This window comes from Salmo salar, chromosome 12 (genome assembly GCF_965601325.2).
Source record: "Salmo salar chromosome 12, fSalSal1, whole genome shotgun sequence".
Lineage (NCBI taxonomy): Eukaryota > Metazoa > Chordata > Actinopteri > Salmoniformes > Salmonidae > Salmo > Salmo salar.
This window is the reverse complement of record NC_138302.1, coordinates 9,221,331-9,293,419: the sequence shown is the minus strand read 5'-3', so window position 1 is coordinate 9,293,419 and position 72,089 is coordinate 9,221,331. Positions and strand designations below refer to the sequence as shown.

Here is a 72,089-nt window from a genome sequence, read left to right as displayed (position 1 = left end):
GCAAGGAGTCATTCGACCAGGTAGTCCTGAGTCATGGTCCTAGGGCTCTGGTCCTCCGATTGAAAGAGAGAGAGAATTAGAGAGAGCATACTTAAATTCACACAGGACACAGGATAAGACAGGAGAAATACTCCAGATATAACAGACTGACCTTAGCCCCCCGACACAAACTATTGCAGCATAAATACTGGAGGCTGAGACAGGAGGGGTCGGGAGACACTGTGGCCCCGTCCGACGATAGCCCCGGACAGGGCCAAACAGGCAGGATGTAACCCCACCCACTTTGCCAAAGCACAGCCCCCACACCACTGGAGGGATACCTTCAACCACCAACTTACTATCCTGAGACGAGACCGAGTATAGCCCACGAAGTTCTCCCGCACGGCTCCAACCCGGACAGGAAGATCACGTCAGTGACTCAACCCACTTAAGTGACGCACCCCTCCTAGGGACAGCATGGAAGAGCACCAGTAAGCCAGTGACTCAGCCCTCGTAATAGGGTTTGAGGCAGAGAATCCCAGTGGAGAGAGGGGAACCGGCCAGGCAGAGACAGCAAGGGTGGTTCTTTGCTGCAATGCCTTTCCGTTCACCTTCACACTCCTGGGCCAGACTACACTCAATCATAGGACCTACTGAAGAGATGAGTCTCCAATAAAGACTTAAAGGTTGAGACCGAGTCTGCGTCTCTCACATGGATAGGCAGATCATTCCCTGAAAAATTTTGCTCTATAGGAGAAAGCCCTGCCTCCAGCTGTTTGCTTAGAAATTCTAGGGACAGTAAGGAGGCCTGCGTCTTGTGACCATAGCGTACGTGTAGGTATGTACGGCAGGACACAAATCGGAAAGATGGATAGGAGCAAGCCCATGTAATGCTTTGTAGGTTAGCAGTAAAATCTTGAAATCAGCCCTTGCCTTCACAAGAAGCCAGTGGAGAGAGGCTAGCACTGGAGCAATATGATCACATTTTTTGGTTCTAGTCAAGATTCTAGCAGCCGTGTTTAGCACAAACTGAAGTTTATTTAGTGCTTTATCCAGGTAGCCGGAAAGTAGAGCATTGCAGTAGTCTAATCTAGAAGTGACAAACGCATGGATACATTTTTCTGCATAATTTTTGGACAGAAAGTTTCAGATTTTTGCAATGTTACGCAGATGGAAAAAAGCTGTCCTTGAAACAGTCTTGATATGTTAGTCAAAAAAGAGATCAGGGTCCAGAGTAACGCTGAGGTCCTTCAGTTTTATTTGAGACGACTGTACAACCATCAAGATTAATTGTCAGATTCAACAGAAGATCTCTTTGTTTCTTGGGACCTAGAACTAGCATCTCTGTTTTGTCCGAGTTTAAAAGTAGAACATTTGCCGCCATCCACTTCCTTATGTCTAAAACACAGGCTTCCAGGGAGGGCAATTTTGGGGCTTCACTGTGTTTAATCGAAATGTACAGCTGTGTGTCATCTGCATAGCAGTGAAAGTTAACATTATGTTTCCGAATGACATCACCAAGAGGTAAAATATATAATGAAAACAATAGTGGTCCTAAAACGGAGCCTTGAGGAACACTGAAATGTACAATTGATTTGTCAGAGGACAAACCATCTACAGAGACAAACTGATATCTTTCTGACAGATAAGATCTAAACCAGGCCAGAACTTGTCTGTGTAGACCAATGTGGGTTTCCAATCTCTCCAAAAGAATGTGGTGATCGATGGTATCAAAAGCAGCGCTAATGTCTAGGAGCACGAGGACAGATGCAGAGCCTCGGTCTGACCCATTAAAAGGTAATTTACCACCTTCACAAGTGCAGTCTCAATTCTATGATGGCGTCTAAAACCAGACTGAAGCGTTTCATATACATTGTTTGTCTTCAGGAAGGCAGTGAGATGCTGCGCAACAGCTTTTTCATTTTTTTGTTGAGAGGAATGGGAGATTCAATATAGGCCGATAGTTTTTTTTATATTTTCTGGGTCAAGGTTTGGCTTTTTCAAGAGAGGCTTTATTACTGCCACTTTTAGTGAGTTTGGTACACATCCGGTGGATAGAGAGCCGTTTATTATGTTCAACATAGGAGGGCCAAGCACAGGAAGCAGATCTTTCAGTAGTTTAATTGGAATAGGGTCCAGTATGCAGCTTGAAGGTTTAGAGGCCAAGACTATTTTCATCAATGTGTCAAGAGATATAGTATTAAACAACTTGAGTGTCTCCCTTGATCCTAGGTCCTGGCAGTGTTGTGCAGACTCAGGACAACTGAGCTTTGGAGGAATGCGCAGATTTAAAGAGGAGTCCGTAATATGCTTTCTAATGATGCTGATCTTTTTGTCAAAGAAGTTCATTAATTTATCACTGCTGAAGTGAAAGCCATCCTCTCTTGGGGAATGCTGCTTTTTAGTTAGCTTTGCGACAGTATCAAAAATCAATTTTAGATTGTTCTTATTTTCCTCAATTAAGTTGGAAAAATAGGATGATCGAGCAGCAGTGAGGGCTCTTTGATACTGCACGGTACTGTCTTTCCAAGCTAGTCGGAAGATTTCCAGTTTGGTGTAGCTCCATTTCTGTTCCAATTTTCTGGAAGCTTGCTTCAGGGCTTAGGTATTTTATGTATTCCAGGGAGCTAGTTTCTTATGACAAATGTTTTTAGGGGTGCAACTGCATCTATGGTATTAAGCAGGGTTAAATTGAGTTCCTCAGTTAGGTGGTTAACTGATTTTTGTACTCTGACGTCCTTGGGTAGGTGGAGGGAGTCTTGAAGAGCATCTAGGAATCTTTGGGTTGTCTGAGAATTTATAGCACGGCTTTTGATGACACTTGGTTGGAGTCTGAGCAGATTATTTGTTGCGATTGCAAACATAATAAAATGGTGGTCCGATAGTCCAGGGTTATGAGGAAAAACATTAAGATCCACAACATTTATTCCATGGAACAAAACTAGGTCCAGAGTATGACTGTGGCAGTGAGTAGGTCCAGAGACATGTTGGACAAAACCCACTGAGTCGATGATGGCTCCGAAAGCCTTTTGGAGTGGGTCTGTGGACTTTTCCATGTGAATATTAAAGTCACCAAAAATTAGAATATTATCTGCCATGACTACAAGATCCGATAGGAATTCAGGGAACTCAGTGAGGAACGCTGTATACGCTGTAAACAGTAGCTATAAAAAGTGAGTGAGTAGGCTGCATAGATTTCATGACTAGAAGCTCAAAAGACAAACGTCATTTTTTATTTTTTTTGTAAATTGAAATTTGCTATCGTAAATGTTAACAACACCTCCGCCTTTGCGGGATGCACGGGGGATATGGTCACTAGTGTAACCAGGAGGAGAGGCCTCAACTTCTTATGGCTTGAATCCCGTTAGCGGGATCGATATGACGACAGCCAGTGAAAGTACAGGGCGCCAAATTCAAAACAACAAATCTCATAATTAAAATTCCTCAAACATACAAGTATTATACACCATTTTAAAGCTTTACTTCTTGTTAATCCAGCCAGTGTCTGATTTCAAAAAGGCTTTACGGCGAAAGCAAACCATATGATTATGTTAGGTCAGCGCCTACACACAAAAAAACACAGCCATTTTCCAGCCAAAGAGAGGAGTCACAAAAAGCAGAAATGGAGAGAAAATGAATCATTAACCTTTGATGATCTTCATCTGATGACACTCATGACTTCATGTTACACAATACATGTATGTTTTGTTCGATAAAGTTCATATTTATATCCAAAAATCTCAGTCTACATTGGCGCGTTATGTTCAGTAATGTTTTGCTTCCAAAACATCAGGTGATTTTGCAGAGAGACACATCAATTTACAGAAATACTCATCATAAATGTTGATGAAAATACAAGTGTTATACATGGAACTTTAGATAAACTTCTCCTTAATGCAACCGCTGTGTCAGATTTCAAAAAAGCTTTACCGAAAAAGCAATAATCTGAGTACGGCGCTCAGACACAAAAACATGCCATACAATATATCCACCGTGTTGGAGTCAACAATAGTCAGAAATAGCATTATAAAATATTCACTTACCTTTGATTTTCATCAGAATGCACTCCCAGGAATCCCAGGTCCACAATAAATGTTTGTTTTGTTCGATAAAGTCCATCTTTTATGTCCAAATACCTCCTTTTTGTTCACGCCTTCAGTTCACAAATTCACAACGCGCAGGTCAGACAAAAACTCAAATTTCCATTTCAGTTCGTAGAAACATGTCAAATGATGTATAGAATCAATCTTTAGGATGTTTTTATCGTAAATCCGCAATAAAGTTTCAACCAGAGAAATCCTTTGTCTTCAGAAATGCAATGGAACTGAGCTACCTCTCACGTGAGCGCTCATGCCTGAGCCTCATGCCCTGGTGGCAGTGTTCTGACTCCAGGAGCTCTTATTCATCCCCACTTTACAGTAGAAGCCTCAAACAAGGTTCTAAAGACTGTTGACATCTAGTGGAAGCCTTAGGAAGTGCAAAATGACCCCACAGACACTGTAGTTTGGATAGGGAATCAATTGAAAAACTACAAACCACTTCCTGTTTGGATTTTTTTCTCAGCTTTTTGCCTGCCATATGAGTTCTGTTATACTCACAGACATCATTCAAACAGTTTTAGAAACTTCAGAGTGTTTTCTATCCAAATCTACTAATAATATGCATATCTTAGTTTCTGGGAGTGAGTAGCAGGCAGTTTACTCTGGGCACGTCAGTCATCCAAGCTACTCAATACTGCCACCATCCATAAGAAGTTTAACACAGTAAATTCATCAGGCTTAAGCCATGCTTTAGTCAGGCCAATCACATCAAGATTATGATCAGTGATTAGTTCATTGACTATAACTGCCTTGGAAGTGAGGTATCTAACAATAAGTAGCCCTATTTTTGAGATGTGATATCACGATCTCTTCCAATAATGACAGGAATGGAGGTCTTTATTCCAGTGAGATTGCTAAGGCAAACACCGCCATGTTTAGTTTTTCCCAACCTAGATCGAGGCACAGACACGGTCTCAAAGGGGATAGCTGAGCTGACTACACTGACTGTGCTAGTGGCAGACTAAGCTGGCAGGCTGGCTAACAGCCTGCTGCCTGCCCTGCACCCTATTTCATTGTGGAGCTAAGGGAGTTAGAGCCCTGTCTATGTTCGTAGATAAGATGAGAGCACCCCTCCAGCTAGGATGGAGTCTGTCACTCCTCAGCAGGCCAGGCTTGGTCCTGTTTGTGGGTGAGTCCCAGAAAGAGGGCCAATTATCTACAAATTGTATCTTTTGGGAGGGGCAGAAAACAGTTTTCAACCAGTGATTGAGTTGTGAGACTGCTGTAGAGCTCATCACTCCCCCTAACTGGGAGGGGGCCAGAGACAATTACTCGATGCCGACATCTTTCTAGCTGATTTACACGCTGAAGCTATGTTGCGCTTGGTGACCTCTGTTTCATCCTAACCTCGTTGGTGCCGACGTGGATAACAATATCTCTATACTCTCTACACACGCCAGTTTTAGCTTTAGCCAGCACCATCTTCAGATTAGCCTTAACGTCGGTAGCGCTGCCCACTGGTAAACAGTGTATGATCGCTGGATGATTCATTTTAAGTCTAATACTGCAGGTAATGGAGTCACCAATGACTAGGGTTTTCAATTTGTCAGAGCTTATGGTGGGAGGCTTCGGCGTCTCAGACCCTGAAACGGGAGGAGGAGAGACCAGAGAAGGCTCGGCCTCGGACTCGCTGGGGAGAACCGGTTGAAAGTTTCTGTCGGCTGAATAAGCGACACCGGTTGAGCATTCCTACAGCATTTCCCTCCAGAAGCCATGAGAAAGTTGTCCGGCTGCGGGCACCGTGCGAGGGGATTTATACTAACGTTACTATCTGTACTTACTGGTGGCACAGACGCTGTTTCATCCTTTCCTACACTGAAATGACCCTTGCCTAACGGCTCCGTCTGAAGCTGGGCTTGCAGCACAGCTATCCTCGCCGTAAGACGATCGATCTCCTGTATATTATGAGTACAGCGACTGTAATTAGAAGGCATAATGTTAATGTTACTACTTAGCTTCGGCTGGTGGAGGTCCTCAGAACCACGTCCAGATAAAGCGTCCGGAGTGAAAAAGTTGAATGAAAAAATCGAGCGAGGGGAAATAAATTAATTAATATATAAAACCGTAAAGTTAGCAGGTAGCAAACTAAGTTTAGCAACAAACCGCACAGCAGCACATAAACAAGTCTTCAAGTTGTGACCGGAAATGACGACCAAAAGATACAAGGAAGAGGTCGTTTTGGTGCTCTGTAATGTAGTATTGGTGCTCTGTACATCATACCAGCTACTGTCCTCCCTTCCACTGACATACTGTTATGTTCAGCTCATAGTGTTTCCTGTTACTGTCCTCTCTTCCACTGGCATACTGTTATGTTCAGCTCATAGTGTCTCCTGTTACTGTCCTCTCTTCCACTGACATACTGTTATGTTCAGCTCATAGTGTCTCCTGTTACTGTCCTCTCTTCCACTGACATACTGTTATGTTCAGCTCATAATGTCTCCTGTTACTGTCCTCTCTTCCACTGACATACTGTTATGTTCAGCTCATAGTGTTTCCTGTTACTGTCCTCTCTTCCACTGACATACTGTTATGTTCAGCTCATAGTGTCTCCTGTTACTGTCCTCTCTTCCACTGACATACTGTTATGTTCAGCTCATAGTGTCTCCTGTTACTGTACTCTCTTCCACTGACATACTGTTATGTTCAGCTCATAGTGTCTCCTGTTACTGTCCTCTCTTCCACTGACATACTGTTATGTTCAGCTCATAGTGTCTCCTGTTACTGTCCTCTCTTCCACTGACATACTGTTATGTTCAGCTCATAGTGTCTCCTGCTACTGTCCTCTCTTCCACTGTCATACTGTTATGTTCAGCTCATAGTGTCTCCTGTTACTGTCCTCTCTTCCACTGACATACTGTTATGTTCAGCTCATAGTGTCTCCTGTTACTGTCCTCTCTTCCACTGTTATGTTCAGCTCATAGTGTCTCCTGTTACTGTCCTCTCTTCCACTGACATACTGTTATGTTCAGCTCATAGTGTCTCCTGTTACTGTCCTCTCTTCCACTGTTATGTTCAGCTCATAGTGTCTCCTGTTACTGTCCTCTCTTCCACTGACATACTGTTATGTTCAGTTCATAGTGTCTCCTGTTACTGTCCTCTCTTCCACTGACATACTGTTATGTTCAGTTCATAGTGTCTCCTGTTACTGTCCTCTCTTCCACTGACATACTGTTATGTTCAGTTCATAGTGTCTCCTGTTACTGTCCTCTCTTCCACTGACATACTGTTATGTTCAGTTCATAGTGTCTCCTGCTACTGTCCTCTCTTCCACTGTTATGTTCAGCTCATAGTGTCTCCTGCTACTGTCCTCTCTTCCACTGACATACTGTTATGTTCAGCTCATAGTGTCTCCTGTTACTGTCCTCTCTTCCACTGACATACTGTTATGTTCAGTTCATAGTGTCTCCTGTTACTGTCCTCTCTTCCACTGTCATACTGTTATGTTCAGCTCATAGTGTCTCCTGTTACTGTCCTCTCTTCCACTGACATACTGTTATGTTCAGCTCATAGTGTTTCCTGTTACTGTCCTCTCTTCCACTGACATACTGTTATGTTCAGCTCATAGTGTTTCCTGTTACTGTCCTCTCTTCCACTGACATACTGTTATGTTCAGCTCATAGTGTCTCCTGTTACTGTCCTCTCTTCCACTGACATACTGTTATGTTCAGCTCATAGTGTCTCCTGTTACTGTCCTCTCTTCTACTGACATACTGTTATGTTCAGCTCATAGTGTCTCCTGTTACTGTCCTCTCTTCCACTGACATACTGTTATGTTCAGCTCATAGTGTCTCCTGTTACTGTCCTCTCTTCCACTGTTATGTTCAGCTCATAGTGTCTCCTGTTACTGTCCTCTCTTCCACTGACATACTGTTATGTTCAGCTCATAGTGTCTCCTGTTACTGTCCTCTCTTCCACTGTTATGTTCAGCTCATAGTGTTTCCTGTTACTGTCCTCTCTTCCACTGACATACTGTTATGTTCAGCTCATAGTGTCTCCTGTTACTGTCCTCTCTTCCACTGACATACTGTTATGTTCAGCTCATAGTGTCTCCTGTTACTGTCCTCTCTTCCACTGTTATGTTCAGCTCATAGTGTTTCCTGTTACTGTCTTCTCTTCCACTGGCTGTTATGTTCAGCTCATAGTGTTTCCTGTTACTGTCCTCTCTTCCACTGACATACTGTTATGTTCAGCTCATAGTGTCTCAGTGGAAGGGAGGAAGTAGCAGGAGACACTATGAGCTGAACACAGAGAACCATACGGTCCTGTACTGTGGAGTATAGTTCAGTATAGTAGCATACGGTCCTGTACTGTGGAGTATAGTTCCATCCGGTTCTGTACTGCGGAGTATAGTTCCGTATAGTACCATACGGTCCTGTACTGTGGAGTATAGTACCATACGGTCCTGTACTGTGGAGTATAGTTCCATACGGTCCTGTACTGTGGAGTATAGTTCAGTATAATACCATACGGTCCTGTACTGTGGAGTATAGTACCATACGGTCCTGTACTGTGGAGTATAGTTCAGTATAGTAGCATACGGTCCTGTACTGTGGAGTATAGTTCAGTATAGTTCCATACGGTCCTGTACTGTGGAGTATAGTTCAGTATAGTTCCATACGGTCCTGTACTGTGGAGTATAGTTCAGTATAGTTCCATACGGTCCTGTACTGTGGAGTATAGTTCCATACGGTCCTGTACTGTGGAGTATAGTTCAGTATAGTACCATACGGTCCTGTACTGTGGAGTATAGTTCAGTATAGTTCCATACGGTCCTGTACTGTGGAGTATAGTTCAGTATAGTTCCATATGGTCCTGTACTGTGGAGTATAGTTCAGTATAGTACCATACGGTCCTGTACTGTGGATTATAGTTCCATACGGTCCTGTACTGTGGAGTATAGTTCAGTATAGTACCATATGGTCCTGTACTGTGGATTATAGTACCATACGGTCCTGTACTGTGGAGTATAGTTCAGTATAGTTCCATACGGTCCTGTACTGTGGATTATAGTACCATACGGTCCTGTACTGTGGAGTATAGTTCAGTATAGTTCCATACGGTCTTGTACTGTGGAGTATAGTTCAGTATAGTTCCATACGGTCCTGTACTGTGGATTATAGTTCCATACGGTCCTGTACTGTGGAGTATAGTACCATACGGTCCTGTACTGTGGAGTATAGTTCAGTATAGTACCATACGGTCCTGTACTGTGGATTATAGTTCCATACGGTCCTGTACTGTGGAGTATAGTTCCGTATAGTACCATACGGTCCTGTACTGTGGAGTATAGTTCAGTATAGTACCATACGGTCCTGTACTGTGGAGTATAGTTCAGTATAGTTCCATACGGTCCTGTACTGTGGATTATAGTTAAGTATAGTTCCATACGGTCCTGTACTGTGGATTATAGTTCAGTATAGTTCCATACGGTCCTGTACTGTGGATTATAGTTCAGTATAGTTCCATACGGTCCTGTACTGTGGATTATAGTTCAGTATAGTTCCATACGGTCCTGTACTGTGGAGTATAGTTCAGTATAGTACCATACGGTCCTGTACTGTGGAGTATAGTTCCATACGGTCCTGTACTGTGGAGTATAGTTCAGTATAGTTCCATACGGTCCTGTACTGTGGAGTATAGTTCCATACGGTCCTGTACTGTGGAGTATAGTTCCATACGGTCCTGTACTGTGGAGTATAGTTCAGTATAGTTCCATACGGTCCTGTACTGTGGAGTATAGTTCAGTATAGTTCCATACGGTCCTGTACTGTGGAGTATAGTTCAGTATAGTTCCATACGGTCCTGTACTGTGGAGTATAGTTCAGTATAGTTCCATACGGTCCTGTACTGTGGAGTATAGTTCAGTATAGTACCATACGGTCCTGTACTGTGGAGTATAGTTCCATACGGTCCTGTACTGTGGAGTATTGTTCAGTATAGTACCATACGGTCATGTACTGTGGAGTATAGTTCCATACGGTCCTGTACTGTGGAGTATAGTTCAGTATAGTTCCATACGGTCCTGTACTGTGGAGTATAGTTAAGTATAGTTCCATACGGTCCTGTACTGTGGAGTATAGTTCCATACGGTCCTGTACTGTGGAGTATAGTTCAGTATAGTTCCATACGGTCCTGTACTGTGGAGTATAGTTCAGTATAGTAGCATACGGTCCTGTACTGTGGAGTATAGTTCAGTATAGTACCATACGGTCCTGTACTGTGGAGTATAGTTCAGTATAGTTCCATACGGTCCTGTACTGTGGAGTATAGTTCAGTATAGTTCCATACGGTCCTGTACTGTGGAGTATAGTTCAGTATAGTTCCATACGGTCCTGTACTGTGGAGTATAGTCCAGTATAGTTCCATACGGTCCTGTACTGTGGATTATAGTACCATACGGTCCTGTACTGTGGAGTATAGTTCAGTATAGTTCCATACGGTCCTGTACTGTGGATTATAGTTCCATACGGTCCTGTACTGTGGAGTATAGTTCAGTATAGTACCATACGGTCCTGTACTGTGGAGTATAGTTCAGTATAGTACCATACGGTCCTGTACTGTGGAGTATAGTTCAGTATAGTTCCATACGGTCCTGTACTGTGGATTATAGTTAAGTATAGTTCCATACGGTCCTGTACTGTGGATTATAGTTCAGTATAGTTCCATACGGTCCTGTACTGTGGAGTATAGTTCAGTATAGTTCCATACGGTCCTGTACTGTGGATTATAGTTCAGTATAGTTCCATACGGTCCTGTACTGTGGATTATAGTTCAGTATAGTTCCATACGGTCCTGTACTGTGGAGTATAGTTCAGTATAGTTCCATACGGTCCTGTGCTGTGGATTATAGTTCAGTATAGTACCATACGGTCCTGTATAGTGCACACTAGAGTTGAGTATACTATATTTTACTGAACTATACTCTACTGTGCCGAACGTTACTGTACTGAACTCTTCTCTACTCTACTCTACTGACCTCTACTCTACTGACCTCTACTCTACTGACCTCTTCTCTACTGTACTGAAATCTATTCTACTCTACTGACCTCTACTCTACTGACCTCTACTCTACTGACCTCTACTCTACTGACCTCTACTCTACTGAATTCTACTCTACTGAACTCTACTCTACTGAACTCTACTCTACTGACCTCTACTCTACTGACCTCTACTCTACTGACCTCTACTCTACTGACCTCTACTCTACTGACCTCTACTCTACTGACCTCTACTGAACTCTTCTCTACTCTACTCTACTGACCTCTACTGAACTCTTCTCTACTCTACTCTACTGACCTCTACTCTACTGACCTCTACTGTACTGAAATCTATTCTACTGTACTGAAATCTACTATACTGTACTGAAATCTACTGTACTCTACTGAACTCTTCTCTACTGAAATCTACTATACTGTACAGAAATATACTGTACTGAACTTTTCTCTACTGAAATCTTCTATACTGTACAGAAATCTACTGTACTCTACTGAACTGTACTGTGCTTTGATATCCAAACTTGTAAAACATTTGTGCAGATTTGATCCGCTTCGGATGAACCAAATGTGGTTTTGCTGCGGAGTTGATTAAATAATAGCCAGTGTGTAAAATAATACCCACATATGTAGAGGAGGATGTTGCATATTTACACCGTTTGTGTAGAAATCAGTTACCGGGTGTAAATCCACTTCACTCACTTCTTTCAAACTCAAAGTGTCCTGTCATAACTGACACACCATTCTTTTATGCAGAGTTTTTAAGAAAACCTGGTCACATAAATAACTGTAATTCTGTTACCAAACTTTGCATCCTCACAGTTCTTCCAGTAAATAAATGTTTTTTTGCAATATGTTCAGTGTAAACGTAGTCCTTGTGCATAAAGTTGTATGGTTTGTTAAAAATCAATGGTTTTTGTAGAGCATACATTTTACATGAAAAACAATCAGTCTCCATTCAGTTAAAATGGAATTGCCCATAGATGCATAATACTGTATGTGGTGGTGAGCTGTTCTCTCCTCTGTGTCCTGCAGCAGTTTAACCTCTGTAATGTTGTCATTAAAGCAGTCACCTCAGACAGACCGTACCACTGTTCTGAGTGTGGCAAGACCTTCACCTCGCCAACCAGCCTGAGGATCCACGTGAAGATCCACAGCGAAGACAAACCCCACCAGTGTTCTGTCTGCGGGAAGCGTTTCCTGTGGCTATGTGTTCTGAAGAGACACCAGGTGGTGCACAAAGGTGAGAGAAACATCTCTCTGCTGGAAGACTGTCCTGTGTGGCTCGTTGGTAGAATATGACCTTTGCAAGCCCAGGATTGTGTTCAGAACGGTGCATCGTTGAATTCAACGGAAACAGTACTGTACGACCGGTTGTGATTATGACGGCTCAGAGGACAGTTACCATAGGGTGTGATTATAGAGGCTCAGAGGACAGTTACCATAGGGTGTGACTATAGAGGCTCAGAGGACAGTGACCATAGGGTGTGACTATAGAGGCTCAGAGGACAGTGACCATAGGGTGTGACTATAGAGGCTCAGAGGACAGTGACCATAGGGTGTGACTATAGAGGCTCAGAGGACAGTTACCATAGGGTGTGACTATAGAGGCTCAGAGGACAGTGACCATAAGGTGTGATTATAGAGGCTCAGAGGACAGTGACCATAGGGTGTGATTATAGAGGCTCAGAGGACAGTGACCATAGGGTGTGACTATAGAGGCTCAGAGGACAGTGACCATAAGGTGTGATTATAGAGGCTCAGAGGACAGTGACCATAGGGTGTGACTATAGAGGCTCAGAGGACAGTTACCATAGGGTGTGACTATAGAGGCTCAGAGGACAGTGACCATAAGGTGTGATTATAGAGGCTCAGAGGACAGTGACCATAGGGTGTGATTATAGAGGCTCAGAGGACAGTGACCATAGGGTGTGACTATAGAGGCTCAGAGGACAGTGACCATAAGGTGTGATTATAGAGGCTCAGAGGACAGTGACCATAGGGTGTGACTATAGAGGCTCAGAGGACAGTTACCATAGGGTGTGACTATAGAGGCTCAGAGGACAGTGACCATAGGGTGTGACTATAGAGGCTCAGAGGACAGTGACCATAGGGTGTGACTAGAGGCTCAGAGGACAGTGACCATAGGGTGTGACTATAGAGGCTCAGAGGACAGTGACCATAGGGTGTGACTATAGAGGCTCCATAGGGTGTGAATATAGAGGCTCAGAGGACAGTTACCATAGGGTGTGATTTATAGAGGCTCAGAGGACAGTGACTATAGAGGCTCAGAGGACAGTGACCATAAGGTGTGATTATAGAGGCTCAGAGGACAGTTACCATAGGGTGTGATTTATAGAGGCTCAGAGGACAGTGACTATAGAGGCTCAGAGGACAGTGACCATAAGGTGTGATTATAGAGGCTCAGAGGACAGTGACCATAGGGTGTGACTATAGAGGCTCAGAGGACAGTGACCATAAGGTGTGACTATAGAGGCTCAGAGGACAGTGACCATAAGGTGTGATTATAGAGGCTCAGAGGACAGTGACCATAGGGTGTGACTATAGAGGCTCAGAGGACAGTTACCATAGGGTGTGACTATAGAGGCTCAGAGGACAGTGACCATAGGGTGTGACTATAGAGGCTCAGAGGACAGTGACCATAGGGTGTGACTATAGAGGCTCAGAGGACAGTGACCATAGGGTGTGACTATAGAGGCTCCATAGGGTGTGAATATAGAGGCTCAGAGGACAGTTACCATAGGGTGTGATTTATAGAGGCTCAGAGGACAGTGACTATAGAGGCTCAGAGGACAGTGACCATAAGGTGTGATTATAGAGGCTCAGAGGACAGTTACCATAGGGTGTGATTTATAGAGGCTCAGAGGACAGTGACTATAGAGGCTCAGAGGACAGTGACCATAAGGTGTGATTATAGAGGCTCAGAGGACAGTGACCATAGGGTGTGACTATAGAGGCTCAGAGGACAGTGACCATAGGGTGTAGGTCTACTGTATGTGTACTTGCTGTTCTCGCTTCTGTCTTGATGTGTTTTAAACCCTGTGATGTCGTCATTGAAGCAGGAGAGAGCGCCAACTCTGACCCAGACAGCCCAGGGGATCCCGAACAAGGGCAGAAGCTGTACCCGAACCCTGAAAGACTGTACCTCTGCTCAGAGTGTGGCAAGAGGTTCACCACAGCACCTTTATTGAAGTCTCACATGAAGAAGCACAGTGGAGAGCTACACCACCAGTGCTCCGTCTGTGGGAAGTGTTTCCTGCTGTTCCAGGACCTCAAGGGACACCAGGAGATCCACAAAGGTGAGAGAGACACCAACACACTGAGTCGCACACTGTAGCAAACGTTTTGCAATGGTAACCTTTGACTCCGAAAGGAAAAACATTTTTTGTGCAAAAATTCTATTGGACAAATTCAGGTAGGTCCCTCTCCATTTTGTTCTTTTTGCTTCCATTTTGTTCCTAGTGAATACACCCTGAAGTCTCTGCTCACACACCTGGGTCATATTCATTAGGAACCAAACAAGCCTAAGTGGGAGGGACTATCCAATAATAATACACTTGTTTTCCGTTTGCAAAACATTTTGCAACAGTGTGCAGTAATGAACAGGACCCTGAGATCTCTGCTGGAAGACAGGTGACTTGAAGAAACATCAACATATCCACACCAGTGCCTCTTTCCGTAAATTAGCTGGGTATTTTTATGTGTATTAGTCTGTAATAAACTGTCATTTATTGACAGTGCAGCATTTTAACCCCTGTAATGTTGTCATTGAAGGGGGCAACAACTCTGACGCAGACAGCCCAGGGGAACCAGATCCGGAGAGACCGTTCCCCTGCTCTGTGTGTGGTAAGAGGTTCACCGCAGCCTTCAGACTTAAGGCACACATGAAGATCCACAGCGGAGAGAAACCCCACCAGTGCTCCATCTGTAGCAAGGCCTTCCTTCGACCCTACGACCTTAAAAGACACCTTGTGACCCATAAAGGTGAGAGGAACACCAGGTTGGAGTTGTGCTTTCCTCATCATTCTCCTCCTGCGTTAAACCCTTCTAATGTTGTCATTGAAACAGGAGAGGGCACCAGCTCTGACCCTGACAGCCCAGGGGACCCTGACCAGGAGCTGAAGCCATATTTCTGCTCCCAGTGCGGTAAGAGGTTCACTGCAGCCAGCAGCCTGAAGACACACACAATGACGCACAGCGGAAAGAAACCCCACCAGTGCTCCATCTGTGGGAAGTGTTTCCTGCGATACCAGGACCTGAAGAGACACCAGGTGATTCACAAAGGTAAGCGAGACCCACACACCTGAGTTGTGTTCACTAGGAAACCACACTGAAGCAAACAGGCAGAAACAGGGATGGACTACCAGATCTTTTCCAATAAGAAACGCATTGTTTCTGCTACGGTGTGCACCAATTAATTTCTCCTCTCTGTCTGTTTTTAATGCTTGTAATGTTGTCATTAAAACAGAAGATGGTGCCTGCACAGAGAAACCCCACCAGTGCTCTGTCTGCGAGGAGAGTTTCTTGAAGCTTGATGACTTGAACATTCATGTGACGATCCACACAGGAGAGAAGACCAAGCACATCTGCCAACCATGTGGGAAGACCTTCACTCTGCTGCAGGACCTAAAGACTCACCAGCGCACCCATACAGGAGAGAAACCGTACCACTGCTCCAAGTGCCCAGAGAGCTTTGGCAACCTGTTGGAGTACAGGGAGCACAAGCAGACACACAACAACAAGAAACCGTACCTCTGTGACCAATGCGGCCAGACGTTCACCCACTTCTACACCCTGAAGACCCACAGGTCGATCCACACAGGGGAGAACCTCCTCCACTGCTCCTACTGCGGGAGGGGCTTCACTCAGAAAACGTCCTTGGCGACCCACATACTGACCCACACCAAGGAAAAACCGCACCAGTGTTCTGTGTGTGGCCAACGTTTTGCCAGAAGCGAAAGCCTGAAGAAACACAAGAGGATACACATGGAAGAGGTCCGCCACCACATGTGCGAGTGCGGGAAGAGTTTCCCGGACATGAAAAGGCTGGAGGTGCACGCGAGAATGCACTACAAGAGCCTGGAAAAGAAGTACTGCTGCTCGTACTGCGGGAGAATGTTCCTACGGGACGGGGATCTAAAGAGTCACCAGAGAACACACACCGGAGAGAAACCCTTCGTCTGCGCCACATGCGGGAAAAGTTTTGCCCAGTCGGGGAACTTGAGAGTGCATCAGATCAAGCACACTAAAGAGAGACCGTACCCTTGTACTGTCTGTGATAAGGGGTTCACCACCTCTGGGAGTCTGAAGGTGCACATGAGGAGGTTTCATACAGGGGAGAAGCCGTATGTCTGTAGCCTGTGTGGGAAAGGGTTCATTGTACCCAAAGCGCTAAAGACACACCAACAGAAACATATGAAAGAGACTACCGTCTAGGTTGACGGGAGATAGGAAAAGACTGTTTCTGTGATTCCTCGCTCCACTCTCCTCTCAACTGTAATAGAAGTTCCAAGGTCCCCCCTCTCTGACTTTATTCTCTATTGCATTTTGAGGAGGAGACTAAGAGAAAGAATGTGAGGAATCAGGGAATGATGAATTGAGAAATAGTCGAGGCCTGCTGGTGGTTTTACCTGCTGCTCCCATTGAGGACGTTTTTTTTCAAAATAAAAGTCCCCCACATGCATCCATGTTATTGTACTCTAAATGTGCCATTAGACATCACTCACCATGACAGAATAGCTAGTGGTTAGTTTAGTGATACTCTACAGAAACTGAGGTTGTATCACTAAACTAACCACTAGCTATTCAGTCTGTAAGATACTCTACAGAAACTTTATTGAGGTTGTATCCTAATGTCAGATATGAATTGACAGGATGATGTGATTATGTATGGCATGATATGACACAATATCCATTATGACAATAATACATTCAAACCTGACATGATGTCTCCACTCACCATGGCTGGTACCTATTGACATGATGTCTCCACTCACCATGGCTGGTACCTATTGACATGATGTCTCCATGGCTGGTACCTATTGACATGATGTCTCCATGGCTGGTACCTATTGACATGATGTCACCATGGCTGGTACCTATTGACATGATGTCTCCATGGCTGGTACCTATTGACATGATGTCTCCATGGCTGGTACCTATTGACATGATGTCTCCATGGCTGGTACCTATTGACATGATGTCTCCATGGCTGGTACCTATTGACATGATGTCTCCATGGCTGGTACCTATTGACATGATGTCACCACTCACCATGGCTGGTACCTATTGACATGATGTCTCCACTCACCATGGCTGGTACCTATTGACATGATGTCTCCATGGCTGGTACCTATTGACATGATGTCTCCATGGCTGGTACCTATTGACATGATGTCTCCATGGCTGGTACCTATTGACATGTCACCATGGCTGGTACCTATTGACATGATGTCACCATGGCTGGTACCTATTGACATGATGTCTCCATGGCTGGTACCTATTGACATGATGTCTCCATGGCTGGTACCTATTGACATGATGTCACCACTCACCATGGCTGGTACCTATTGACATGATGTCTCCACTCACCATGGCTGGTACCTATTGACATGATGTCTCCATGGCTGGTACCTATTGACATGATGTCTCCATGGCTGGTACCTATTGACATGATGTCTCCATGGCTGGTACCTATTGACATGATGTCTCCATGGCTGGTACCTATTGACATGATGTCTCCATGGCTGGTACCTATTGACATGATGTCTCCATGTCTGGTACCTATTGACATGATGTCTCCATGGCTGGTACCTATTGACATGTCTGCCCCCTTGACTTTTTCCACATTATAGCCTTATTCTAAAATTGATTAAACATTGCTAAAAAAAAATCTACACACAATACCCCATAATGACAAAGCAAAAACAGATTTTTTAGCAAATATATTAAAAATAAAACATTTACATAAGTATTCAGACCCTTTACTCAGTACTTTGTTGAACCACCTTCGGCAGCGATTACAGTCTCGAGTCTTCTTAGGTATGACGGTACAAGCTTGGCACACCTGTATTTGGTGAGTTTCTCCCATTCTTCTCTGCAATTCCTCTCAAGCTCTGTCAGGTTGGATGGGGAGTGTCGCTGCACAGCTATTTTCAGGTCTCTCCAGAGATGTTTGATCGGGGTCCTGAGCGCTCTGGAGCGGGTTTTCATCAAGGATCTCTCTGTACTTTGCTTCGTTCATCTTTCCCTCAATTCTGACTAGTCTCCCAGTCCCTGCTGCTGAAAAACATCCCCACAGCATGATGCTGCCACCACCATGCTTCACCGTAGGGATGGTGCCAGGTTTCCTCCAGACGTGACGCTTGGCATTCAGGGAATCTTGTTTCTCATGGTCAGAGTCCTTTAAGTGCCTTTTGGCAAACTCCAAGCGGGCTGTCATGTGCCTTTTACTGAGGAGTGGCTTCCGTCTGGACACTCTACCATAAAGGCCTGATTGGTTGAGTAGTGCAGAGATGGTTGTCCTTCTGGAAGGTTCTCCCATCCCCACAGAGGAACTCTGTCAGCGTGACCATTGGGTTCTTAGTCACCTGCCTGACCAAGGCCCTTCTTCCCTGATTGCTCAGTTTGGCCAGGCGGCCAGTTCTAGGAAGAGTCTTGGTGGTTCCAAACTTCTTCCATTTAAGAAGGATGGAGGCCACTGTGTTCTTGGGGACCTTCAATGCTACAGAAATGTTTTGGTACCCTTCCCCAGATCTGTGCCTCGACACAATCCTGTCTTGGTGCTCTACGGACAATTCCTTCGTCCTCATGGCTTGGTTTTTGCTCTGACATGCACTGTCAACTGTGGGACTTTATATTTACGGGTGTGTCCTTTTCCAAATCATGTCCAATCAATTGAATTTACCACAGGTGGACTCCAAGTTGTAGAAATATTAAGGATCAATGGAAACAGGATGCATCTGAGCTCAATTTCATGTCCCAAAGCAAAGGGTCTCAATACTTATATAAATAAGGTATTTCTGTTATTTGTTATATGTAAAAAAAAAATAAAAAAAGGTTTTGCTTTGTCAGCTAGCTACCTTGACATTGCTAACATTAGCTACCTTTCTGGCTGACAAGGTGAATATTGTTTTATTACACAATCTAAAAATGAGAATTATACCCAGTGTATATTTTTTGTACCTGTTCTAGAGACATTGTTGCAAAAAATATAATTGAATCATCTTCAATCTTGTCCATAACTGTTATCGTGTCGGCATCCACAGTCTCAAACTTCCCGACTCTGTTGGGTTGTCACTAGTTGCCACAAAGTCTCAGCAGGGACTACCAATGAGAGCTGGGGATTCTGGGATATCATGTTCTAATCAAAAAAAAAAAAAAGAATACTTCTTTGCCAGAAGGATCTCCAAAATCACATGTACACACAGTTATGCAGTGCATATAAGACTAAGGGACAGCAACAGAAGAGGGCTTAACACTTTTTGGGTTACTAGATGATTCCATATGTGTTATTTCATAGTTGTGATGTCTTCACTATTATTCTACAATGTAGAACATAGTAAAAATAAAGAAAAAACCCTTGAATGTGGTGTGTCCAAACTTGTGAAAGAGAGGGTGTTTGGGTACTGTGGGATTCTTTAATCAGTTTGGCTCATTAGACAGGTCAGAGTTTGTTTGAAGTTGTTGAGTGGTATGGAGCTTTTTGGCAATACACTGTAGACTTGTTTCAAAGTAGAGAGACCCACAGTAGCTACTGTAATTGAGTACTGGCAGCGTCTGCTATGGCAGTTGGGAAGTTACCTGAAAAGATCTAATCTCTCAACGTGCACCAAATTCATGCATTTACAGTTGAATTCGGAAGTTTACATACACCTTAGCCAAATACATTTAAACTCAGTTTCACAATTCCTGACATTTAATCCTAGTAAAAAATTCCCTGTTTTTGGTCAGTTAGGATCACCACTTTATTTTAAGAATGTGAAATGCCAGAATAATAGTAGAGAGAATGATTTATTTCAACCCAGTGGGTCAGAAGTTTACATACACTCAATTAGTATTTAGTAGCATTGCCTTGAAATTTTAACTTGGGTCAAACGTTTCGGGTAGCCTTCCACCAGCGCCCCACAATGAGTTGGGGGAATTTTGGCCCATTCCTCCTGACAGAGCTGGTGTAACTGAGTCAGGTTTGTAGGCCTCCTTGCTCGCACATGCTTTTTCAGTTCTGCACTCACATTTTCTATAGGATTGAGGTCAGGGCTTTGTGATGGCCACTCCAATACCTTGACTTTGTTGTCCTTAAGCCATTTTGTCACAACTTTGGAAGTATCCCTGGGGTCATTGTCCATTTGAAATACATCCACAAGTACACCTCCAATTGACTCAAATAATGTTAATTAGCCTATCAGAAGCTTCTAAAGCCATGACATTTTCTGGAATTTTCCAAGCTGTTTAAAGGCACAGTCAACTTAGTATATGTAAACTTCTGACCCACTGGAATTGTGATATAGTGAGTTAAATGAAATAATCCGTCTGTAAACAATTGTGGGAAAAATTACTTGTCATGCACAAAGTAGATGTCCTAACTGACTTGCCAAAACTATAGTTTGTTAACAAGAAATTTGTGGAGTGGTTGAAAAATGAGTTTTAATGACTCCAACCTAAGTGTGTAAACTTCCCACTTCAACTGTAGTTAATGTTTATTTTTGGGGGGTGGGGGAGGATGCCCACAAACCCCCCTACTGGCTGTGGTCTAAGCCCCCAATGTTTTAAAATCCTAGAAATACCCCTGTTGGTCAACAGCTTATTTTGGCATGTGAAAAGAGCAAAAATCAAACCTATTCTGAATAAATAATTGTTGGATTGCATCGTTTCACATCTAATCCTACACTCGTTAAAAACCCACCACCCTACTCCACTAAATCTATCTAGTCATACTTCAGGCCAACAGCCTGAAAGGACAGGACGCCATCTTCTCAAATCTACACGCTGTATCTCTTCTCGTACAACCAAATACTTCTATGCAGCTGCCACCACAACCTCTATTTTCTGCAACTTATCCCTTCAGTACAGTTGATAACCATTGCTATAAATTCAAAAGATCCAATCTTACTGAAGCATATATCACTCGTTGGCCCATCCCTCTGTGCTGGTACAGATCTACTACTCCCTTGACCCATCTTCCTCTACTTTCTTCACTGCCTCAGCATATGACAACTTCTGCACTATTCTAACCCTGGTAACCTCAACCTGCCTCTCTCTCACCGGACATTTCTGATCCCCAGCCCCATGGGCACCTCTACAATAAACACATACCACTACTTTCCCCAAAGCTACACATTCCTTTGTCTCATGCACTTCTCACACCTAGGAACCTCCCTCCTACACACTGCTGCCACATGCCCATAAGCTTGACACCTGTAACAATATAATGTATTCGGCACAAAAGCTTGTACGGTATAACTGAAATATCCTAACGTCATTTGGTCGGGCAAAGACTCAATATCAAAATGACTCTTCTGTTTTGCCACTCTGTCTGCGTCGCACCAAACATCACAAACACTGGGAATCTTCCCCTTCAGTTGGTCAACTTTCACATTTACTGCTACCTCAGTAATAACTCCCTTCACATTTACTGCTACCTCAGTAATAACTCCCTTCACAATTACTGCTACCTCAGTAATAACTCCCTTCACAATTACTGCTACCTCAGTAATAACTCCCTTCACAATTACTGCTACCTCAGTAATAACTCCCTTCACAATTACTGCTACCTCAGTAATAACTCCCTTCACAATTACTGCTACCTCAGTAATAACTCCCTTCACATTTACTGCTACCTCAGTAATAACTATTTTCACATTTACTGCTACCTCAGTAATAACTCCCTTCACATTTACTGTTACCCCAGTAATAACTCCCTTCACATTTACTGCTACCTCAGTAATAACTCCCTTCACATTTACTGCTACCTCAGTAATAACTCCCTTCACATTTACTGCTACCTCAGTAATAACTCCCTTCACAATTACTGCTACCTCAGTAATAACTCCCTTCACAATTACTGCTACCTCAGTAATAACTCCCTTCACAATTACTGCTACCTCAGTAATAACTCCCTTCACAATTACTGCTACCTCAGTAATAACTCCCTTCACATTTACTGCTACCTCAGTAATAACTCCCTTCACATTTACTGCTACCCCAGTAATCACTCCTTTCAATAGGGTTCTTTTCTTGAGAGTAAAAACAATTCAGATCTCGTCTCCATTTGTTTAACTCGGAGCACCTGCTCCCTCTGACCAGCAGAAACACAAACAATCATCATAAGACCACTTCTGGTTACCCTCACCGATTCCACAGCACCCAACTCTGTTTTCACCCAGCCTGAAACCACGAATGGATCAGCCAAAAGGCAAGGGTCCACTTTCTCCAAACTTAACTCCTACTGTCACAGACTCATCTTCATCCTGACCCTCTGCGCTCGGGCTCCAAGAACTTCACCACACCTACCATCTCCGATACTTCGCCCTCATTCACTCACATTTCTCCTCCTGTCTTCAGCTCACTCTGCTTACACTTTCTACCGTTCTTCTTCGACAAACCATCTCCCTTTTTCCCCACCATTTTTAAACTGATTCAAGCTCACCCTCTTCCTCCCTCTCTTTGACCTCTGCCTTTCTTTTTCCCCTCCTCTGTATTTCAAGTACACATCTCCTTATGACAGGGATCATGAACTAGATTCAGCTGTGGGCAGATTTTTTTTTCTTGAGCGGATGGTCGGGGGAGCAGGAACATAATTGCAAATTGACCGCAAGAAGCCCAAACATATGTTTGACAAACAATTTCAAGCCTTGCTTACATTTGTATACGATCAGATGTTTCTCTCTATTTTGCGTGGGAATACTTGGGAAAAGATTTCTTAAATTTAGAAAACTTGGGGGCCAAATAAAACCACCCGCGGGCCGCCAGTTAGGGAACCTTGCCTTATGATAATATTGCCCTTCTAACATACATCTCGTTCTTGCCTTCTCAAGGGATGCCATTTTCCTGACCTTCCTGAAAGTGTATAGAGGCATTGTTGTGGGTGCCATGCCAACCAACATAATACAATGTCAATGAAGAAGAGGGATTACACAGACAGTTTGTTCTGTTTGTATTTATAATTCAATATTTTACACACAGATTACATCCAGATTATGACATAACAATACACTCATATTGTTTACTTCTGATGTCAATCCAAACCAGCCCTTCTCCTGAGCTTAAAAAAAGAATGTCTGAATTCTGTCATAATCCTACTGGGCAAAAACTGGTTGAATCAACGTTGTTTCCACGTCATTTCAACATGGAAAACTGATTGGATTTGAAAACAGTATTTAAATGTAAGGGAATCTCATTTTTTTTTCAATTCACTAAAACCTTTGACCTAAATCCAATGACATGGTGAAATGTTTTGTTGATTTCACATTGAACTGATGTCTGTGCCCAGCGGGATGATTCTATGGACATATTTTGAATTCAATAGGATAGCCCACAGGGCATTATTCTCTTGATGCTGTACTACTCGTTTCAACAGGAAGGTGGCGGGGCAGGTTGTATTGTAGATCAACTTATCAATGACCTTGTACAACTAATAGTGATCCAATGTGCCTTTACACATCTCACTCATCAGTTGAAAAAGTAAAGCAGAAACATTGTTTAACAACGTAAACTGTAGGCCTATCTGACCTCTGTTACTGTGAACTGTTGTAATGATATATGTAAATATGTTATGATACTGTAGTGTTTAAAGGGCCGATCTGCAGTTGTAACATACATTTTTAGACTTATAAATGAATGATACTGTATATCGCTATTGATTCTTAAACTATTCATTTATAATCCCTCATGAGATTATTTCAACTGTCACACTCCATCAGAACCCCAAAATATAAACTTGTTTTCCTCCAGTGTTTGGAAACATTGTAAATGTAAACAAACCCCGTATAGCCCAAAACATGGTTTAAATGATCATTTTGAGATCATGGATGGATGGTCCAAAGCTAAAATCATCATTAAGACATCATGAATGGTCAGTCCATAGCAGATCATTATGACATCATGAATGGTCAGTCCATAGCAGATCATGGATGGTGGGTCCATAGCTATAATGATCATTTTGAGATCATGAATGGTCAGTCCATAGCTAAAATGATCATCATGAATGGTCAGTCCATAGCTAAAATGATCATTATGACATCATGAATGGTCAGTCCATAGCTAAAATGATCATTATGACTGGTCAGTCCGTAGCTCTGTCTATTAATGTGAAAGTGGTTACATTTCTCCAGGTCCATCCCTAAGCTTTATACCAAAACAAGGGTGCCTCGCTTTGTTATTGGTTCAACTTTGGATTGGTCCTTTAATGTGTTAGATATTGTTTGTGTCGTCTGTGCTATGCATCCAGAATAAATCACTTTGGATAAAAGCTTCTGCTAAATGGAAGAAAATAAATGGAAGAAAGATGTAATGTTTTCACCATGACTAGACAGAAGCTGGGATTTAATCCGACTTTTAAAGGCAATGTTCCCACTATCGTGTATATGTTATTCACGGTAAATACTGCATATGTTCGCAGAGTCGGAAATTGCCTTTAAAAGCTGCATTGTCGACAACCCACGGTCAGATGAACTCCCAGCATGAATCTGTGTCCTGGAACGCAGTTTCTATACACACACATACATATACATATATCAAATGCTTTAGTGAATAAGAGATTTTCTATAATGAAAGCAATGGTGAGGCTTCTCCACTGTATTGTCTAATGAGCAACACCATTGAGGACTTTCACCATTTTGAAGTAGTCAAAATGTTGGGACTTCCTGTGGGTTAAGGAAGGAATGTATAATTCCATCCAGGTCAGCAGAAGGAGTTAACCAATGAATTATACTCCTGAGCTAACATTCCATAACTGCAAGTAGCAGTAAATCACCAACCTTGGCTTTGTACCTGTTCAGATTATACACACTCCACCAAAATAGGTGGTGGTATGTACCTTTTCAGTTTATTTGCTACCTTCCAATACACTCATCGAAATAGAAGATATGGACTATTTTAAAATGGAGATCACCCTCAATGGTGCTGCCCAATCCCATACTGACACAGAAGACAGCATCCTTTCCTAGTTAGCTTATGTAGCCTCTTCCTTCACTACTCTCTCCTCGACTTCTCTCTCTTTTCCATCTTCCTCCTCCTCTTTGACAATCACATTGAGAGTAAAGGTAGGATTCTCTCCAATATGTATTCTTTGATGTTTCTTAAAATTTCCTGAATAATTGAAGCTCTTCCCACATTGAGTGCAGTGGTAAGGCTTCTCTCCATTATGTATTTTTTGGTGTTCCTTAAGGCTTCCTAAATTATCAAAGCTCTTCCCACAAAAATAGCAGTGGTTAGGCTTCTCTCCTGTGTGGATTCTCTGGTGTTTCTGTAGGGTATCTGCCACACGGAAATTCTTCCCACATTGGGTGCAGTGGTAAGGCTTCTCTCCACTATGTACTATCTCATGTCTTTTAAGGTTTGCTTTCTCACTGAAACGCTTCCCACATTGGGTGCAGTGGTACGGCTTCTCTCCCGTGTGTACTTTTTGATGATTATTTAGATTACCTAAGGAACTGAAACTCTTCCCACACTGAGAGCAGGGGTAACTCCCATGACCAGGTAGTCTTGGTGTACTTGGGTCAACTACACCACTAGTTTCCTCCTCTTCCTCAACCTCTCTCTTTTCCTTCTCATGTACTCTCTCATGTCTCTTAAGGTTTGCTTTCTCACTGAAACTCTTCCCACATGCAGAGCAGTGAAAAGGTTTCTCTCCAGTGTGTACTCTTTGATGATTCTTTAGATTACTTGAGGAACTAAAATTATTTCCACATTGTAAACAGGGGTAACGACCACAATCTGGTAGTCTTGATGTATCTGGGTCTTCCTCCTCCTCTTTGACAATCACATTGAGAGTACAGTCACCATCCTCCTCTTTGACAATCACATTGGGAGTACAGTCACCATCCTCATTTTTGACAATCACATTGAGAGTACAGTCACCATCCTCCTCTTTGACAATCACATTGAGATTACAGATAGGTTTTACTCCAATGTGACTTTGCTGATGTTTCTTAAAGGTTCCTGAATGATGGAAGCTCTTCCCACAAAGAGAGCAGTGGTAAGGCTTCTCTCCACTATGTATTCTTTGATGTTCCTTAAGGCTTCCTGAATGATTAAAGCTCTTCCCACAAAGAGAGCAGTGGTGAGGCTTCTCTCCTGTGTGGATTCTCTGGTGTTTCTGTAGGGTATCTGCCATACGGAAATTCTTCCCACATTCGAAGCAGTTGTAAGGCTTCTCTCCACTATGTACCCTCGCATGTCTCTTAAGGTGTGCTTTCTCACGGAAACGCTTCCCACATGCTGAGCAGTGGAAAGGTTTCTCTCCAGTGTGTACTCTTTGATGATTCTTCAGATTACTTGAGGAACTAAAATTCTTCCCACATTGAGGGCAGGGGTAACTCCCACGACCAGGTAGTCTTGCTGTACCTGGGTCAACTACACCTTTACTTTCCTCAACTTCTCTCTTTACCTTATCATTGATTTCCCTCTCACCCTCCTCTTTGACAATCACATTGACAGTACAGGTAGGCTTCTCTTCTATGTGTATACGCTGATGACTTTTTAAGTTTCCGGGTTGATTGAAACTCTTCCCACAAAGAGAGCAGTGGTAAGGCTTCTCCCTACTGTGTGATCTCTGGTGATTCTTTAGATCTCCTGCAAAACGGAATTTCTTTCCACACTCAGTGCAGTGGTAAGGTTTCTCCCCTGTATGTATTCTCTGGTGTTCCTTAAGGCTTCCTGAATGATTAAAGCTCTTCCCACATGTGGTGCAGTGGTAAGGCTTCTCTTCACTATGTACTCGCTCGTGTCTATTAAGATTTACTTTCTCACTGAAACCCCTTCCACATGTGGAGCAGTGGAAAGGTTTCTCTCCAGTGTGTACTCTTTGATGATTTTTTAGGCTTACTTCTCTTGTAAAACTCTTCCCACAAGCAGAGCAGTGGAAAGGTTTCTCTCCTGTGTGAGTTCTCTTATGATTTTTTAGAATTCCTGCCCGGCTGAAACTCTTCCCACATTGGGTGCAGTGGTGAGGCTTCTCCCCTGTATGTATTCTTTGGTGTTCTGTAAGGTTTCCTGAGCGATTAAAGCTCTTCCCACACTGAGAGCAGTGGTAAGGCTTCTCCCCTGTATGTATTCTCTGGTGACTTTTTAGACTTCCAAGCTGAGTGAATCCCTCCCCACATCGAGCGCAGTGGTAAGGCTTCTTTTTACTGTGTGATCTCTGATGACTCTTTAGGTCTCCTGTCCGACTGAAACTCTTCCCACATTGGGAGCAGAGGTATGTCTTCTTTATTTTGGGAGTCTGTTTGAGTGATTTGAGGTGAGTTGGACAAATAAAGCTGTCGCTACAGCAGGGTTGGGGCTTCTGTCTGCATTGTTTATGATTTCCTGATGCTGTGGGACTGGGCTTGCTGTCTGAGCCTGGGTTGGAGCTCGTTCCTGTAGGAATATGAACACATATTGGGTAAGAAACAGAAAGAGGAACAAAGGCTTTTAGGCGTAGAAATGCAGGATTTAACCTTAAATAACGGCTGAAAAAACTAGATATCGGTTTTCAGGGTGTGGTTTGATGTGGGTGAGTTATGTTCGAATATCCTACTCTGGCAGTTACTGTTGTTTGTCCCTCTTGAGTCACGGTAGCAACAACATATCCTACCACTTCCTCAAAATAATCTCAGATCAATCAAGAAATCTGTAATTAGTGGAGAGCCGTGATGTAGTGATAAAACTCCCCTACACCAATCACATTTAAGATTCCCCACCAGAGACCAGGGTTCCATACCCTTCACCAATCACATTTATTAGTTCCTAGAATCACTAGCTAGCTAGCCAGCCAGCCAAGTTCCATCTCTGTGTTTGTCAATGAAGCAGGTACATTGAGCAGGCAGGCCACGTTAGCTCAATCAGCTTATCAAGTCACTGGCGACACATGTGCTTCGGTACCGTTTTGTTTCTTACAACTTCCTCGCTATCTATTACCAGAGTGTGTAAGTCTGGCAGTGTTTCATAGCGAATTATGTTATAAAACAGGTCACAAGATGTTCGCAAATGGCAGTTGGGATGCAAGTGCGCATCGTCTCAATTCCCCATTTGCCCAAATCAATGGCAGACTGGAGTGATCACCAGGCCTGGAGTTTCCTGATGTTAAGGGGCAAGGCCATTTGGCTTTCAAGAGGTGCCCAATCTGCCAGGGCACCAAGGCCATCTGCCAGGGCTCCAAGGCCACCTGCCAGGCCACCAAGGCCATTAACCAAAATAGACAATTAAATTGATTTGAAAACAACAAATAAACACTAGCTCTTCTGTTAAGAAAAACATAAGTGTATGTCAATGTACAGAAATAATTATCCTACACATCAAAGTGATAGACTATGGTATTGACTAATGCCTGTCATGTTTGACAAATATAATGAAGGATAATTCATATTAAGGTCTAAAGGCTTGATTCTGTCATACCAGAGGCACTGTTCATTCAGATAGGAGAGAAAAGCCAGTGACTGTTGAGCACCGCAACATCACCCACCTTGCAACCTGAGCGGAGGCAGTCAACATTTTAACTATTTAACCATAAACGCTAAATGCAATTTCGAACATTTGCGCTTATAGCCTACTGCCGTGTGCACATTGCTGAGCTTATAGCCCACCCGGTTTCTTCATGCATCGCGCCGACAGAAACAAACATCTATCTATGCCTTATGATTAACGAGTCGTGGGGTGATCATAACAACATACAAGAACTCAAGTCCTTTTGTTCACCTGACCTAGAATTCCTTATGATCAAATGCCGACCGCATTATCTACCTAGAGAATTCTCTTCGATTATAATCACAGCCGTGTATATCCCCCTCAAGCAGACACATCGACGGCCCTGAAAGAACTTCATTGGACTATGTAAACTGGAAACCACATATCCTGAGGCTGCATTTATTGTAGCTGGGGATTTTAACAAGGCTAATCTGAAAACAAGGCTCTCTAAATTTTATCAGCATATTGAATGCGCGAACCGGTCTGGCAACACTCTGGATCATTACTACTCTAATTTCTGTGATGCATACAAAGCCCTCCCTCGCCCTCCTTCGGCAAATCTGACCACGACTCCATTTTGTTGCTCCCAGCCTAAAGACAGAAACTAAAACAGGAAACGCCCGTGCTCAGGTCTGTTCAATGCTGGTCCGACCAATCTGATTACACGCTTCAAGATTGCTTCGATCACGTGGACTGGTATATGTTCCGGATAGCATCGGACAATAACATTGATGTATACACTTATTTAGTGAGCGAGTTTATCGGTGATCTGGTACCCACGGTGACGATTAAATCCTTCCCCAACCAGAAACCGTGGATTGATGTCAGCATTCGTGCAAAATTGAAAGCGCGAACCACTGCTTTTAATCATGGCAAGGCGACCGGAAACATGACCGAATACAAACAGTGTAGCTATTCCCTCCGCAAGGCAATCAAACAAGCTAAGCGTCAGTATAGAGATAAAGTAGAGTTGCAATTCAACGGCTCAGACACGAGACGTATGTGGCAGGGTCTACAGTCAATCACAGACTACAAAAAGAAAACCAGTCCCGTCGCGGACACCAATGTCTTGCTCCCAGACAAACTAAACAACTTCTTTGCTCGCTTTGAGGACAATACAGTGCCACTGACACGGCCCACTACCAAAACCTGCGGGCTCTCCTTCACTGCAGCCAACGTGAGTAAAACATTTAAACGTGTTAATGGCCCAGACGGCATCCCTAGCCGTGTCCTCAGAGCATGCGCAGACCAGCTGGCTGGTGTGTTTGCGGACGTATTCAATCAATCCCTATCCCAGTCTGCTGTGCTTCAAGAGGGCCACCATTGTTCCTGTTCCCATGAAATCTAAGGTAACTGAACTAGACGACTATCGCCCCATAGCACTCACTTCTGTCATCATGAAGTGCTTTGAGACACTAGTCAAGGATCATATCACCTCCACCCTACCGGTCACCCTAGACCCACTCCAATTTGCTTATAGGTCCACAAACAATGCAATCGCAACCACACTGCACACTGCCCTATCCCATCTGGACAAGAGGAATACCTATGTAAGAATGCTGTTCATCGATTACAGCTCAGCATTTAACACCATAGTACCCTCCAAACTCGTCATTAAGCTCGAGACCCTGGGTCTCGACCCCGCCCTGTGCAACTGGGTCCTGGACTTTGACGGGCCGCACCTAGGTAACAACATTTCCACCTCGCTGATCCTCAACACTGGGGCCCCACAAGGGTGTGTTCTCAGCCCTCTCCTGTACTCCCTGTTCACCCATGACTGCGTGGCTATGCACGCCTCCAACTCAATCATCAAGTTTGCAGACGACACTACAGTGGTAGGCTTGATTAACAACAACGACGAGACGGCCTACAGGGAGGAGGTGAGGGCCCTCGGAGTGTGGTGTCAGGAAAATAACTCCCCTATCCACATCAACGGGACAGTAGTGGAGAAGTTGGAAAGTTTTAAGTTCCTCGGTGTACCCATCACGGACAAACTGAAATGGTCCACCCACACAGACAGCGTGGTGAAGAAGGCGCAACAGCGCCACTTCAACCTCAGGAGGCTGAAGAAATTTGGCTTGTCACCAAAAACACTCAAACTTTTACAGATGCACAATCGAGAGCATCCTGTCGGGCTGTATCACCGCCTGGTACAGCAACTGCTCCGCCCATAACCGTAAGGCTCTCCAGAGGGTAGTGAGGTCTGCACAACGCATCACCGGGGGTGAACTACCTGTCCTCCAGGACACCTACACCACCCGATGTCACAGGAAGGCCAAAAAGATCATCAAGGACAACAACCACCCGAGCCACTGCCTGTTCACCCCGCTATCATCCAGAAGGCGAGGTCAGTACAGGTGCATCAAAGCTGGGACTGAGAGACTGAAAAACAGCTTCTATCTCAAGGCCATCAGACTGTTAAACCGCCATCACTAACATGGAGTGGCTTCTGCCAACATACTCACTCAATCTCTAGCCACTTATTACATTTTTATAATTAACATTTGGCTGTATCACTAGTCACTTAAACAATGTCACTTTATATAATGTTTACATACCCTACATTACTCATCTCATATGTATATACTGTACTCTATACCATATACTGCATCTTGCCTAAGCCGTTCGGCCATCGCTCATCCATATATTTATATGTACATATTCTTAATAATTCCTTTACACTTGTGTGTATAAGGTAGTTGTTGTGAAATTGTTAGATTACTTGTTAGATATTACTGCACGGTCGGAACTAGAAGCACAAGCATTTCGCTACACTCACATTAACATCTGCTAACCATGTGTGTGTGACCAATAACATTTGATTTGATTTGATTTACTGCCGTGTGCACATTGCTGAGCTTATAACGTGAAGAAATAATACTTTACAAAAAAAATGTAACTAAACATTCTGATCAGCCTCATTGCTATTAAAGGGTGTTTTGATGTACAGTGGTTGGATTCATTTGGGATCCATCACCCCACAACTGTCCCATAGTCTGGTTTGGAATATTTACTTCTCCCACAGAACAACAAGCTGACCAATAGAATAGGTCAACTTTTGTACTATGGGGGGATAGTACATTGACATAGTAAAATTAGCAGCCTGTTCGTTACTCATCTTGTCGACCAAAAAGTGGACATTTCGTCTAACATCTTTAATATGCGTCTTGGAATCCGATAAGACCGTTGTATCCCCGATGTGTCGGGCTTCGCTAGCAGCCTACCCCGATGTGTCGGGTCTTCGCTAGCAGCCTACCCCGATGTGTCGGGCTTCGCTAGCAGCCTACCCCGATGTGTCGGCCTTCGCTAGAAGCCTACCCCGATGTGTCGGGTCTTCGCTAGTAGCCTACCCCGATGTTTCGGCCTTCGCTAGCAGCCTACCCCGATGTGGCGGCCTTCGCTAGCAGCCTACCCCGATGTGGCGGCCTTCGCTAGCAGCCTACCCCGATGTGGCGGCCTTCGCTAGCAGCCTACCCCGATGTGGCGGTCTCGCTAGCAGCCTACCCCGATGTGTCGGTCTCGCTAGCAGCCTACCCCGATGTGTCGGTTTTCGCTAGTAGCCTACCTTGGAGCTGCGACGACTGTGAGATGGACCCGATCACGTGACGGGCATTGGCTAATAAGAATTGAGATATCTGAGAGAGCCATGTGAGTGAGAGGTGCTTTGGAGCTAGGCGGTTGGCAGCTAGGAGAAGGGAATGGCTACCCAGACTATGCAAATAGTCTGCGTAGCCATTTGATTAGCTGTTCAGGAGTCTTATGGCTTGGGGATAGAAGCTATTTAGGAGCCTCTTGGACCTAGACTTGGCGCTCTGGTACTGCTTCCCGTGCGGTAGCAGAGAGAACAGTCTATGACTAGGGTGGCCGGAGTCTTTGACAATCTTTAGGGCCTTCCTCTGACACCGCCTGGTATAGAGGTCCTGGATGGCAGGAAACATGGCCCTGGTGATGTACTGGGCCGTACGCTGCCGAACAGTTGCCATACCAGGCAGTGATGCAATCCGTCAGGATGCTCTCGATGGTGTAGCTGTAAAAATCTGATGACCCATGCCAAATCTTTGTGTCTCCTGTGGGGGAATAGGTTTTGTCGTGCCCTCTTCACGACTGTCTTGGTGTGCTTGGACCATGTTAGTTTGTTGGTGATGTGGATGCCAAGGAACTTGAAGCTCTCAACCTGCTCCACTACAACCCCGTCGATGAAAATGGGGGCATGCTCGGTCCGCTTTTTTCTTGTAGTCCACAATCATCTCCTTTGTCTTGATTACATTTAGGGAGAGGTTGTTGTCCTTGCACCATACGGTCAGGTCTCTGACCTCCTCCCTATAGGCTGTCTCATCGTTGTCAGTGATCAGGTCTACCACTGTTGTGTTAGTGGGGCACGATTGGAATCCAAACACAACCCTCATGTACATCGTGATGACCTCAGTTACACAAATCTTACAACTGTTTTGGAATATACTTTATTACCAAAATTATCCTACTTACACTTTAGTCAATATTGAAAGTGGAATAAATGTTTGACTAATATCGATGCCACATAAGCCATTTTCAACCAGAGAAGTTGTTTTTTTGCATTCAGTTGCTCTTTAATTTGTTGGGATGTGAGCCAGAGGGCTGGTACATTAACAGAGCATTGAAAGAAAGGCTTTACAAGGGGCTTGTTGCTTTGAATCACACAGTGATAACACAAATTAAATATATAAAGTATTATAATGTTTGGGGATAAAGCAATTCGTCCTCCCTCCCAAACACAGCCTGAACTCAAGTCAAAGAGGATTTTCTGAACATTTTCTGAACATTTTCTGAACATTTTCCATTTTAGTCATTTAGCAGACGCGCTTAACCAGAGCGACTTGCAGTTAGTGCATCCATCTTAAGTAGGTGAGACCACCACATTTCTCAATAATAGTAAGTGCATGTTTCCTCAATAAAGTAGCTATCAGCAAAGTCTGTGCTAGTGGGAAAGGACAGCCAGAACTCACCTGAGTCACTGTTTTCTTCCTCCTTGATTTCTCTCTCCTCCTCCTCTTTCACAATCACATTGAGTTCCAGTGTTTGACTGCAGTCCTCCAGCTTCACTGACATCGCCTCTGGAACCTGTTGTGAGCTTCTCTGGGCTGGAACACCACAGCCAGAACCCGGCTCTGACATGGTAGGCTGAGTAGATCTAAAAGCGGAGACCCAAATAGTTCAGGATGGTTTTCACAAATATATCTTTCGTGGGATTGCTACAGAAAAGACAACACATATGTAACGTTTGCTAAACGAGCTAACCACACATCACGTCCAACAGGGATTAGCATAAATCGGTATCCATTACCAACGGTTGGTCCAGCTAATTTAGCTAGCTAGCTAATTCCTCGCTAGTCATTTCGCTCACAATGAGACGATAGCTGGCTACCAAACGCAAGTCACACTTCAACCGTTACCCTGAACTGGAGTTAGCTACCTAGCTTAAGAAACGGGTTGGAGGGGTGTAGGTAGCTAACTATCTAGCGTGCTAATCGCTAATGGCTAGCTGGGACAACATCATCAAGGCCCAGCAGTGGAAACCACTGCAGATTCATGGAATGATTTTAGTATAAACCGGTAGCCAGGTAGCTCAGCAGCGGTTGGTCCAGCTAATTTAGCTAGCTAGCTAATTCCTCGCTAGTCATTTTGCTCACAATGAGACGATAGCTGGCTACCAAACGCAAGTCACACTTCAACCGTTACCCTGAACTGGAGTTAGCTACCTAACATTAGCTATACTAACGGATTGGAGGTTGTAACTAACTAACGAACTATCTAGCTGACTAATGGCTAACTTGCGGGGAAAACAACAACAAAGACGGGCCGCGGCAACCACTGCAAATCCATGGAATGCCTTAGTTTACATACCCAACTACAAGGTCACATTTAAAATCTAAATACCTGAACAATTAATTTTCTGTAATTGTTTGAATGTAAGTGCAAATTATGAGATCCAGTGAGAGCAATCAGAATCGTGCAATGTATTATTCTATATGGTATAAACACATCTGTATGACGGGATCTTCTTCGATGTGGTTTAACGGCCGTTGGCATCCAATACACGTTGCATTACCGCCACCATCTAGACTGGAGTATAACTACCTTATAGTTTGCTTTAAAGTTAATAGATGAACAAATACCCTACCATCTAACCCTACACTAATTAAAAACCCACCACCCTACTCCACTAAATCTATGTAGTCGTACCTCAGGCCAACAGCCTGAAAGGACAGGACACCACCACTCAACACACCCTGTAACTCTTATGTCAAATCTCGTTCAACCAAATACTTCTCTGCAGCTGCCACCACAACTTCAATTTTCTGCGACTTATGTTCTATCCCTGCAGTACAGTAGATATCCATTGCTATAAATTCAAAAAATCCAATCTTACTGAAGCATATATCACTCGTTGGCCCATCCCTCTGTGCTGGTACAGATCTACTACCCACTGTGATCCTCTCAGGATCCCTCTCCCTTGACCCATCTTCCTCTACTTTCTTCACTGCCTCAGCATATGACAACTTCTGCACTACTCTAACCCTGGTAACCTCAACCTGCCTCTCTCTCACCGGACATTTCTGATCCCCAGCCCCATGTTGTTACAGGAGTCAAGCTTATGGGCATGTTGCAGAAGAGTGTAGGAGGGAGAGGTGTGCAGAAGAGCATGAGACAATTAACACGTACCGCTTCTTTCCCCAATGCTACACATTCCTTTGTCTTATGCCCTTCTGCACACTTCTCACACCTAGGAACCTCCCTCCTAAACACTGCTGCAACATGCCCATAAGCTTGATACCTGTAACAACATAATGTATTTAAATAATGACTAGATCCTCATGTCTCCGCCCTAAGAATGGGAGTCGTTGTCCCAAAGGTGGGAAGGAAAGCAACAAGCTTATGTCTGCATATTGAGTCATATAAACACATTGAATAACGCTGTATTCCCAAGTGGACAGATGTTGGAGAGAGTGAAACCTCTTGCAGCACCTCTCCCTCACTGGTAGGGGCTCTTGCAGCTCCTGAGTGGCGCAGCAGTCTAAGGCACTGCATCTCAGTGCTAGAGGCATCACTACAGATACCCTGGTTCGAATCCAGGCTGTATCACAACTGGCCGTGATTGGGAGTCCCATAGGGCGGTGCACAATTGGCCCAGCGTCGTCCGGGTTTTGCCAGTGTAGGCCGTCATTGTAAATAAGAATTTGTTCTCCTGCCTAGTTAAATAAAGGTTCATTTAAAAAATATTTAGAAATATATAGGATTTTAAGACATTGGGGTCTTAGCCCAAAGCCAGTAGGCATTCTACCCCAACAAAAAAAAGGAATTTCAACAGCTAAATGCATGAATTTGGTGCACTTTGAGATTAATTTAGAGAGATGGTGCACCTTCCCACCTGCCACAGCAGAAACTACCAGTACTCAATTACAGTAGCTACTGTGGGTCTCTACTCTGGAACACTCTCTACTCTGGAACACTCTCTACTCTACAGTGTATTGCCAAAAACCACTCAACAACTTCAAACATAGACTCTGACTTGTCTAATGAGCCAATCTGATTGTCGAAAATGTCTGGGATATTTTATTTCAGCTCATGAAACATGGGACCAACACTTTACATGTTTCATTAATATTTTTGTTCAGTGTAATTAGAATCTATAGAGCAGCTTGAAGTAATACAGTTTACTGTGTGCTCAACCCATCTATGTTCTCTCTCCATCTGCCCTCTTCTGTCACTTTCTCTGTATTTTCTGCTGCTATCTGTGTCTCTCTCCATCATCTACTCTTCTGTTGCTGTCTCTGTGTCTTGTCTGGTGTCTCTCTCCATCATCTACTCTTCTGTCTCTGTGTCTTGTCTGGTGTCTCTCTCCAACATCTACTCTTCTGTTGCTGTCTCTGTGTCTTGTCTGGTGTCTCTCTCCAACATCTACTCTTCTGTTGCTGTCTCTGTGTCTTGTCTGGTGTCTCTCTCCATCATCTACTCTTCTGTTGCTGTCTCTGTGTCTTTAGTTTTGCAATCAAAACGGCCAAGTGGATTCTGGGGTGGCTTAACTTGTTTTGGGCCTGAGTCTTTGTCACGTAAATCATCCTCTTCCCTACCATGTTTTGCCCCTGGCTGCTGCTGGTCTAAAACCTTGTTCACACTGGCAGTTTGAAGTGACTGAAATCCATTTTTTTTTGCATATCTAATTAGAAACTGTTATTTTTCCTGCAGTCTGAACAGCTAAAAAAAGCACATGGAATCTGATATTTCAAGCCACATTTCAAACCACCTTCGTAGGTGATTTGAAGTCAGCTACAAATCTGATTCCTGGCCATGCGATTTGTGTCTGAAAGGTACAAATCAGATGTATTTGCCCTCAAGTGGTTTTTAGACTGTTACTTGTCATTTTATGTTGCTTTGCTATCTATTCTATTGACAGTCTGACAATAACATGTGGTATCTAACTAGCTTGTTTTATTGTTTACAAACAAATGAGTGAATGTGCTAGAAAGCTAAACAGCTACATAGCTAGCTAGCTGAGGCTAATCTCAAATGTCATTTTCACTAAATTTGCAAACATTTCTAAAAACATGTTTTCAATTTTTAATTCAGGCTGTAATACAACAAAATGTGGAATAAGTCAAGGGGTATGAATACTTTCTGAAAGCACTGTAGGCACTGTATTTACAACAATGCAAGAAAACCATAAAGTCCAGACACAAACCATTCACATGAATGTCAACCAAATGGAATGATGAATTCAATTAACAATGGTCCCCCCCCCTCTACAGTGTTATCAATTCCTCTCAGATCTACACAAGTACATGGTGTGCAGGGCTTAGGGGACGATTTGGTATTGGAGCCACCTCTTCTGTCCTAGCCTGACCTTGGAACCTTGGTCCACAAACCTTCCTTTGGAGGGAGCCACCTCTTCTGTCCTAGTCTGACCTTGGTCCACCAACCTTCCTTTGGAGGGAGCCAGCTCTTCTGTCCTAGTCTGACCTTGGTCCACCAACCTTCCTTTGGAGGGAGCCAGCTCTTCTGTCCTAGTCTGACCTTGGTCCACCAACCTTCCTTTGGAGGGAGCCAGCTCTTCTGTCCTAGTCTGACCTTGGACTCTTGGTCCACCAACCTTCCTTTGGCGGCGATATAAATGCCAGCCCTTGGGCTCTGAATCCAAACCCTTCTGCCACACATCTACCAACATGTCTCTGAGCTTACATTGAGCCTCACCTCTACCCAGTGGAGAATCTATTGATTCATGTTTTAGCACCCTTTTGGATATTTGATCTACAAGTTCACAGAATCATTACAAACCACACAGTTTGACCTTTGTTCTGCCAGCAGCACAAACAGTGACATCACTCTCGTATAACGAGTTTATTTACCTTGATTTTATCAGGCAGGTCAATTAAATACACATTCTTAACACCTTCACACAAAAAAAATCTATAAATAAAATAAAAAAAACACTGCATTTCAACTAATTACAATATCAATAAATGATTCAAAAGATATTCAATTTTAATCAATGGCCACCTTTATCGTGCTAATAAGAAAATGCAATAAGTTATTTTTGGAGAGAAAAAAATATTGCTTCAAAGACAACTGTTTAGGACCAATATTGAAAAATACAATGTTGAAAATATTGGGCTGTAGGACCTGTCTGTAGGACCTGTCTCAGTTAAAGTGGGTCGGAAATGATTCATTAAGGTCTCTACTAACCAAATATGTTTAGTTTTTGAGAGGGACTGTGTCGTATAAATCCAGCAGCACTTCGTGTTCCTCCCCCTCCATTGTCCCTCGTGCAATGTATATGGAATACACCAGAGCCAGTAGAGAAAAAAATAAAAACTTTACTACCTGTCTCAGGTAAACCGGGGTGGAAAACACAAATATGTTTTTAAAGTGGACTGTGTCATACATATCCAGCAGCACTTTGTTCTCCACCATAGAGGTGGATAGAAGGCTTACAGGCAGCGCCATTGAGGGTTTTCAACATTTTAAAGTAGTCAACTGGGTGGGACTTACTATTGATTTACTGAGAAAAAACAAGCACAGAGTACAATCCAGTGGATAACACGTTAAAGCGAAAATCACTTGTTTCTAACGTGGTCCCCTTATGCGTTTAGGAAGGATCACAGAATTCCATCCAGGTCAGCAGGAGGGATCAACCAATGAATTATATGGAGCTAACGTTCCATAACTGCAGCTGGCAGTAAATCACCAATCTTGGCTTTGTACACTAACAAAGTAGGTGGTGGTATGTACCTTTTTGAGTTTATTTTCTACCTTCCAATACACTTAGAATAGTAGAATAGATATGGATTTCTTTAAGAGATAGGGCATGGGCAGCACCATTGAGGGCTGTCACAGAAGACAGCATTGCAATGGATAGGAGGTGTGCCTTTACATTCCTATGGAGTTAGCTTATGTAGCCTCTTCCTCTACTTCTCTCTCTTCTGCCTTAATGTGGCTCTGTTCACCCTCCTCCTCTTTGACAATCACATTGAGAGTACATGTAGGTTTCTCTCCAATGTGTCTTAACTGATGATTCCTTATGTTTGTTGCCCAACTGAAACTCTTCCCACAAAGTGTGCAATGGTACGGCTTCTCCCCTGTATGTACTCTTTGATGTTCCTTAAGTACTGAATAATAATTGAAGCTTTTCCCACATTGGGTACAGCGGTAAGGTTTCTCTCCATTATGTGCTCTCTCGTGTCCCGTAAGTTTTACTTTCTCACTGAAACTCTTCCCACATTGGGAGCAGTGGTAAGGCTTGTGATTTTTCTGATGAGTCTTCAGGTTTCCTAACTGACTGAAACTCTTCTCACAAAGAGAGCAGTGGTACGGCTTCTCCCCAGTATGTACTCTTTGATGGTCCTTAAGTCTTCCTGAATGATTGAAGCTCTTCTCACACTGGGAGCAGGGGTAAGGATTCTCTCCAATGTGCATTCTCTGGTGAGCCTTTAGCTTGCTTGGTGTCTGAAAACTCTTCCCACATTGATGGCAAAAGTAAGTCTTATTTATTTTGGGAGTTTGTTGGTGTGATTTGTGGCGAGTTGGATAAATACAACTGTCACTACAGCAGGGTTGGGGCTTCTGTCTGCGGTTTCCTGATGCTGTGGGACTGGGCTTGCTGTCTGAGCCTGGGTTGGAGCTCTCTCCTGTAAGAATATGAACACATATTGGGTAAGAAACAGACAGAGCGGAAACAAAGGCTTTTGGGTTTAAAAATGCAGGATTCAACATGAATTTGGTGGGATGTGAGCTGGAAGGTGTGTACATTAACAGAGCCTTAACATACTTTACAAGGGGCTTGTTGCTTTGTATCACACAGAGATAAATTACAATGCATTGCACACTGGTGAGTACTCGACAGACATTTGTTTTGGCACTCACCCTCCCACATTCAGAAGCCTGAGGGGTATACTACAAAGCAGGATCAATGAGTTAGCCAGCTAACTTGCCGAAATATTCAGAAATAACTTTAAGCTTGATATTGGCATGGTCTAATTGACTTTGAGTAAAGCCAGTGTGTCTATGCATGAGGATGACTCAACACTGTACATGTCAGCTACTACAGCGACTGAAATGACAGCAACACTTAACAAAGAGCTGCAGTTAGTTTCAGAATAGGTGGCAAGGAATCAAAAACCAAAAGCATTGTATTTGGGACAAATCATTCACTAAACCTCAACTAAATCTTGTAATGAATAATGTGGAAATCGAGCAGATTGAGGAGACTAAACTGTATGGAGTAACCCTGGATTGTAAACTGTCATTGTCAAAACATACTGATACAACAGTAGCTAGAATGGGGAGAAGTCTGTCCACAATAAAGCGCTGCTCTGCATTCTTAACAACACTATCAACAAGGCAGGTCCTACAGGCCCTAGTTTTGTCGCACCTGAATACTGTTCAGTCGTGTGGTCAGGTGCCACAAAAATGGACTTCGAAAAATTGCAATTGGCTCAGAACAGGGCAGCACAGCTGGTCTTTGGATGTACACAGAGAGCATTAATAATATGCATGTTAATCTCTCCTGGCTCAAAGTGGAGGAGAGATTGACTTCATCACTACTTGTATTTGTGAGAGGTATTGACATGTTGAAAGCACCGAGCTGTCTGTCTAAACTACTGGCACACAGCTCGGACACCGATGCATACTGGAGGTCGACCGATTCATCGGAATGGCCGATAAATTAGGGCCGATTTCAAGTTTTCATAACAATCTGCACTCCATGAGGAGACTGCGTGGCAGGCTGACTACCTGTTATGCGAGTGCAGCAAGGAGCCAAGGTAAGGTGCTAGCTAGTATTAAACTTATTTTATAAAAAACAATCAATCTTAACATAATCACTAGTTAACTACACATGGTTGATGATATTACTAGTTTATCTAACGTGTCCTGCGTTGCATATAATCGATGCGGTGCCTGTTAATTTATCATTGAATCACAGCCTACTTCGCCAAATGGGTGATTTAACAAGCGCATTCGCGAAAAAAAGCACTGTCGTTGCACCAATGTGTACCTAACCATAAACATCAACGCCTTTCTTAAAATCAGTACACAGAAGTATATATTTTTAAACCTGCATATTTAGTTAAAAGAAATGAATGTTAGCAGGCAATATTAAACTAGGGAAATTGTGTCACTTCTCTTGCGTTCATTGCACACAGAGTCGGGGTATATGCAACAGTTTGGGCCGCCTGGCTCGTTGCGAACTAATTTGCCAGAATTTTACATAATTATGACATAACATTGAAGGTTCTGCAATGTAACAGCAATATTTAGGCTTATAGATGCCACCCGTTCGATAAAATAGGGAACGGTTCCGTATTTCACTGAAATAATTAAAAAAAACCAGATAAAAATACACCCTATTATACAGGTGGGACATGTACACATGGATTTTGTGTTGTAGATATGTGGTAGTAGAGTAGAGGCCTGAGGGCACACACTTAGTATGTTGTGAAAACTCTTATGAATGTATTGTAATGTTTTTAAAATGTATAACTGCCTTCATTTTGCTGGACCTCAGGAAGAGTATGGGGATCCATAATAAATACAAATACAAACTTGTCTAAATATTCAGAAATAACTTGAAGCTTGATATTGGCATGGTGTAATTTGACTCAACAACCCAAAACACACATATAAGTTTAGATTTCTTAATGTACCAGAAAATCAACGGTAATGTGGGGTTGTTAATCAAAATTAGCTGGTTAATTCAATGATCCTGATTTTTATAACCCAAAGATGATGTTGTTAGCCTGAATTTACCTGAGTCAACGGAGTCACTGTTTCTGTCCTCGCTCTATCCCTCCTCCTCTTTGACAATCACATTGAGTTCCACTGTTTGACTGCAGTCCTCCAGCCTCACTGACACCATCTCTGGAACCCGCTGTGAGCTTCTCTGGGCGGGAACACCACAGCCAGAACCCGGTTCAGACATGGTCAGCTAGAGGTGGATCTAAAAAGAGGAGACCCAACGAGTTCAGGGGGATTTTCACAAACCTTGATCGTGGGATAGTTCCAAAAATATATATATAACTAAAATAGTTAACAACTCATCCCGTCCAACAGGGATTAACACAAACCGGTAGCCAATTAGTTTAGCAACGGTTGGTCAAGATAATTTAGCTAGCTAACTACCTAGCCAACCGCCAGCTAACTTATTCCTCACTAGACATTTTACTCAAAATGCAACGATAGCTGGCTAAGTATAAAATAAAGACACATTTCAACTCTCACTGAATTTAGTTAGCTAGCTACACAAACGGGTTGGATTGGAGTGTAGTTCTAGCTAGGTTGGATAACAACAAAGCCAGGCCGCGGCAACCACTAACGATTCATGGAATGCGTTAGTTTACAGACCAAATTTACAAGCTCACATTGAAAATGTTAGCAGTAGGCTACCTGATATTGATTTCCTTTAGCTACTTGTTTGGTTGAGGAGATCCAGTGAGAGCGCTAGCAGAATCAATCATCCACCTGCCGACATCAGCGTCTCGTCAGCAACATTAATGAAGTACTTCCGGGTCACGGAATTTCGGAAATTTTCAAAAATAAAAGTCCCCCCATGTAATAGTAGAAAAGTGTCAATAACCCTTATTTATTCATGATATAGAAAAAAAAGTGTCTAAACGCTAGGGATGGGGGAAAAGTGTGACACCCATCAGGCCCCCGAGGACTGGAATTGCCCAGACCTGGTATTGGCTGATAGAGTGAAAACTATTCTAGGTGCTGCACTAGGGAATACTCAGTAGGGTCTGTAGAATACCATTTCATGGGAGACTAAATTATATGGCGTGTTGCTGGCCTTTTACTCCACCCAATCCATTGTACAAAACATTAGGAACACCTGCTCTTTCCATGACATAGACTGGTGAAGTAAATCCAGGTGAAATTTGACACGTGTAACCTTTATTTAACTAGTCAAGTGAGTTAAGAACAAATTCTTATTTTTCAATGACGGCCTACATAGACTGGTGAAATACATCCAGGTGAAACCAGGTGAAAGCTATGAACCCTTATTGATGTCACTTGTTAAATCCACTTCAATCAGTGTAGATGAAGGGGAGGAGACAGGTTAAAGAAGAAATGTGATGCCTTGAGACAATTGAGACATGGATTGTGTACAGAACATTTGGAAAATATTCAGATCCCTTGACTTTTCCCACATCAACATATAATACCCCATAATGACAAAGCAAAAACAGGTTTCTAGAAAATTTTGCACATTTATTAAAACTAAAAAACTTAAATAACACATTTACATAAGTATTCAGACCCTTTACTAGGTACTTTGTTGAAGCATTTTTGGCAGCGATTGCAGCCTCGAGTCTTAGGTATGACACTACAAGCTTGGCACACCTGTATTTTGGGTGTTTCTCACATTCTTCTCTGCAGATCCTCTCAAGCTCTGTCAGGTTGGCTGGGGAGCGTTGCTGCACAGCTTTTTCAGGTCTCTCCAGAGATGGTCAATCGGGTTCAAGTCCGGGCTCTAGCTGGGCTATTCAAGGGCATTCAGAGTCTTGTCGCGAAGCCACTCCTGCTTTCTCTTGGCTGTGTGCTTAGGGTTGTTGACCTGTTGGAAGGTGAACCTTCAACCCCGGGCTGAAGTCCTGAGTGCTCTGGAGCAGGTTTTCATTAAGGATCTCTCTATACATTGCTCCGTTCATCTTTCCCTCGATCCTGACTAGTCTCCCAGTCCCTGCCGCTGACAAACACCCCCACAGCATGATGCTGCCACCACCATGCTTCACAGTAGGGATGCTGCCAGGTTTCCTCCAGACGTGACGATTGGCATTCAGGCCAAAGAGTTCAATCTTGGTTTCATCAGACCAGAGAATCTTGTTTCTCATGGTCTGAGAGTCCTTTAGGTGCCATTTGGCAAACTCCAAGTGGATTGTCATGTGCCTTTTACTGAGGAGTGGCTTCCATCTGGCCATTCTACCATAAAGGCCTGATTGGTGGAGTGCAGCAGAGATGGTTGTCAGTTTGGCCGGGTGTCCAGCTCTAGGAAGAGTCTTGGTGGTTCCAAACTTCTTCCATTTAAGAATGATGAGGCCACTGTGTTCTTGGGGACCTTCAATGTTGCAGAAATTTTTTGGTACCCTTCCCCAGATGTATGTCTCGACAGAATCCTGTCTCGGAGCTCTATGGACAATTCCTTCAACCTCATAGCTTGTTTTTTGCTCTCTCATGCACTGTCAACTGTGGGACCTTATATAGACACGTGTGTGCCTTTCCAAATCATGTCTAATCAATTGAATTTACAACAGGTGGACTGCAAGTTGTAGAAACATCTCAAGGATTAATATTTATGTAAATAAGCTATTTCTGTATTTTATTTTTAATACATTTGCAAAAATGTCTAAAAACCTGTTCTCGCTTTGTCATTATGGGGTATTGTGTGTAGATAAAGAATGGTCCATCACCCAAAGGACATCCAGCCAACTTCACACAACTGTGGGAAGCATTGGATTCAACATGGGCCAGCATCCCTATAGAATGCTTTCGACACCTTGTAGAGTCCATGCCCTGACAAATTGAGGCTGTTCTGAGGGCAAAAGGGGGTGCAACTCAATATTAGGAAGGTGTTCCTAATGTTCTGTACACTCAGTGTACATATGGTGTCATTTCATGGGGCACTGAATAATACAGAGTGTTGCTGGTCCGATTGTTTTTTTTACATCATTTTAACATTATGCCCTATGCAAAGATGCAAAAAAGTTTTCCCCCGGACTTTTATTTTGAATACAAATTCTGAAAACCCGAAGTCTTAATGTGGATAGGATACAGCTAGTGTGTTGCTGCCATGACCCTAATCCTGCTGACTGTGTCTGGTCTGGATTAATGGAGCACTGCAATAAATGTTTGTGAGTGTCATATCAGCTGTAGTAGCTGTGCATATTTTGGCCATCTGACAGATACATCACTTTTTTAGTCTGTGGCTGAAAATAGGGAGTTTTCGCCCTCCCAAGTCTGGGTAACTGCAGAGTTGTGCTGTGTTCTTATGAAGAATCTCAAATATAAAATATATTTTGATTTGTTTAACACTTCTTTGTTTACTATATGATTTCATATGTGTTATTTCATAGTTTTGATGTCTTCATTATTATTATACAATGTAGAAAATAGTCAAAATAAAGAAAAACCCTGGAATGAGTTGGTGTGTCTAAACTTTTGACTGGTACTGTATGTGTATATATATTTTTTTTATTGTTGCCTGTTTTGCATGTTATTTTGGCATTAATACGTGTCACATTTCAGTTTGCAAACAATATAAAAGAAATTAATAAAACATTGAGTTAATAAAGCCACATACAAACTTGGTCTCTTTTTTTGCTTTCTTGAGTAAGGCAGCTCCAAAATGCAGGTGTTTCAGCCTAGCTCAGTGCCTTCTGTGGTGGTGGGACAGCCAGCGGAAAATACGAAACATTGGTAATGGTAATTGGTAATGTTCTCTAGTTGCTCCGTGATTGGCTCAGTGTTCTGTCACTCATGGGGACACTACGTCACCGCAAAATCTACGGGTAGAGCTTGAAAATTAGATTTTGATCTAACTTTATTAAGCATTAATCTAACTTTATTAAACGAGCACCACTATTTATTCATCACAGACATTCACCAGAGTAGCCTCTTCTCTGGGCAGATGAATGAGTAGAAAAGAGACTGTGCGTAAAGTAGATAATCCTACACAGGCCTGCAGTGTGATGTTATATTATTCCAACAATTAATGTATGGCATCTTTTATTCTTATGATTTATCATCACCATAGACTTTTCATGGATAAAGACAATCTACCAACATCATCCACCTTCAATGAAGAAGAAGATTACAGTTTGTTTGCATTTATTATTTAATTAATGGATACTTTACAATATTCTAAACCAGGGGTTGGAACCAGTTCAGGAAACAGAAAAGAAAACTGGAATTTCAAGGAACAGAACCAGAACTGACAACGAAAGGGATCTATACTGTTCCGAAACAGAACAGTTATTTTAAAAGCATGGGAACTGGTTAATAATGTTATTTTACATTCCAGGCATTTTTTTCCAGTCCCTATGCACTCAGAAATGTATTCCAGTGTCTGCCTGCTGAAAATCTTTGCCAGTGTGTGTGTAGGCTACATTCCCCCTCCTCTCCCACTGAAGCCTGCACAGTCTACTGTAGCTACTGACATTACAGGCGTGATTCAGACATTACGGAGAGAGAGGTTTAATTAGAGAACATTGATTAACTATTTCAATGCTAGTTAAGGATACTATATTTATCACATTTCACATTAGATTTATTAACTACAAAAAAGGTAAAACATGTTTTTATTTTAATTCTGGTGCTGTTCTGCACACACAAGCTTGTTAGCTAGCTCTGACCTAGCTTTCCAAAACTCTAGGAGGCATTATCTGTACTGTAATGGAACTGAGAGTCACGATTAAGGGATAGTTCTGGTCCAACGTTAGTTAAAGCCAACTCTGAAGTTCAACGATTTTCAAAGTTTCATCATAGAAGCCGCTCCTTCGTAGGTGTACTTCTGTGGGCCTAATTCAGATAATACATGGTCATAACAGATAATACATGTCATAACAACAAGATGCCCAGCGTGTAATGGTTAGAACCGGTTCAGAACTTTACTTTGCTGGAATGGAACAAAAAAACAATAACGGTTCTGTTCAGAACGAAATGATTGGAAAATACTTTCAGGTTCCAAACCCTGTTTTAAACACTGGTTCCATCCAGATCATGACATAACAATAGACTTGATGTCAATACAAACCAGCCCTTCTACTGAGTTTAATCATGTATAAAAAATATCCACAACTGAATTCTACTGGAGTCTATGGACTTATTTTGTATTCAATAGAATAGCCCATAGGGCCCATGGTGAAATGTAGTGCACTACAGAATAGGGCCCATGGTCAAAAGTAGTGCACTACAGAATAGGGCCCATAGTCAAAAGTAGTTCACTACAGAATAGGGCCCATGGACAAATGTAGTGCACAACAGAATAGGGTCCATGGTCAAAAGTAGTTCACTACAGAATAGGGCCCATGGTCAAATGTAGTGCACTACAGAGGGAATAGTGCGCCATTTGGGACATTCAGCTCCAGTATATACTATATACAGACTCAGCCCCAGTATATACTATATATAGACTCAGCCCCCAGTATACACTATATATAGACTCAGCCCCCAGTATACACTATATATAGACTCAGCCCCCAGTATATACTATATGTAGACTCAGCCCCAGTATATACACTATATATAGACTCAGCCCCCAGTATATACTATATATAGACTCAGCCCCCAGTATATCCTATATGTAGACTCAGCCCCCAGTATATACTATATATAGACTCAGCCCCCAGTATATACTATATATAGACTCAGCCCTAGTATATACACTATATATAGACTCAGCCCCCAGTATATACTATATATAGACTCAGCCCCCAGTATATCCTATATGTAGACTCAGCCCCCAGTATATCCTATATGTAGACTCAGCCCCCAGTATATACTATATATAGACTCAGCCCCCAGTATATACTATATATAGACTCAGCCCCCAGTATATACTATATATAGACTCAGCCCTAGTATATACTATATATAGACTCAGCCCCAGTATATACTATATATAGACTCAGCCCCAGTATATACTATATATAGACTCAGCCCCATTATTCAGCTCAAGTCAAAAATAGATTATGCTACTATGAACTGTTTTACATTTAAATGTTAGTCATGTACATGGGCATACGTACCTTTAAAGGGACATTTCAAAAACATTCTACTACATATTTATCATCTCAAGCACCACCCCAACATCAACATATGTGAAAATGACACGTTTCTATGTTTGTAGTTAAAAAAAAAGATAAAGGAAGATACTTTTGTAGTGGTAACCGACGTAGTGTATGTGGACACCTGCTCGTCGAACATCTCATTCCAAAATCATGGTCAAATGTAGTGCACTACATCCAGGTCGTATAATTCCATCCAGGTCAGGAGGAGGAGTCAACCACTGAATTATAGTCCTGAGCTAACATTCCACAACTGCAGGTAGCAGTAAATCACTAACCTTGGCTTTGTACCTGTTCAGACTATACACACTGCAGCACATTAGGAGGAGGTATCCTGTTCAGACTATACACACTGCAGCACATTAGGAGGAGGTATCCTGTTCAGACTATACACACTGCAGCACATTAGGAGGTGGTATCCTGTTCAGACTATACACACTGCAGCACATTAGGTGGTATCCTGTTCAGACTATACACACTGCAGCACATTAGGAGGTGGTATCCTGTTCAGACTATACACACTGCAGCACATTAGGAGGTGGTATCCTGTTCAGACTATACACACTGCAGCACATTAGGAGGTATCCTGTTCAGACTGTAAACACTGCAGCACATTAGGAGGTGGTATCCTGTTCAGACTATACACACTGCAGCACATTAGGAGGTATCCTGTTCAGACTGTAAACACTGCAGCACATTAGGAGGTGGTATCCTGTTCAGACTATACACACTGCAGCACATTAGGAGGTATCCTGTTCAGACTATACACACTGCAGCACATTAGGAGGTGGTATCCTGTTCAGACTATACACACTGCAGCACATTAGGAGGTGGTATCCTGTTCAGACTATACACACTGCAGCACATTAGCTGGTATCCTGTTCAGAAGTAATTCATAAAATAAATTATGCTTGGGTCAAGGCCAGGAACAAAGGCTTAGGCCCGGACTGGCAACCTAGTTTACAATGAGACATGTATAGTTAACGTAAAACCAATCAGGGTTTAGGCCTGGGCATAGCACTATTACAGCAACCACTATAGTTGTTAATGATCTTGTCTCGATCTCATGTAAATACGGATGATACTATTACGTTAAGGAATTACCCCGACTGCTGTCCTGGCTGTGACAAGGCTACAGTCGGATTTTACAGTTGTGCAGGAAAGCCCTTACTGATTTAAAACTCAAATGGTGCTGCCCATGACCATGCTGTCACAGAAGATGCAACTGCAAGGATAGGTGTGAATTTCAATACCTATAAAGTTGCTTATGTATCCGCACTTCACCTTTATTTCACGTCACTCTCCTCTCCCTCTACTTCTTTCTTTTCTCCCTCCTCCTCCTCCTCCTCCTCCTTGACAATCACATTGAAAGCACAGGCAGGCTTCCCTCCAATGTGTATTTTCTCATGACTTTTAAGACTTCTTAGCTGAGTGAAACCCCCCCCACACTGAGAGCAGTGGTAAAGCTTCTCACCTGTATGTACTCTCTGATGTTTCTTAAGGTTTCCTGGCTGACTGAAACTCTTACCACAAAGAGAGCAGTGGTAAGGCTTCTCCCCTGTATGTATTCTCTGATGTTTCTTAAGGTTTCCTGGCTGACTGAAACTCTTACCACAAAGAGAGCAGTGGTAAGGCTTCTCCCCTGTATGTATTCTCTGGTGTTCCTTAAGGCTTCCTGAATAATTAAAGCTCTTCTCACATTGGGTGCAGTGGTAAGGCTTCTTTCCACTATGTACTTTGCCATGTCTCTTAAGGTTTACCTTCTCGCTGAAACCCCTCCCACATTGGGAGCAGTGGTAAGGCTTCTCTCCAGTGTGTACTCTTTGATGATTCTTTAGATTACTTGAGGAACGGAAACGCTTCCCACATTGATGGCATGGGTAACGACCACGACCAGGTAGTCTTGATGTACCTGGGTCAACTACATTACTATTGTCCTCCTCTTCCTCAACTTCTCGCTTTTCCTCCTCTTTGATTTCCCTCTCACTCCCCTCCTCTTTGACAATCACATTTAAAGCACAGACAGGCTTCCCTCCAATGTGTATTCTCTGATGACTTTTAAGACGTTGTAGCTGAGTAAATCCCTCCCCACACTCAGAGCAGTGGTAAGGCTTCTCTCCAGTGTGTACTCTTTGATGATTCTGTAGATTACTTGAGGAACGGAAACTCTTCCCACATTGATGGCAGGGGTAACGACCACAACCAGGTAGTGTTGATGTATCTGGGTCAACTATACCACTATTGTCCTCCTCTTCCTCAACTTCTCGCTTTTCCTCCTCTTTGATTTCTCTCTCAACCTCCTCCTCTTTGACAATCACATTTAAAGCACAGACAGGCTTCCCCCCAATGTGTTTCCTCTGATGACTTTTAAGACGCCTGAGCTGAGTGAATCCCTCCCCACACTGAGAACAGTGGTAAGGCTTCTCTCCACTGTGTGATCTCTGATGATTCTTTAGGTCTCCTGCGAAACGAAAATTCTTTCCACACTGTGAGCAGTGGTAAGGTTTCTCCCCTGTATGAATTCTCTGGTGTTTCTTAAGGCTTCCTGGCTGACTGAAATGCTTCCTACAAAGAGAGCAGTGGTACGGTTTCTCCCCTGTATGTACTCTTTGGTGTTCCTTAAGGCTTCCAGAATGGTTGAAGCTCTTCCCACATTGCGTGCAGTGGTAAGGCTTCTCTCCACTATGTAATCTCTCGTGTCTCTTAAGGTTTGCTTTCTCACTGAAACTCTTCCCACATGCAGAGCAGTGGAAAGGTTTCTCTCCAGTGTGTACTCTTTGATGATTTTTTAGAATAGTTAAGGAACTGAAACTCTTCTCACATTGAGGGCAGGAGTAACTCCCACGTCCAGGTAGTCTTGATGCTGTGGAACTGGGCTTGTTGACTGAGTCTGGGTTGGGGATCTCTCCTGTAAGAATATGAACATATATATGGTCAGAAACTGACAAAGAAACAAAGGCTTTAAGCTTACCAACGCAGGATTCAACATTAATTTGGATTAACAGAGTATTGAGATAAATACTTTGCAATGGGCTTGTTGCATAGCATCACACATAGATAATGCCATTGTGAAATTACAATGCATTGCCAAATTGTCGGTAGACACTCGCCTTCACTCTTACACATACAGAAGCCTGATGGGTATAATACAAAGCAGAATCAATGAGTTAGCCAGCTAACTTGCCTAAATATTCAGAAATATATATATTTTTTGAAAGATAAACTTGAAATTGGCATGGTCTAATTGACTTAACTACCAAAAACATATCTAAGTTACAATTTCTTAATTAACCAGAAAATCAATAGTTATTTTTGGTTGTTCAACTCTCTGAACCAAAGAGGATGTTAGCCTGAATTTACCTGAGTCAACTGAGTCCCTGTCATCCTCTCGCTCTTCCTCCTCCCCCTCGTTGATTTCTCTGTCCTCTTCCTCCTCTTTGACAATCACATTGAGTTCCACGGTTTGATTGGAGTCACCCAGCTTCACTGACAGCAACTCTGGACCCCGCTGTGAGCTTCTCTGGGCTGGAACACCACAACCAGAATCTGGTTCAAACATGGTAGGCTGAAGGTGGATCTAAAAGAGGAGACCGAAAGAGTTCAGGGTGATTTTCACAAACCTGATCGTGGTATAGCTCCAGAAAAGACAAACATGTATCTAAGCTAGCTAACCACACATCCCGTCCAGCAGGAACCCTTTTTCCATATAATAAATATAGGATTGACGGCAACAGCCAGTCAGATTAGGCTATAAGTAGAGAAAAACCACTGGCTTTTGAGTACAAGCATATTCAGTTCAAATTCATTACTAATATCTGATACACTCAGTAGCCTATTCAAACATTCGCCTATAGGCTATTAGGCAACACAAGCATTTTCTTGTGTTAGAATTAGGGGCAATTCCTAGGTAACAGAGTGATGTAGACACAGAGTTGTCTCTTTAAAATGTATGAAAAACCAATGAATACAAAGTTAAACAAACCATACAACTCCATGCACAAGGACTAATTTTAACAATTTACACAGAAAATTCTACAAAGTTTGGTAACAATGACGGCACCAAACAGCAAAAACTGTCAATCTGCACTGTTTTTGTATAATTTTCAGTGGAAATTGTTAAAAGTAGTTTAGAATTGTTTTTAGTGTGTATTTTAAACTCAGTGGACTTGGAAACTAGAAGTGTTCCAGAGTAGAATGGACCTTTTACTGCAGCACAACGAACAGATTGTGTAAGGTGCAATAAATGATAGGAGGACACACATTGTTGACCATTTAGACTTGAAAAAATTAGCAAATAAATAACAATATTTTATATAAATATTTTAATTATTCTTTGTATGATAACTAGTATAAAACGGATAATTGTGGACAATAATTAACAGGACTATACACAGAACACATTGTTCACCATTTAGGCTGGAAAAAATTTAATAAACAAACAAATTGCATAAAATCTTATAGAAATACTTTTATGTACAACGTATACACAGAGAGGAAGAGGAAGAGAGAGGCCCCAACTCGGCTGCAAATCTGTCTCCCTCCAGCAGGTGCCGTTTTCTCGTTGTTTCACCCACCGAGCAGGGAGTTTTGTATGGAGGTCAATGAGAGTGGGTCGATTTTGTTCAACAAAAAAAGTCATGGCTTATTTGCTGCACAAGGTTTACTTGATCGAATAGAAGTTGTGTCATCCTTATGTCGTTACGAGTGTACTGATAGAAGTAGGACACGTGACATGCGAGACACACAACTTTTAGAAAAAACATTGGAGTCTCGAGATGGCCATGCATATTCCTGGCATGACGCTAGGGCTCTCCAGAGGGTGGTACGGGCTGCACAACGCATCATCGGGGGGCAAACTACCTGCCCTCCAGGACACCTCCCGCACCCGATGTCACAGGAAGACCAAAAAGATCATCAAGGACAACAACCACCCAAGCCACTGCCTGTTCACCCTGCTACCGTCTAGAAGGGAGAGACAGTACAGATGCATCAAAGCTGGGACCGAAAGACTGAAAAATAGCTTCTATCTCAAGGCCATCAGACTATTAAACATCACTAACACAGAGAGGCTGCTACCTACATACAGACTTTTCCATATCTTTATATGTATATATTCTTACTACATTCCTTTACTTAGATTTTAGATTTGTGTGTATTAGGTAGTTGTTGTGGAATTGTTAGACTACTTGTTAGATATTACTGCACTGTCGGAACTACAAGCACAAGCATTTCGCTACACTTGCATTAACATCTGCTAACCATGTGTATGTGACCAATAACAACTGATTTGATCCATCGCTCTCCATTGAATACAGGCGGTTGACGTCAACAACCCTCATCAAATATTCAAAAAAGGATTACAATAATGAGATGTATCGACCAATTCAAAGAAAGGATAGGCGGGAGCTAGACAGCCCACCGTGAAGCATTGTGGACAACCACTCCCATAATTCGGGCGGAGAGACATGTATCTTGTCACTATATCCAGTATATCCATGACGGGACTCTTATTCTGAAGGATTCCAAAAGATCCTTGACCCGGAAGAATTTTGTTATTCTTGCCTGTTTCACAACTGTATTTTATTATTTTGATGGAAACCCGAATTTTGCATCTTATATTGCTACAAGTTATGTCGACATTCCTTCTTAATTTGCTTGAAAACACTTTTTCCATAAAGTTACGCCTTGATCACACCAAAAGTATCATTGTATTTTGGTACACCAGAAGTACATTCATTCATATCCAATGGGACACTGTGTTTGCTTTACAGCATTGCGTTGAATTGATCGAAGGCATAAAAGTGTATGCCTGGACGGATTGACAGAAATGGTAGCTGAAGGTTGAACTGATGCTGCATACCATTTTGCGCAAAATCACTGTAGGTGTGTTCGAAGCTTTAGGATTCGACGTTTGCATAAACCGGTAGCTGGTGTTGTGCCAAGAAAATGCAAGACAATTTAGAATTGCGTGCGTGCGTACGCGTTCACGCATTAGGGGGCTGAATTCTGGCAGGGGGGTGATTTTCGGCACAACACCTGCTAACGTTAGTTTAGCAACGTTTAGTCCTGCTAATTTTGCTAGCTCGTTACCTAGATAGCTAAAACCAAATATTGTATTTATTTATTTAACTAGGCAAGTCAGTTAAGAACAAATTCTTATTTACAATGACGGCCTACCAAAAGGCCTGTGGCTAAACAATGAGCAGCCGGTTACCTAATTTCTCGCAACAGTCATTTTACTCACGATGAGTCGACAGCTGGCTAACTATGAAATAAAAGTCACACTTCAACCGTTACCCTGAAATAAAGTCAGCAAGCTAGCTACACACACGGGTTGGACGGGAGATGTGTAACTGGCTAACGGCTAGTTAGCTGGGATAACAACAAAGCCAGGCCGCGGCAACCACTGCCGTTTCATCATTGAATATGTTGGTTTACAGACCGTGCTACAAGCATAATTTAAAAACATGTTAAACATTTGCAATAGTTACCTGGAACTGATTTCTTGTAGCTAAATGTTTGGCTGAAAAGAACTTGAGGAAATGGTGAGGTCTCGTAGAGCAAACCGAAAAAATGTATCCACTTTCCGAGTGAGTTTGGTCTGGATTATGAGATGCTGCAGGAAATGTTCGTGAGCGTCGTATCAGCATAGTCATTGTGCATGTTTTACCGGCCTCTGACGGAAAGAAGTCAGGCAAAACAAATGCAAATAGATTTAAACCAAAACAAGACAGCCATCATTACATTCCATCTGCAGTGTGATGTTATATTATTACAACAGTGTACAGCATCTGTTATTCTTTATTATCATAATGTTACTATCAAATCAATTGTATGGGTCACACATGGTTAGCAGATGTTAATGCGAGTGTAGCGAAAGGCTTGGCTTCTAGTTCCGACAGTGCAGTAATATCTAACAAGTAATCTAACAATTCCACAACAACTACCCAATACACACAAATCTAAAGGGATGGAATAAGAATATGTACATATAAATATATGAATGAGTGATGACTGAGAGGCATAGGCAAGATGCAATAGATTGTATAAAATACAGTATATACATATGAGATGAGTAATGTATGTAAACATTAAAGTGGCATTATTTAAAGTGACTATACTGACATCAATAAAGACAATCTACCAACATAATACAGGATTTCACGACATTCTTTTATGATTTCTACTTCCAAAAATGCTTGATTTTGTGGAAGCTTTTCGGAAATTCTGCGATACATTTTGTGATATTTTTTCTTAACGTTAATTTCATATAAAGCAATAAAAAGTCATATGCGCTCAGTTTTAGGACGATTTTAAGCAGAATACATAATACAAAAACAATTAGAAACATTTAAAGTGCTCAAATTTTCCTGAACAGCTCTTTTTCTGAACAAAAAAGGGGTGGAAGCTAGCTCAGAGTTCCAACATAAAAAAATGTATGCCCCCATAATCTGTAGGTACTAAAAAAGATTAAACTAGGACAAAAGAAACACCTGGGGTCCAATCTGCAATTAAGACATATTATATCTCAAGTTCCTGGAATAGCCTTGTAGCTGGAATAGCCTTGTAGCTGGACACTCTGTCAACCATAAACACAAAGTGACGTGGATAAAACACCCTAACTTCTTGGAGGATCTCCATGACAGGCTGTCCATCTGACATGTACTTTGTAAGTTTTTTCCCTCTGCATTGCTGTATGCCTCTTCAACAGAGTTCAAGATGTTTGTTTTCACAGCAAAGGGCAAGTCGTCAACTGCGTCGAAGTAGTGTAAATAAGCCTCATACTGTAGTTCTTTGTTGGCTGCAATATTCATCTGCAAGTCCTCTAAATAGTGAAAGATCTTTGTCGTCACGGGGCGTCTGCTCTGGAAGATGTCGAGAAGCTGCAGGATGACTTTGCACTTGTCTGCCATGATGTTAAGCTGAATCTGCAGCAACTGAACCAGCTCGTGGTCTTGTAGCATCTCGTGGAGTTTCTCTACAGACTGTGGTGCACTTTGGCCACACACCTGTCAATGACACAGAATAAAAAAAGACAAACATAGGAAATATGACTATGAAATATGAAATGACACGGCATAATTACAATGATATGACAATGACTTAAGCAATTGTAGAATGCATGTAGATTTATATCATACCTGTATTTCCATCTCCATTTGCATTTATTTTACCTTTATTTAAATTAGGCAAGTCAGTTAAGAACAAATTCTTATTTAAAATGACGGCCTACCAAAAGGCAAAAGGCCTCCTGCGGGGACGGGGGATTAAAAATACAAATAAATTAAATACAAATATTGGACAAAACACACATCACAACAATAGAGACAACACTACACAAAGAGAGATCTAAGACAACAACACAGCATGGCAGCAACACATGACAACACAGCATGGACCCATTGTAGAGGCCAAACTGCTCGAAGTGGTACTGCACTGCTGAGAACCATGAGTTCCAGCGTGTTGCTCATGGATTGGGAGCCATAGTCGCTCTCTTCCGTCCTGCCAGTTTGTTGGTGAGGAAGGTAAGGTATCTTCTTTTGCGTGCCCCTGCCTGGTAAAACATCTGCGAAAAAAACTTAGGGAGTGCTTTCCACAAACATTCATGCTATCAGATTCATAATGTGAGCCATGCATGTTATGTGCAGGGAGTTGGGGAACAATGGCTGAAGTGCAGCTTTGTAGGCGTTCTTCATGTACACAGCATTGTCTGTGTCAAAGACAAAGACAAAGACGTCATCATTGGAGATATTGCAGTCTTGTAGACATTTCACCACCGCCATGGAAACTGTTGAATGTTTGCACTGCTCTAGAAACACTGTCTGCGAGGTAGCCAATAATTCTCCCCAGGTATCCTTTTCAAGTGGTGCCATGAGGATTTTAGTACACATCTTCCTTCAACATCTGGAGTTTCATCAAAGATGACTGCCACTGGCTTCCCTGCAAGATGTTGCTTGAGTTCTTCCTTCACTTTCAGGTAGACATCTCCCAAGTACTTTTGCTGTAGCTGGTGGTATCCAGGGATGGCACCTCCATTGATGACTTTCTCCTTCAGAAACTGCCTCATTGAGGGGTGATCACTTTTGGAAAGGGGCATGTTGCCTGCTGTGCAAGTGTGTAGCCAATTTTCACAAATCTGAAAAATAACAATTGCACCAATTAATTAGATAAAATATATCCACTCACTCACACACACCTCTCCATCAGGCTTGGGGCTTGCTATCAACACAAGATGCACCTCTCATTCCTACTCACATTCTCTCAAACAAAACTAATAGATTCAAAGCTGATCAATCGCTTTCAATTTGAGCATCGATTTTTGTTGTCTTCAAAATTATTGTGATTTTTTTCTGAAAGGATCGTAAGGGAGATGAAGAACAGAAAACGTAAAAATAGACTATTATGGTTGATATGTACTTTTAAAACGGTATTACCATTTTCTTTTTAAATCCAGAAAGATTGTGCTTTCGTCATACGTATATAGTTTAATACGGCAAAACTGACAAATTGCACTCAGCGCTTTGAGCAGCGCTCTCCATAGACAGACTGGGGAGAGCAGAGTGCCGACCACCCTACTAAAGCCAAGGTTAACGGAGTAAAAGTTTGAGTAGAACGCCACTCACCTTGATTCTTTCAGCGCTTGCCAGTCTTCCCTGCTACCACTTCAGCCTTGGTGATCTGCCGCTGCTGTGGGAACTGTTCTGACATTCTCACATACTTTGCTGATTCGAAGTGACTGTTGATTGTCGACCTTCTCTCGTGTTCCAGCACAACGTTGCACGGAGTGCAAAACAATTTTCCAACCACTTTCGTGTAAAACATTTGGAAAGTGTTTCGAACGGTCTTTTAGCTGTTATTTTTGTTGGCAAATGAGATTGATTTGGATGATTTTGTGAACGATCGCATTTTTCTCTCATGCCGTCAAAACTCAACAACGCGAGCCACTATAGACAATAGGCCATGTGCTTTTATTGAAACAAAAGACAGGCTAGTTCTTTAACGCCATATGCTCTAAAATTCATTCACTGTACATCATTCACAACGCTGTAGGCTACTTCAAAACAACACTGTACATAACTCAAGATCTAAGACTTGAAAAATTATCTTTTTTAAATTCACGTTGAGAAATGTGAAAGGAGGGTGAGCACAAATGTAGAATACTGGCATTATGGCTGCGTTTACACAGGCAGCCCAATTGAGTTTTTTTTCTCTCCATTCATTGCTCTTTTGACCAATCACATGACATTTTTTCACATCAGATCTTGGCTGCCTGTGTAAACTCAGCCTATGATCCTACATTGATTCAGTTTTTGATCTAACTTAATAAAATGAGCACCACTTTTTATTCATCACAAACATTCTCCGGTGTAGCCTCTTCTCTGGGAAGCTGAACAAGTAGAGCAGAGATTGTGTGTAAAGTAGATAATCCACTCTCCATTCGTCAAACATTCACCAGAGTAGCCTCTTATATTTAAGCAATAAGGCCAGAGGGGGTGTGGTATATGGCCAATATACCACGGCTAAGGGCTGGACTGCCTGGATAAGCCGTGGTATATTGGCCATATACCACAAACCCCCGAGGTGCCTAATTGCTATTATAAACTGGTTACCAACGTAATTAGAGAAGTAAAAAGACATGTTTTGTCATACTGTCTGATATACCAATGGCTGTCAGCTAATCAGTATTCAGGGGTCAAACCAGCCAGTTTATAATATTCCAACAATGCTGTAAGTGTATGGCATCTTTTATTCTTATGATTTATCATCACCATGATACAATAGACTTTTCATGGATAAAGACAATCTACCAACATCATCCACCTTTAATGAAGAAGAAGATTACAGTTTGTTTGCATTTATTATTTAATTAATGGATACTTTACAATATTCTAAACCAGGGGTTGGAACCAGTTCAGGAAACAGAAAAGAAAACTGGAATTTCAAGGAACAGAACCAGAACTGACAACGAAAGGGATCTATACTGTTCTGGAACAGAACAATATTCTAAAAAACACCAGTTCCATCCAGATCATGACATAAAATGTATTGTTATGTCAATACAAACTAGCCCTTCTACTGAGTTTAATCATGTATAAAAATATCCACAACAGAATTCTACTGGAGTCTATGGACTTATTTTGTATTCAGTAGAATAGCCCATAGTCATGGTCAAATGCAGTGCACTACAGAGGGAATAGTGCACCATTTGGGACATTCAGCCCCAGTATATCCTATATACAGACTCCGCCCCCAGTATATCCTATATACAGACTCCGCCCCCAGTATATCCTATATACAGACTCCGCCCCCAGTATATCCAATATGCAGACTCAGCCCCCAGTATATCCTATATGCAGACTCAGCCCCCAGTATATCCTATATGTAGACTCAGCCCCCAGTATATACTATATGTAGACTCAGCCCGCAGTATATACTATATGTAGACTCAGCCCCCAGTATATACTATATGTAGACTCAGCCCCCAGTATATAGACTCAGCCCCCAGTATACAGGCCTCTATAGACTATGCTACTGTTTTACATAGAAACGCGCCATTTTCACATATGATGATGTTGGGGTGGTGCTTGAGATGATGAACATGAAATTGTGAAATGTCCCTTTAACATGATACTGTGGTAGTTAGGGTTAGATACTGTTGTTTGTGTCATCTGTGCATTCAAAAGAATTTTTTAATTTTTTTAATCATTTTTGACCCACCAAACCGAGCTTCTTAACATCCGCTCGCTTAACCCAGAAGCCAACTGCACCAATGTGTTGGAGGAAACACCATTCAACTGACAACCGAAGTCAGCCTGCAAGTGCCCGGTCCGCCACAAGGAGTTGCTAGAGAACGATGAGCCAAGGAAAGCCCCCCACCCCCGCCAAACCCTCCCCTAACCCGGACTGCGCTGGGCCAATTGAGCGCCTCCCTATGGGACTCCTGGTCACGACCGGTAATGAGACAGCCTGGGATTGAGTAGTGACGCCGGAACACTGCGATGCAGTACCTTAGACCGCTGTGCCACTCGGGTGGCCAGACGTCAAGTTTTTACCATGACTAGACTAAGGTTTGTCAATGATCATGCTGTAATGATCATGCTATTTAATCAGCTTCTTGATATGACACCTGTCAGGTGGATGGATTATCTTGGCAAAGGAAAAATGCTCAATAACAGGGATGTAAACAAACTTGTGCACAAAATAAGCTTTTTTGTGCGAATGGAAAACATTGTTCAGTATATCGATCTCATGTAAAGGCTTTAGGCCCGGACTGGCAACCTGGTTTACAATGAGACATGTATAGTTAACGTAAAACCAATCAGGGTTTAGGTCTGGGCATAGCACTATTACAGCAACCACTATAGTTGTTAATGATCTTGTCTCGATCTCATGTAAATACGGATGATACTATTACGTTAAGGAATTACCCCGACTGCTGTCCTGGCTGTGACAAGGCTACAGATTTTACAGTTGTGCAGGAAAGCCCTTACTGATTTAAAACTCATACTTATTGTCTCAGTTGGATTACATCTTCCCTCACTCATCGGATGGTTTTATAAATCGAACGAGTCCCAGCATACAAAGACGGTGTGATTTAACGTTTAAAAAATAAATAAACATATGACTGAGCTTGTTAAGAAACTAAGATTTAAAGTGTTTTTGTATTTATTTACAGAAACTGGTCTAGTCTCTCTCTAGTCAGCAGGAATCTGTTCTCAATTATGGTGATACAATTTATATAAGAGCAGCTGCCTCTAAATGATAAGTTATCAAACCCGTTCACAGGGTTGGTTAACTCTAGACTCCATTGGTGTCTACAGAGTTCGGTAGATCAGCATTTGGTTTACTTGTGCCTTGTGTGTGTCAAATGATCTACAATGCACTTTAAAATTGGAGGAATTGGTGGCCCTAGGGTCTTTCAGACGATTGTCAGGGGACCTTGTTACTAAAGAACGAGTCTGTTTTTGTATGATTGTGTTTTGCTTTTCGTGTATTGTTGTGTATAACACCTTGTATATTGTGTTTATGAATGTTTAGTTGAATGTCTTTATTGTATATTAATGTGTATTGTGGTGCTATACAGGCCTCATCTGGAAAAGAGACCTTGGTCTCAGCATTGACACTTATAGTAGTAAAAGAAAATGTAGATAGCCCTAAATGGTGCTGCCCATGACCATGTTGTCACAGAAGATGCCATTGCAAGAATAGGTGTGAATTTCCATACCTACAGAGTTGCTTATGTATCCTCACTTCACCTTTATTTCACATCACGCTCCTCTCCCTCAACTTATTTCTCTTCTTGGACAATCACATTGAAAGCACAGACAGGCTTCCCTCCAATGGATAATCTCTCATGACTTTTTAGACTTCTTAGCTGAGTGAATCCCTCTCCACACCGAATGCAGTGGTAAGGCTTCTCTCCACTGTGTGATCTCTGGTGATTTTTTAGGTCTCCAGCAAAACGAAAATTATTTCCGCACAGTGAGCAGTGGTAAGGTTTCTCCCCTGTATGAATTCTCTGATGATCTCTAAGGCTTCCTGAATGATTGAAGCTCTTCCCACATGTGGTGCAGTGGTAAGGCTTCTCTCCACTATGTACTCTTTCATGTCTTTTAAGGTTTACTTTCTCACTGAAACTCCTCCCACATTGGGAGCAGAGGAAAGGTTTCTCTCCAGTGTGTACTCTTTGATGATTCTTAAGATTACTTGAGGAACTGAAACTCTTTCCACATTGAGGACAGGGGTAACGACCACGATCAGGCAGTCTTGATCTATCTGGGTCAACTACACCACTATTGTCCTCTTCAACTTCTCTTATTTCATTCTCATCAATTTTCTTCTCATCCCCCTCCTCTTTGACAATCACATTGAAAGTACAGTCACCATCCTCCTCTTTGACAATCAGATTGAAAGTAGAGGGAGGCGTCTCTCCAATATGTATTTTCTGGTGGCTTTTAAGACTTTTAAGTTGAGGGAATCCCTCCCCACACCGAGAGCAGTGGTAAGGCTTCTCTCCACAGTGTGATCTCTGATGATTCTTTAAGTTTCCAGCAAAACAAAAACTATTTCCGCACAGAGAGCAATGGTAAGGCTTCTCCCCTGTATGTATTCTCTGATGTTTCTTAAGGTTTCCTGGCTGACTAAAACTCTTCCGACAAAGAGAGCAGTGATAAGGCTTCTCCCCTGTATGTACTCTTTGATGTTCCTTAAGACTTCCAGAACGATTGAAGGTTTTCCCACACTGGGTGCAGTGGTAAGGCTTCTCCCCACTATGCACCTTCTCATGTCTCGTGAGGTTGAATTTTTCACGGAAACTCTTCCCACATGTGGCACAGTGAAATGGTTTCTCTCGAGTGTGTACTCTTTGATGATTCTTTAGATTACCTGAGGAACGGAAACTCTTCCCACACTGATGGCAGGGGAAACGACAACGACCAGGTAGTCTTGATGTATCTGGGTCAACTACACCACTAGTTTCCTGCTCTTCCTTAACTTCTCTCTTTACCTTCTCATCAATTTCCTTTTCATCCTCCTCCTCTTTGACAATCACATTGAAAGTACTGGCAGGCTTCTCTCCACTGTGCGATCTCTGATGAGTCTTCAGGTCTCCTGCTCGACTGAAACGCTTCCCACAAAGAGAGCAGTGGTGAGGCTTCTCTCCACTGTGCGATCTCTGATGAGTCTTCAGGTCTCCTGCTCGACTGAAACACTTCCCACAAAGAGAGCAGTGGTGAGGCTTCTCTCCAGTGTGTACTCTTTGATGATTCTTTAGATTACCTGAGGAACTGAAACTCTTTCCACATTGAGGACAGGGGTAACGACCACGAAGTCTTGATGTATCTGGGTGAACTACACCACTAGTTTCCTTCTCTTCCTCAACTTCTCTCTTTTCCTTCTCATCCTCCTCCTCTTTGACAATCACATTGAGAGTACAGTCACCCTCCTCCTCTTTGACAATCACATTGAAAGTACAGGCAGGCTTCTTTCCACTGTGTGATTTCTGATGAGTCTTCAGGTCTCCTGCTCGACTGAAACACTTTCCACATTGAGGACAGGGGTAACTCCCACAACCAGGTAGTCTTGATGCTGTGGAACTGGGCTTGTTGACTGAGTCTGGGTTGGGGCTCTCTCCTGTAAGAATATTAACAGATATAGAGTAAGAAACAGAGGAACAAAGTATTTTAGCTTAATGCAGGAATCAACATTAATTAGGATTAACACTGTATTGAAAGAAATATTTTGCAAGGGGCTTGTTGCGTTGCACATAGATAATGCTGCCATTGTCAAATTACAATGCATTGCGCAATGGTCGGTAGCCATTTTCTGGGGGCACTTGCCTTCCCTCTTACACATACAGAAGCCCGAGGGTTATACTACAAAGCAGAATCAATGAGTTAGCCAGCTAACTTGCCTAAATATTCTGAATTAACATTTTATTCAACAACCAAAAACATGTTTACATTTCTTAATGAACCAGAAAATCAATAGTTATTTTGGGTTGTTCAACTCTCTGAACAAAAGAGGATCTTAGCCTGAATTTACCTGAGTCAGAGTCCCTGTCCTCTCTCTCTTCCTCCTCATTGATTTCTCTCTCCTCGCCCTCCTCCTTGACAATCACATTGAGTTCCACTGTTTGATTGCAGTCACCCAGCTTCACTGACAGCAACTCTGGACCCCGCTGTGAGCTTCTCTGGGCTGGAACACCACAACCAGAACCTGGTTCAGACATGGTAGGCTGGGTAGATCTAAAAAAGAGGAGACCGACTTAGATTATGGTATAGCTCCAGAAAAGACAACACAAATGTATCTAAGCTAGCTAACCACACATCCCGTAGGAACCCCTTTCCCCCTAAAAAAATAGAAGATAGACACCAACAGCCAGTCAGATTAGACTACAAATAAAAAAAAAACTCTGGCTGTTGAGCACAAGCATATTCAGTTGATATTCATATTACTAATATCTAATTACCACCCCATCCTCAGTAGCCTATTCAAACAGGCAACACAAGCACTTTGTGTTAGAATTGGGGGCAATTCCAAGGTAAGAGTGATGCTGAGACAGAGTTGTCACTTTAAAAATGTATGAAAAACCAACGAATGCAAAGTTAAACAAACCATACAACTCTATGCACGCCACTATGGCCTATTCATTGCCTTACCTCCCTTATCCTACCTCATTTGCACACACTGTATATAGACTTTCTATTGTATTATTGACTGTATGTTTGTTTATTCCATGTGTAACTGTGTTGTTGTTTGTGTTGCACTGCTTTGCTTTATCTTGGCCAGGTCGCAGTTGTACAGTCGTAGCCAAAAGTTTTGACAATGACACAAATATTAATTTTCACAAAGTCTGCTGCCTCAGTTTATATGATGGCAATTTGCATATACTCCAGAATGTTATGAAGAGTGATCAGATGAATTGCCATGCAAATGAACTGAATCCCCCAAAAACATTTCCACTGCATTTCAGCCCTGCCACAAAAGGACCAGCTGACATGTCAGTGATTCTCTTGTTAACACAGGTATGAGTGTTGACGAGGACAATGCTGGAGATCACTCTGTCATGCTGATTGAGTTCGAACAACAGACTGGAAGCTTCAAAAGGAGGGTGGTGCTTGGAATCATTGTTCTTCCTCTGTCAACCATGGTTACCTGCAAGGAAACACGTGCCATCATCATTGCTTTGCACAAAAAGGGCTCACAGGCAAGGATATTGCTGCCAGTAAGATTGCACCTAAATCAACCATTTATCGGATCATCAAGAACTTCAAGGAGAGCGGTTCTATTGTTGTGAAGAAGGCCTCAGGGAGCCCAAGAAAGTCCAGCAAGCGCCAGGACCGTCTCCTAAAGTTGATTCATCTGCAGGATCGGGGCACCACCAGTACAGAGCTTGCTCAGGAATGGCAGCAGGCAGGTGTGAGTGCATCTGCACGCACAGTGAGGCGAAGACTTTTGGAGGATGGCCTGGTGTCAAGAAGGGCAGCAAAGAAGCCACTTATCTCCTGGAAAAACATCAGGGACAGACTGATATTCTGCAAAAGGTTCTGGGATTGGACTGCTGAGGACTGGGGTAAAGTCATTTTCTCTGATGAATCCCCTTTCCGATTGTTTGGGGCATCTGGAAAAAAGCTTGTCCGGAGAAGACAAGGTGAGCGCTACCATCAGTCCTGTGTCATGCCAACAGTAAAGCATCCTGAGATCATTCATGTGTGGGGTTGCTTCTCAGCCATGGCTGTGTTCTTAGGCAAAACTATGACTTTGACCACTACAGGCAGCTGGTGCATGAGATAACGCAGGCATTCTGTGGCCTCTCAATGTGGGGTTGCTTCTCAGCCATGGCTGTGTTCTTAGGCAAAACTATGACTTTGACCACTACAGGCAGCTGGTGCATGACTTTGATCAAGACTTTGATCGTCCAGATCTCTCCGAACACATTGACAAGTTGCAGAGGAACACATTGACAAGTTGCAAAGTTGCAGAGTTTCTGCAACTTGTCAATGTGTTCGGAGAGATCTGGACGATCAAAGTCTTGGTGCAGCCGCTCCTTTATCTCTAGCACCTCCTTTGAGAGGCCACATAATGCCTGCGTTATCTCATGCACCAGCTGCCTGTAGTGGTCAAAGTCATAGTTTTGCCTAAGAACACAGCCATGAATAAAGAATGGTACCAACACATCCTCCGAGAGAAACTTCTCCCAACCATCCAGGAACAGTTTGGTGACGAACAATGCCTTTTCCAGCATGATGGAGCACCTTGCCATAAGGCAAAAGTGATAACCAAGTGGCTCGGGGGACAAAACATCGATATTTTGGGTCCATGGCCAGGAAACTCCCCAGACCTTAATCCCACTGAGAACTTGTGGTCAATCCTCAAGAGGCGGGTGGACAAACAAAAACCAACAAATAAAAGCCTTTGACACTTATGAAATGCTCGTAATTATACTTCAGTATTCCATAGTAACATCTGACAAAAATATCTAAAGACACTGAAGCAGCAAACTTTGTGGAAATTAATATTTGTGTCATTCTCAAAACTTTTGGCCAAGACTGTAAATGAGAACTTGTTCTCAACTGGCCTACCTGGTTAAATAAAGGTTAAATAAATAACAAATTTAAAAAAATCCACAAGGACTATTTCCACTGAACATTCTACAACGTTTGATAACAATGACAGCACAAACCGTTAAACTGTTATTAAACTTTATATCTGCACTGTTCTTCAAGTAAATGTGTTTTTGTATCATTTTCAACATCAGCAAGACAAAAAGGCGCTGACAGTGTACTACAGGAAATGGTGTGGCTGAGCATGCCCCCATTCACATCGACGGGTCTGTAGTGGAGCGGGTCGAGAGCTTGAAGTTCCTCGGTGTTCCACATCACTAAGGAACTATCATGGTCCAAACACACCGACCGCAAGGCACTTCAGAGGGTAGTGTGTATGGCCCCAGTAAATCACTGGGGCCGAGCTCCCTGCCATCCAGGACCTCTATACCAGGCGGCGTCAGAGGAAGGCCCTAAAAATGGTCAAAGACCTCATCTACCCAAGTAATCTCTGGTACTACACAGCCAGTGGTACCAGAGTACCAAGTTTGGCACCAAAAGGCTCTGGAACAGCTTCTATCCCAAAGGCATTAGACAGCTGAACAGCTTCTACCCCCAAGGCATTACACAGCTGAACAGCTTCTACCCCCAAGCCATTAGACTGCTGAACAGTTCATCAAATGGCAACCTGGGCTATTTGCATTGACCCCCTTTTTTGTTGCACTGACTCTTGCACCCTCACACATACTACACAAAACACTTTCACACTCTGTACATACAGTACCAGTCAAAAGTTTGGACACACCTACTCATTCAAGGGTTTTTCTTTATTTGTACTATTTTCTACATTGTAGAATGATAGTGAAGACATCAAAACTATGAAATAACTCATATGGAATCATGTAGTAACCAAACATGTATTTTATATTTGAGATTCTTCAAAGTAATTGCCTTGCTCAGGGGCAGAACGACAGATTTTTACCTTGTCAGCTCGGGGATTCGATCCAGCAACTTGGGCTCGTAAGTAAGCATTTCACTGTAAAAGTCTACACCGGTGACAAAACATCTGATTTGATATAAAATTGTCAACGGAAGAAAATGGTTAAAAAAAAAAAATATATATAATTCTAAATAAAATCAGTGACTCAAGTGTTAACCTGTCTTTAATGACGTTCAGTTCTCTTCACGGAACTTCTTTATTCCATGAAGAGAATAATGTTGTTTTCTTTTAGAGTCACTGTGAAACAATCATTAGTCCCCTTCTCTCGTTTCCGTTATCAAACTAATGATCTTCAGCTGTAACAAGTTAGTAATCTGCTTCCATAGTCAGAGCTAGCGATATATTCCAGCTCATGAATTTCCAGAAAAGCTGTATTTGCATAAGCTATGCTATCTGCTACTCCGGCTACTTCTTATCGTTGCCAAGAAATTGCAGAGCGCCAAATTCAAACTACATAAATATCAATATTCACGAAAATATAAGTGTAATACATCAAAATAAAGCTTAACTTCTTGTTAATCCAGCCGCAGTGTCAGATTTCAAAAAGGCTTTATGGCGAAAGCATACCATGCGATTATCTGAGGACAGCGCCCAGCATACAAACACATGAAAATAATTTTCAACCAGGCAGGTGGCGACACAAGTCAGAAATAATGATATAATAAATGCCTTACCTTTGAAGATCTTCTTCTGTTGGCACTCCAAAATGTCCCAAAAACATCACAAATGGTTATTTTGTTCGATAATGTCCTTCTTTATATCCCCAAAAATTTCCATTTATTTGGCGCGTTTGATTCAGAAATACACCGGTTCCAACTCTCCCTACATAACTACAAAGTATCTAATAAGTTACCTGTAAACTTGGTCCAAACATTTCAAACAAGGTTCCTAATCCAACCTAAGGTATCCTAAAACGTAAATAATCGATACAATTTAAATGGGATAAACTGTTTCCAATACCGGATAAAAACAACGTGAAGCGTGTTCCAGTTCACGCGCACCAAAAGACTAAAGCCCTTCAGAGTGACACCTACAAAGAACAGCCCTACTTCTTCATTTCATTTCTCAACATTAACAATTTCTATAGACTGTTGACATCTAGTGGAAGCCATAGGAACTGCAACCAGGTTCCTATTAAATAGGGATTCCCATAGAAACCCATGGAAAACACAGTGACCTCAATTTTATTTCCCTGGATGGTTTGTCCTCGGGGTTTAGCCTGCCAAATCAGTTTTGTTATACTCACAGACATTATTTTAGCAGTTTTAGAAACTTCAGAGTGTTTTCTATCCAAATCTACCAACTATATGCATATCCTAGCTTCTGGGCCTGAGTAACAGGCAGTTTACTTTGTGCACGCTTTTCATCCGGACGTGAAAATACTGCCCCCTATCCCTAAGAAGCTGATTGGCCACTCTAAGGGCCGCAAAATGAGCAGCGACGCTCCTGGGGGTGTAAACTCAGTGGACTTGGAAACTAGAAGTGCTCCTGGGTAATGGACCTTTTACTGCAGCACAATGTACAGAAGGCTGAAGTACATACACAAACAACACTATTGAACATTTAGCATTTAAAAAATAAACAAATAAATCACATAATATCTTATAGAAATACTTGTTACCAAACAAAGAATAATTACAAGGATAAAATACATGGATAATTCTGCACATTTTTGCACTAATTATTAATTTACAAAGAGAGGAAGTGGAAGAGAGGCCCAGCTAGGGTGCACATCTGTATCCATCCAGCAGGTGGTGTTTTCTTTCAATTGTTTAGCCAAGTAATGGGTTTTTGTATGGAAGTCAATGAGAGTGAGTCGAATTTGGTCAACAAAAAAAGTATTATTTGCGACAAGGTTTATTTGATCGAATAGAAGTTTTGTAATGTTTAAGTCGTTACGAGTGTACTGATATAAGTAGGACACTATACTGGAGTTGTCCCGAGATGGCTATGCATATTCATAGTTAGTAGCATACAATCTCTCCAATGAATACAGGCGGTTGACGTCAACAACCCTCATCAAATACTTTTAAAAAGGATTACAATAATGAGATGTATCCACCAATTCAAAGAAAGGATAGGCGGGAGCTAGACAGCCCACCGTGCAGCTTTGTGGACAACCACTCCCATTATCAGGGTGGAGAGACGTGCATCTTGTCAGTTCATCTATAATGTTTGGTATACATAACGGGACTCTTATTCTGGAGGATTCCAAAAGATCCATGATCCAGAAGTACTTCGTTATTCTTGCCTGCTTCATAGCTGTATCATTATGATGAAAAACCAAATTTTGCTTATTATGTCGACATTAATTCTAAATTTGTTTGAAAATATTATGGAAAAAGGGTTATGCCTTGATTACACCAACAGCGTTATTGCGAAAAATGGTACACAGCATCATCTGGAAATGTGTGGAACAAAGGTTCAACATTCAGCATCTACTTGACAAAAATGGTAGCAGATGTTCAATAAATTCAACATAATCACCAAACAGAACGCACTGCCTCTGCAAATCAATGCTACAAGGCAAATGCCGGACCCGTTGGAAAGGAATATACTTTTATTTATATTTTTATTCAACCTTTAACTAAGCAAGCCAGTTGAGAAATTCTTATTTACCTTAACGATGCTTGGGCGGCAGCGTAGCCTAGTGGTTAGAGCGTTGGACTAGTAACCGAAAGGTTGCTGACAAGGTAAACAATCTGTCGTTCTGCCCCTGAACAAGGCAGTTAACCCACTGTTCCTAGGCCGTCATTGAAAATAAGAATTTGTTCTTAACTGACTTGCCTAGTTAAATAAATAGAAAAAGTTGTCCATTTGTGCGCCGCCCTGTGGGACTCCCGTTCACGGCCGGTTGTAATACAGCCTGGAATCTACCCAGGGTCTGTAGTGACGCCTTTAGCACCGAGATGCAGTGCCTTAGACCGCGCCACTCGGGAGTACCAAAACGCAATAATACTATCGGTATGATGGAGGCATTAGCTGTACGCATAAACCTGTAGCCGGGTAGCTTAGCTAATTTGGCTAGCTACCTAGATAGCTAAACCAAATATTTTGTAACAAACGGCTAGCTAATTCCTCGGTACAGTCATTTTACTCACAATGCGACGACAGCTGGCCAACTATGAAATAAAAGTCACACTTCAATCGTTAGCATGTTAGCTAGCTAGCTACACACACGGGTCGGACGGGAGATGTGTAGCTGGCTAACTGGCTAACGGCTAGCTAGCTGGGATAACAACAAAGCCAGGCCGCGGCAACCACTGCCGTTTCATCATTGAATATGTTGGTTTACAGACCGTGCTACAAGCATAATTTTAAAATGTTAGAAATTAGCAATAGGTTACCTGGAACTGATTTCTAGTAGCTAAATGTTTGGCTGAAATAATTTGATGAAATGTTGAGGTCTCGTAGAGCAAGCGGGAAAAATGTATCCACTTTCCGAGTGCGTCTGGTCTGGATTATGAGATGGGGCAGGAAGTGTTCGTGAGCGTCGTATCAGCATAGTCATTGTGCATGTTTTACTGGCCTCTCTTGTTCAATTCTATACTTAGGATATTATACTGAGGATATTATACAGAATTAACTCAACCAGACTCGAAGGTAAACTTCAACATGTCTTTACTCCGTCACTGTCGGTGTAACAAGCCCCACATTCCTGTGGTGACGTCATATGTCAGCGCGTCACATCAATACACGACATTCCTCTTTACTTGTACACGAACTTTATTGTCAACCTGACATTTTTTTTACATTTATTTTATTGAACCTTTATTTAACTAGGCAAGTCAGTTAAGAACAAATTCGTATTTACAATGATGGCCTAGCCCGGGCCAAACCCTAACCCGGATGACGCTGGGCCTCTCTGACATACACTACAACACTCCTTCTTTACCTGTATAGCAACGGTTGTGTTACCAATAAACAACTGAAATCTGTTCAATGTCTTATTTCTGTTCTCCTAATGGACATTCCATTTTAAGCCTACTTCTAAGAAAAACAAAACCGTATTTTAATTTTTTTCTTACTGTAACAAAACATTTTGCACCTTTTTCACAACATAATTCAAACATTCAGTCTTCACATTAGTCCTTTGTACTTGTCATTTTTTCAGTTTATGCTTGTTTTCTTTACCCCTTGCAGTACAGGATAATTATTTAAATGACTAAGTCTGTTAACTTCTGTGGCAGTTTAATTTGTCTGTGAGGCCTGACTAGCTTGGATGTCCGTGGTCTTTGTGGTGATCCCTCACAGATAGTCTCTGGTTTGGCCTCTATGTAATGTCTCAGAGTAGGACTCTGTTCCACAGTCTCTTTCAGTCTCTGTCCTTTGGTTGTGGGTTTGGCTCCTCAATTCTATAGTGATCACAGTGTGTGGTATATATTCTATATACCACACACTGTGATCACTATAGAGGGAAACAACCACATTGTTTCCCTCTATAGTGATCACAGTGTGTGGTATCTTGTTGAAGGTTGTTGTGAACTTGTCTGTTTTTGTCCTGTTTTAGGAGAACCTGGTCTCCGATGTCCATGTCAGAGTGTTTGGCTCTGCGACGGTTGTCTGCATAGATCTTGGATTTCCCTTTCTGCTCAGCATCATTTTCCTGGCAGAAGTTCTGGAACTGGGATGACATGTACTGTGGGTCACAATCAGATCGGATTGTTAATGGTAGACCATGACGAGTGAAAATAGTCTCCAGACTATCAATCACCTTTTTTTCCCTGTGGTAGTAGATTGCATGATATCATATTCATAATATCTGCTGTAATAGTCTACAACTACAAGTGATTGAGTGTCATGTTGGTAGTGGACCCAATAGATCAGTGGTGACATCCTGCCACGGCCCTTCAGGTAGCTCTGTGGGTCTCAGCGGTTCTGGCACGTCTGGTCGTGCTACAATCTGACAACCATGGCATGACTTGACGTGTTTCTCTGCAGCCTTGTACAATGCCCGGCCATCGTGCTTTACTCAT

At 42.5% G+C, this 72,089-nt stretch overlaps 4 protein-coding genes and 1 long non-coding RNA gene across 6 annotated transcripts in view; 1 reads left to right on the top strand and 4 right to left on the bottom strand.

Annotated features, from left to right (window-relative positions):
* The window catches only part of LOC145859397 (uncharacterized), a 25,707-nt gene extending 5,317 nt beyond the window's left edge, over positions 1-20,390 (top strand). Inside the window, exons 6-10 of one of the 2 annotated variants that reach the window (XM_082958535.1) lie at positions 12,138-12,314; positions 14,155-14,391; positions 14,867-15,076; positions 15,161-15,376; positions 15,561-20,390. In XM_082958535.1, the coding sequence (XP_082814661.1) occupies positions 12,138-12,314; positions 14,155-14,391; positions 14,867-15,076; positions 15,161-15,376; positions 15,561-16,528 (1,808 nt within the window). In that variant the 3' untranslated portion in view covers positions 16,529-20,390. Of the gene's footprint in view, positions 1-12,137; positions 12,315-14,151; positions 14,392-14,866; positions 15,077-15,160; positions 15,377-15,560 lie in introns of both variants that reach the window. The other variant, XM_082958534.1, reaches the window with a different exon arrangement.
* Positions 20,391-23,231: 2,841 nt separating this feature from the next.
* Positions 23,232-34,872, bottom strand: LOC106592426 (uncharacterized). Its single transcript, XM_045690609.2, has 3 exons — positions 34,670-34,872; positions 33,739-33,923; positions 23,232-27,670 (listed from the first exon to the last, which is right to left on the bottom strand). Exons 2-3 carry the CDS (start codon positions 33,905-33,907, stop codon positions 25,263-25,265), a joined length of 2,577 nt encoding a protein of 858 aa, XP_045546565.2. The 5' UTR covers positions 33,908-33,923; positions 34,670-34,872; the 3' UTR covers positions 23,232-25,262.
* Positions 34,873-37,327: 2,455 nt separating this feature from the next.
* Positions 37,328-42,766, bottom strand: LOC106564032 (uncharacterized). Its single transcript, XR_001319385.3, has 3 exons — positions 42,671-42,766; positions 42,035-42,224; positions 37,328-39,915 (listed from the first exon to the last, which is right to left on the bottom strand). It is a non-coding gene; the product is annotated as an uncharacterized LOC106564032 (long non-coding RNA).
* A 3,334-nt stretch (positions 42,767-46,100) lies between these two features.
* On the bottom strand, positions 46,101-51,642 carry LOC106564031 (uncharacterized). Its single transcript, XM_045690610.2, has 2 exons — positions 51,430-51,642; positions 46,101-50,977 (listed from the first exon to the last, which is right to left on the bottom strand). Exons 1-2 carry the CDS (start codon positions 51,626-51,628, stop codon positions 49,356-49,358), a joined length of 1,821 nt encoding a protein of 606 aa, XP_045546566.2. The 5' UTR covers positions 51,629-51,642; the 3' UTR covers positions 46,101-49,355.
* A 7,156-nt stretch (positions 51,643-58,798) lies between these two features.
* LOC106564030 (uncharacterized) lies at positions 58,799-70,779 on the bottom strand. Its single transcript, XM_014130000.3, has 3 exons — positions 70,461-70,779; positions 63,613-63,815; positions 58,799-63,201 (listed from the first exon to the last, which is right to left on the bottom strand). Exons 2-3 carry the CDS (start codon positions 63,797-63,799, stop codon positions 61,358-61,360), a joined length of 2,031 nt encoding a protein of 676 aa, XP_013985475.2. The 5' UTR covers positions 63,800-63,815; positions 70,461-70,779; the 3' UTR covers positions 58,799-61,357.
* Positions 70,780-72,089: the final 1,310 nt, after the last annotated feature.

Bases quoted from the DNA above. Each gene is read 5' to 3' on its own strand.
- LOC106592426 (XM_045690609.2), bottom strand. From the start codon at position 33,907: ATGTCAGAGCCGGGTTCTGGCTGTGGTGTTCCAGCCCAGAGAAGCTCA. The intron at 27,671-33,738 runs GTGAGTTCTGGC...ATATTCCTACAG, and splicing joins GGAAGAAAACAGTGACTCAG to GAACGAGCTCCAACCCAGGC.
- LOC106564031 (XM_045690610.2), bottom strand. From the start codon at position 51,628: ATGTTTGAACCAGATTCTGGTTGTGGTGTTCCAGCCCAGAGAAGCTCA. The intron at 50,978-51,429 runs GTAAATTCAGGC...ATATTCTTACAG, and splicing joins CAGGGACTCAGTTGACTCAG to GAGAGATCCCCAACCCAGAC.
- LOC106564030 (XM_014130000.3), bottom strand. From the start codon at position 63,799: ATGTCTGAACCAGGTTCTGGTTGTGGTGTTCCAGCCCAGAGAAGCTCA. The intron at 63,202-63,612 runs GTAAATTCAGGC...ATATTCTTACAG, and splicing joins GGACAGGGACTCTGACTCAG to GAGAGAGCCCCAACCCAGAC.